Genomic DNA, 62550 nt, shown 5'->3' with positions numbered 1-62550 from the left:
CACCAGATTAGTTCGTTGTTTTCCAGCCTCCTTTTAACTGGCTGAACAACTAGAATACCCGTTTTAACTGTATGATCCCTGGATGAAATATATTTCAGTTGTGAGTTGTGAATATTAAATGACCACATTGATTTATGATTATTCATAGGCTACGTTAGTGTAAATCGTGTGTGTATTTGTTCAGAGCTATTTGTGTTGTGAACTTTCATTTTGTCAGGGATCAGGAACAAGTATTTGTCATTTAATTTCATGCACTTGCGTACATGAAATTAAACAAAATATCGTTCCCCCCAACCCACAGCAGTGCAACACAGAAAAAAAAACACATATCCAAACTACAAAAAAAAATTACAAAAACTACAAAACTACAAAAACACATATATCCAACATATATACGTATATAAAAAATTCACTGTCCAAGAGAACAAACGCCAGCCAGGATGACTGTCGGAACTGCCGGTCTGCATAGGCTAGCAGTTAGCTTAGCCTGCCCTGCTTCCACATCCTGTCAGACCGCCCTCAGTGTTTCCTCTTCGGGCACAGCGACAGTCGGGGCCGTCCTTGGGCCCACCGGACGCAACAGACCAAGCTCCTAAACCGATTCAGTGCCAGCTCTCCCAGCCAGACACCCTCAACACACCTCCCCACACTCCACACAACGACACCAAAAACACAGTCAACACCAGGCGAGGCCACCGCCAAACCGCCCTCAGTGTTATCGGAACTGCTGGTCTGCATAGGCTAGCAGTTAGCTTAGCCTGCCCCGCTTCCGCATCCTGTCAGACTGCCCTCGGTGCATCCTCTACGTGTGCAACTCCAGGCAGGGCCGGGGTCCCTTGGCCCACAGAACACAGCAGACCAAGCTCTCCCAGCCGATCCAGCACCAGCTCTTCCAGCCATCAAACGAAGACACAAACTTAGACGCAGATGTGGACAAAGACACTGCACGGACGGTACTAGGTGAGGCCGCCGCAAACATAAGTTCACAGATGTCAGTTCGCACCACCATCTTCACACACCGGAAGCGAGAAAAAACAAAGACAGTAAAATTATCTAATTTTGTCAGCGATTGTGTCATGTTTATGCTACTTGGTCCTTTTTGGGTGATGTTTGCTCTGCTATCCCTCCTTTGTGAGCACGGTCAAGGAATTTAAACAAGTTTGCATCTGACCATTATTTTTCAACGCTTTATCAATTAACTTGCCGAAGCTGTACGTTATTTAAAAAAAACACATTAAAATAAGGTTTAAAATGTGCATTGCAACCACGGTAATATACACGTGTCGAGTAACCAACCTAAATATAGCTTACTGCATTTTTACTTTGGTTGACTTAGAAATGCTTGTTCTATTGATACAACAGTCTTTCACTTCCGCATTATGTAATAGAAGGAGTCCAGAATCACTGATGCATCAAGGCAAAACATCATATCAAAATGTCAAATCCCAAAGGCTTTTGAGCCCAAATTCACCATACACATCATTATTAATTCACACTTTTTCCATTTTAAAGTTGTTCACTTTGACAAACTTTTTTCTCCTTCCATTTTTGAAAACAGTAGGTTTTATTCACACCCATCCCTGTCTCACATCCCTCTGCTTGGGACAGGAAGGGTATGTAAATGTGATGTGTACATAAGTGCTGGCATCTATCGTGCAGTGATCCGTCTTAACAACGAGCGACTCAGTTGGCTCCTGTGTATTTAAATAATGCAGAAATCTGGGGAGTGGGTTCAGGATGTTCACTTTGTTTCAGTGAATACTGTTCAGTCATATTATGCTTCAACAAAGACGAAGTGTTACACGTAGCCCCTTTAACTGTGCCCCCTCTATTGCTTTAACCCCCGTCTCTCTCCCTCACTCTCTCTCTGCAGCTCTCCCAAATGTGGCCACCAAAAGCTAAGGGCGCAATGCCCCTACTGGACAGCAGGTGCGCTCTTTAGCACTGCAGCACACAGCCCCACTGCAGTGTGTGTGTGTGTGTGTGTGTGTGTGTGTGTGTGTGTGTGTGTGTGTGTGTGTGTCGGTGCGTCAGCTGCCAGGACAGCTGCTGCCTTGGCCACTGCTCCTCCTGCCACTCCGCTAAAGGAGTGGGGAGGAGAAGCGAGACAGAGAAGGGGGACAGAGAGAAGGGGGGGAGAGAGAGAGAGCGGCAGAGAAGCGGAGGGAGAAAGAGAGGGAGGGAGCGAACGAAAGGTAGTCCAGGCCCAAATAAAGCCATGGGGGCCAGGACTGGGCTGCCCCCCCTTTTGCTATAAATACGCTGGCTGCCTGGAGGTTCGGGTTTGGTGGTCTGGGCTTGGGACCGGCAACCACCACTGCAGCAGCTTTCCTCAGGGGAGTCTCTTCTACCAAGTCACCATCATCATCATCCCTTTGGCCATCACCATTCTGGAAAGCCAAAATGCCTCGGGTGGATGCAGACCTCAAGCTGGACTTCAAAGATGTCCTCTTCAGACCCAAGAGGAGCAGCCTGAAGAGCCGCTCAGAGGTAGGTGTGGTATAGTCTGTGAACTGTAAACCTTAAATCCTGTTCACTATTCAAGAAACGCTTCTCAAAACACATCCGGACTGCTTTTTTGGAGGATTACAGTTATGCCTACAGTACGTCTCTATGGTGGGTGATGCAACAGATGTATGTTGACTATTTAGGTGGCTGTTGACAGTAGGGGGGGGGCTTCAAGGGGTTATGGGCCGCTGTTGAAGGACCCTGCATGATTGTCACACATGCCATTGTGCTATTAGTGTTTGTAGGACAGTGAGATTCACTGAACCCCATCCCAGGGTTACCTGAAACTAGGAAATACATTCCCAGACTGTTGGTCTAGTTGTTCCTACCTGGACTGTCACATCTGGAGCATCTCTGTCCCCTTGCTTGCCTGTGCAGGCCTGTGTGTGTCTATGTGTGTGGGACTCGGCAAGCATTAACAAGGGAGACTGAATTAGAGCAAAGGAGAGGCGGCAACCTGCTTAACGTTTAGAGAAAACAAGGTCAGCAATGTTGCAGCAGAGCGACGGTATCAGGGCCTACAAACAAAGCTGGTCTCTGGACAGGAATGGAACGGCAGAGACACTCCAGAGGTTTTGATAGATCTGGTTGACCTTTTTTTCATTCTACATAGTAGGTGAAATGTGCCACCTTGTGTCCTTACTACCCGCTGTTGGTAACTCCCTCAAGCGACACCTCTTTCTCCTGGCTAAGTTCTTCCATCGAGACTTGCCCCAAACCTTAATAATGATGATAAGGACACCAGTTAGGTGGTGCTAGATGTGAAGTGGAAGTGTAATGGGGGATGTGGGTGCAACGTGAGATGCAGGAGACTTCTCGGTAAACCAATTTAAAAATAGGACTGTGTGTATCACGCAGAGCACATTCCATACACCAATGGGGATATCATGTCAGGGCTGCAGGGTACAGATAAGAGACAGATACACATGGGGGACACACGATACCTGGATATGCAAAGAAATGCATGCAGCAAATCAGCAAACACAATTCTATAAAGAGTTGAGGGTAGCATGGCACTTGTTTAATTATAGTATTATTTCATGAAAGCACTTCTTCATTCATAGTATAGTACAATGCACCGGATTTATTTTTTCCAGTGTGTGTGTGGACGCGTGCATGTGCCCTGAGTAGGGAGCCTCTGAAAACTAGAATATTACAAGTTTGCAACATTTCTACATTTTTATCTAACATGTTATTAATCAAAGCGGTATATTATTACAACAAGTGCCCCCCCTCCCCCACAACAGATCTTCTCAGTCAAGAACCGTCAGATCCAATTGAATTTTTCAGGGAAATTCACGTCACTCCCAGCAGATACTTCCCGGCAGCCCAAAGAAATCAATCAAAGCGTCTGAGAGGATTTCATGCATCTGTAATCTGCGCAGCACAACTTGAGTGCTGCGAGCCAGTTTGCCGGAGCACTGTGTGATGGTGCATGCAGTGCAAAAAGCGTTTGTGTGTTGTGTGTTGACCCTTATGTTCATGCAGTTGAACAGAACAACCACCTGTCTAAGCTAAACTAATTTTTCCCAGCCAAGTGCAAGGTCATTCAGAGAAGGAAGAGAGGAAAAATAAATGCTGGGAGGTGGACATGGGTGGACAGTGTTTTAAATAATCCAGAACGTTCACATTGTCCTCTGGGATGTTTATTTGCATTTTGGGTCAAACAATAAAATCACCAGCTAAGTTTCGACTGGATAATGAGAACAGAATTGAACCAAACCTCAGGTGGAAAATGCCTTGTCCATCATTCAGTCATCTTACCGGGTGTATTGTACATTTACAGCCACATTGCTGAAGATTTCTTGCTCACTTTTAGTGAGAGCTGTCTGGTAGCTAGGACTTTTCTAAATGAGATTGTTAGGTGCATTATAGGGTTTACATGTTCACTGCTGCAGCCAAATACAGGCCAGTTGTGACTAGTTGAATTCGGAGTGAAGTTGTTTTGCCTATCAAGCACATATGGTGGAACAGATCCATAAAATACTTTTTACCAAGTGATGCTACAATACCAAGAGCTAAGACTCAGATTCAGCCATGTTTTTTAGTTTGGCGGCAGGGAAGGTGCTGACACAACATGGCGGTGATATCACAGCTCCCAGTATCCACCATCAGTACATAAAGCAAAAACAGTTATGTTCAGGGTTGTAGCTTAAAATCAAAATACTGTGTTGAGGACCATATTATTGTTGCAATAAATAATGTCTTTATCGTTGTTGTTCGTTGACATTGGATAACACTACGTCCCCGTATCTGACTTCATGATGTCAGCATCCTTTCCTCCCTCAAGGCCATTTTCAGCATCTTTGAGGCGCCATTTGGTGCATTGGCCCGATTATTTAAATGTATTGTGTCTATAGAACATCGTTGATAACTATGAGCAGGAATACATGCCCTCTTAAAATGTCATCAAGTACCTCAATAAGAGTTTCTCATTTCCAGTCTGTGCTACTGTCCATGACAAAAATATGGGAATGGGATTGTAATGATAACATTCTATGTAATACCCTGGTTTAAAAACATTTATTTGTGTTTGCACTATGCAGCAATAATATGCAGTTTGTTTTGTTTTCCAAAGGGGGCTACTTTGTTGTTGTTTAAAGAATCTTGGAGACGGGTTTTCAAGTTACCTGTAATACTTGGTTGTTAAGGTTTCAGCCAGTAGGAGGCGGTACGGAAGACAGAGAAGGGGGGGCGAGGAAGGAGAAGGAAAAACTAAATCCACGAGGTCCGGGAATGTCTTAACAGAATCCAGAAGTGATGCGTTGACCTCCTGTCTTGTTCCGCCGATCGAGATGAACTAAAACCCATTTGCTAGTTAGCTACTAGCAAAAGTCCGCCTAGTTACTGTGTACTTTTAGCTGCAGCTAGCGGCATTAACCTCCGAATTAGCCGTTAACAGTTAGCACTCTGGCGCAGCACTTATTAAACCCGGTTTACAGCCATTTCCTAGTTGCTAAACGGAAGCTCTCGTTTTCGGCGATCGCCACCCTCTCTCCGTGCGTTTTTTTCTACTTCTTCTTCCCCTTCTCTTCCCCCGCTTCTCTCTCTCTCTGTCTTCCGTACTGCCCCCCACTGGCTGAAACCTTAACAACCAAGTATTAGGGGTAACTTGAAAACCCGTCTCAAAACGTCTTTAAACGACAACAAAGTAGCCCCCTTTGGAAAACAAAACAAACTGCATATTATTGTTGCACAGTGCAAACACAAATAAATGGTTTTAAACCAGGGTATTACAGCTATACGGCTGCATGTCTGTACCACTGTATCTTAAGAGCTTTGAGAATAGGACTGCAAATAGTCTTGTCTCGCATCCAGTTACATCGAGATGATTTTGCTTGTGCAATTACTCGAGCACCCTTCTCTCATGACTATGACGACATCCACGCCAAGCTTGTCATTTATCAAAAAATATTTTTCTCCAGTTTCATGGGATGTATTAAAAGCTAATGAATTAATTTGCAACGTCATACATGACACGATGAATATATTTCTCATGTTCTTTGAGATAATCACAGGATAGATAACATGAAGTCAAAGATTATTTTCATGGATGGAGAGACAGGATCTTCACCGATGACATAACTTTAAGTCAGCAGCACCATGAGGAGGAAATCCTGCTGAGTCAGTCTGCTGTGCAGAGCAGAGGCCCTCACTTATTTACTGCAGCGCTCTCTCTCCCCTCCCCCCATCCCTCTCCCTCTTTCTTTTTGCTCTCTGTGTATCTCTTTCACTTTCGCTAACATGAAAGGAAATGACCAATAGTGTCAAAGCTTTTCAGTATACTAAAGAAAAAGAACAAAAGATCTTATTGCATCCCTCTCTCTCTCACTCACTTACTGTACCCCTATCTCTTCATTCTTTATATCTCTCTCCATCTTTGTCACATTGTATCTCTGTCTCTCATTTTAACTGTATCTCTTCTTTGTCTCTCACTCGCTCTCACTCTTCTGTCACTGTATCTCTCTTCTGTCACTGTATCTCTCTCTCTCTCACTGTATTTCTTTCACTTCTCACTCTCTTGTTCTAACCGTATCTCTCTCTTTTCTCTCATTGTATTTTTATCTCTCATCTGTACTTCTTTGTCACTTACTTGCTCACTTTCTCAGTTTCATCTGTCATTGTATCTCCCTCTCACTATCTTGCTTTCACTCAGTATCCTCTCCTGCTCACTCATTATCTCTCTCTTCTTTCATTGTACCCCCCCCACACTGCATCTTTCTTTCACTCTCATTTTAACGGTATCTCTGTAACTCACTCACTATCTCCTCTTATTGTATCTCGCGCTGTCTCTCTCATTCACTGAATCTTTCTATCTTTTGTTTCTCACCTTTCACACTCATGTAGTGATTTCATTGATGAAAATAAACAAATCTTTGATTCCTCTCCTTCCGTCACCTCTCTGCCTGTCACTCGCTTGCTTTCTATTACTCTCACTATATCTCTCATTCCCCCTCTCTCTTTCACCCCACTATCTCTGCACCCATGATGACACAGATGGAAGTGAGGACTTATTTCTCTGAACGAAATCAGACCAATTTCGGTAAAATTCAACATACACTTTGAATGGCGAGTACTAGACGGTTGGTCTAAAAATGACGATGGGCATCTCTGAGCTTTCAAGTATCAGACAAGATCTCCAACATATTGATGCTTGGCTCAATGAACTCCTTCAGCAACAAATCCAGTTGTAGTCCCACTTGGCCAAACTGGATCCAGAAAATTCAGCTGCCCCAGACTCTGCTAGCTATGGCTCAACTACCTGGGCCTCAGTGGTCAAAATGAGTAAAAACAATATTGCTCCCGCTAGTGACCCTGTGGTGGATGACAATGTCCTCCTGCTGTCAAACCCTTTTGGACCACTAGCCGACCTAAAGGACGATCTAGAAGACATCTTGGCTCTGTCTTTTGCACTCCGAATCAGGAAGCATGTCTCCAACTCCTCCTGCCACTCTCATGACCTCTCCCCCGTATTCAAGCGCCCGCGGATGTCTGACCCCTCTACTGTGCCTGGCCCTGCTGCTCCTTGGCCCATGCCTTCACAGTCAACGTGGAGGTACCATGATGCTTACTCATCCAGACAACTGGTGGCATGCATGCTAGCATTGCTAACGGGGTGTTAGCAGATTACCAGGCAGCTCAACACAACTCACTGTCTACTGTCACAGTGCTGACTCTCCAGATGGTCAACATGAAGTCTTGCTACTAGGTGATTCAATGGTCAGATTTGTTGAACTTCCTCAAGGCATTACTTGCTGTTTCTCCAGTTTTAAGGTTGCTGATATGATTGAAAAAGCCCCTGCTATTATTGATGGACATCCCGCTACCCACATTGTGATTGTGCTCCTGGACACTAATGACGTCATGAGGAGGCTATGAGTTCAAGTCATTAGCAACAACTATTAAGAGCCTTGGAAAGACCTGTATTCTGTCTGGTCCAATTCCTACCTTGAGGAAGAACTCTGAACATTTTATCCACACTTTTGGTCTGCATTACTGGCTATAGACTTTCTGTACATTTTATTGACCAATTTGATTCATTTTGGAAGGAAGGACATTTACTTGGATGGGATGGCGTTCATCTATCCAGATATGGGATGCAGCAATTTGTGTTGAATGTGAGGAAATATTTGCACAACTTACCCGACTGATATATTTCTTTGCAGGCCCCTATCCCAGATAGTTTCTCTGCTATTCCTGTGCTTATTAACAACCAATCCAGACTGCCCATGGCCAAGCTAAATTTTAGGAATAAAAATCACTCAAATTTCAATAGCAACCTCATTTCAATTAAGTGTACATCAATTCTGGATGCTGTTCAGCCCACTGTCTTCACTACTAAGTTTGGTCTAATTAATGTCAGATCTCTCTCTAACAAATCTTTTTTTTTTTGTCATGATTTTACTGTCAGTAATGACCTTGAGTTGGGGTTTTTTTTCTGATCACTGAATCCTGGCTGACCCAGCATAATATAATTTGTCCCCCTGGCTACCTGAACCAGCTCAGATTAACTGGCCGAGGGGTTGATGTAGTGGTTTGCTATAATAATGGTCTTAAATGTTGCAATATTACCTTTGGGTTTTTCTCTACATTACATTACAGTCATTTAGCTGACGCTTTTATCCAAAGCGACTTACAATAAATGCATTTAACACAGAAAATCAGGAGAACTACAAGTCATCAGAGGTCACAAGTGCATCTAAACAAGCATCTAAGAACAAAACCAGTGCTAAAGTAAAAGTGCAAGAAAGAGTTTTTTTTTTTAATGAGTGAATACAATAAGTGCTAAGACCAAGTAACAGGGTAGTAGTTCTTAAAAGAGGTGAGTTTTCAACCTGCGCCGAAAGATGGGCCGCGACTCCGCTGTCTTGACATCAGTGGGGAGTTCATTCCACCACTGTGGGGCCAGTATAGAAAAGAGCCGTGACCGGGTTGATCGGCAGCAAGGGCCTCTGAGCAACGGGGCAACCAGGCGTCCCGAGGCAGCAGAGCGAAGTGGTCGGGCGGGGGTGTAGGGCTTGACCATGGCCTGGAGATAGGAAGGAGCTGTTTCTTTCACTGCCCTGTAGGCTAGCACCAGAGTCTTAAACTGGATGCGAGCAGCTACTGGGAGCCAGTGTAGGGACGTGAGAAGGGGAGTTGTGTGGGAGAACTTAGGGCAGTTGAACACAAGACGAGCTGCAGCTTTCTGAACAAGTTCCAGAGGTCTGATGGCCGACGCCGGGGCGCCAGCAAGGAGGGAGTTGCCGTAGTCCAGCCAAGAGATGACCAGAGCCTGGATTACCTTTGAAACCATCTGTTTTATTATTTTAGGCAATCCACGGACCCTCTGCATTCTGATTTATAGACCACCTAAATCCACAACCGGTTTTACCACAGAATTCTCAGAACTGTTATCAGTTGTTTCCCTAAATTTGACAATATTTTGATTCTTTGCAATTTTAATGTGCATTTATGCTGCCCTGAGAATTTTTTAGTTAATGAGTTTTTAAATGTCGTAGAATCTTTTAATCTGCATCTTAGTCCTATTGGTCTTCCTCATATAAAGGCCACACCCTAGATCTTGTTTTATTTACTGGAATTATACTGGATCGAATTCCAAATCGTTCGATACGGTCTTCACGGTTTGACACGCTCCCCATTTCGCGAGATCGTGTGTTATTAATTGGGCGAACGTACTTCATGCTTTGGTGACGTTACGTAGCCTATTTTGTAGTGGCCATGGCGAAAATGCAAAAATAAAACACAAATAGTAATCTTAAGTATTCCCGAATCATTGTAACATCACAGGGATATACAATAAATATAGCTAGCCTATTAGACAGGCCACTTCAACAAATTTGTTTGTGGGTGTGGAACCTTCTGACTTTTGGCACAATTGATGGATGCGCGTTTAAGTGTTACATTGGTACAAGCAAAATAGATGTTCCGCATGAAGCAAAAAATGGCAAATGAAGGTGAAAACATTAAGCTAAAACTTGAGGACACACCACCGTCTTACAGGTCAGCTATTTGGGGGTATTATGGATTTAGTTTTACACAGGATAAAAACGGGGAAAAATAATGGATAGAAAGGAGACAGTGTGCAGGCACTGCTCGACACGCGTGTCTTACACAGGCGGGAGCACGACTAACATGTTTGCCCATTTATGCCAGCATCATCCTTAGGTGTCATTAACATCAAGCTTAGGCAGCAAAAAACAATTCAGCTAGGTATTCCTGTTGCTTTGAAACAGCCGTTGCCCAGTGAGTCAGACAAAGTAAAATCAATCACAAAAGCATTAGGACAGTTCATAGCCAAGGACATGCAGTCACTTGCAATAATGGAAGATTCTGGATTTAAACCCATAGTTGAAAATATTGGAGCCCCACTACACTTTACCGTCAAGGGGCCACATCGCATGCAAAATCATTCCCGACCTGTATGACGAAACACGGCATAGAATTCTGAACGAGTTAAGTGAAGCGCACCACTTGGCTTTGACCACCGACTCGTGGACCTCGAGAGCCAGGGAGAGTTATTTGACTGACGGCCCATTATATTACTTCGGTTATGTTATGTTCACTTCCAAATTAGCTATCCAATTGTTTTAATGGTTTTATTAAAGCAGTTGTGTTACAAAACAAAATGGCACAATTTTTTTTAGAACTTTTGCACTTGCATTGCATATATACGTATATATACGTGCCTTGATAATGTCAAAATGTCGGGCCAAATTCTTAAAATAAATGAAAAATAGAGAACTGCAATGGTGTTTTGTCTTTTGCTTACCAAGGCATACACTGTATCGTATGAAATCGCAATCGTGAACCCTGAATCTTGAGACATATTGAACTGTGAGATTTGTGAATCGTCCCACCCCTACATTTTAAATAACACACTCTGCATTGATATTGGGGTTACTGATCATAATTGCATTTTATTTAACACTACCCTTCCTATTATCTCAAACCGACTTAAAGGTCAGACATGCTCTCACATTTTTTTAATTCCACTTCTACTATGTTCTGCCAAGAACTTGCCTCCACTGATTTCCAGGTACTGTTTTTTTAACAGTACCTGTTGAGCCATTCTAGACAGAGTTGCACCTTTTCAAACAAGAATGCCTGAAAATACTTCTCAGCCCTGGATAAATGAGGAAATTCATTGATCGAAGAGAATCTGTTGTAAAGCAGAGCGGAAATGGAAGGTCACACAATTAGTTGTCCACCTTGATGATCTGAAAAAATTTATGAAAAAAAAACTCAATTCAGCAATTAAAAATGCTTGAGCAAACTATTTCGCTGAGATCACTGAGAAAAACAAGCATAGCACCAGGGTGCTCTGATATTATTAGCCACACTACAGATGCCCCCTAATGTGATTGAGCCCTCCACAGAGATCCCCTAACATGATTGAGCCCTCCACAGAGATATGCGAGGAGTTTCAATCTTTCTTTTCCAACAAAGTTATCACAATAAGAAATAAAATTACCCCACTGTCTCTTGTAACATCCGAACCTCTTAGTCATTTGCCCTGTGCTCTAAATTTATTTCACCCTGTTTCAATTCATCATGTAGCCAAGACCATTACCAATATGAAGCCTGCATCCTGTTCTCTTTATATCCTTCCCACCCGCTCCCTTAAAGAAGTCCTGCAGCTAGTCTGTCCTTTCTTTCAATCATAATCAATTCCTCTCTCACATCTGGCTTTGTCCTCAATCATTTTAAGCCTGCAATAGTCCAATTGCTTCTCAAAATACCCCCACTTGTCCCCACTACCCTGAACAACCTTCTTCCCATCCCAAAACTTCCATTCCTGGCCAAGGTTCTAGAAAAAAATAGTTGCAGAACAGGTAATCTCATTTATGACTGGAAATGGCTTCTTTGAAGATTTTCATTTGGGCTTTAGAGTAGGCCATAGCACAGAAATTGTTTGCTATCCAAAGGAGTTGAATCAAGCGCAACTGGACTTGGTATATATCCGTGAAGACGTTTCACCTCTCATCCAAGAGGCTTCCTCAGTTTGTGCCTTTCTGACTAGACCAAGCTGTTTGCTCTGCATTCCATAGTCTAGACCAGCGTTTCCCAAACCTCTCCTGGAGGACCACTTGTTCTGCATGTTTTAGATCTCTCCCTGCTCCAACACAGCTCATTTAAATGATCAGTTTGTTATTAAGCAACTTCAGGAGTTCACAACAAGTTGATCATTTGAATCAGCTGTGTTGGAGCAGGGAGAAATCTAAAACATGCAGGACAAGTGGTCCTCCAGGAGAGGTTTGAGAAATGCTGGTCTACACAATGTATTCTTTACATACACAATATGTGCAATGTTTAATATACTGTTATCATATAACCATAAATACTTAAATGTCCAGTCTTCTTTTATTTTTTTCACTTTTTTATTCATCTATATACAGTTAGCTGTTTCCTGCCTATTCAGACTCAGAGTCCATATCTCCCCCCACCACCACCACCACATCAGTGTCACTTGGCCAACCAGTGTAGTCAGGTCTGTGCCTGCTTTTGCTTGCAGAGAACCAGCGCTTCACACTGGGCTCTGGATCAAACTGCTCAAGTGAGGGGCCCTTAGTACTGATCCTCATGAAGTCTACCAGTTTTGTAACACTTAGGGAACTGCACACTTTTAACTTGATTCTATTCTGTGTGAAGAATCCTCTTTCGCACAGAGCTGCAGATATGGGAAGCACCAGCATAATTTCCACTAAGTGAAGAATGTTCTTAAATCTGTGTAGAATGACTCTTTATTTAGCATCACTTTCCATAACTCAGTGTATGTCTTATCCATGAACTGACCTTTCATTGTTTTTGGCATTCTCCATTCCCTTTGGACAGCTGTAACATCACATCCACTGTTTGTCAAGAGCTCTCTGTACCAATTCACTAATGTGTCAATCTGCTCCTCGCCATAGATAACAACATCTTCTGGCCATGCATCATGACAGAACACTGAAAAGGACCTGATGACCTCTGATCCCTTTGAATGTCCTTTCTCTGTAACACTCATCAGCATGTTTCCAAATTTGTCTCCAGTTCTTTAACAGTAATATCAACGGTTTTATAAATGACTTCATTCAGGTCATTTGTGAATGTGGCATGACTTTGGGGGCCCTTAAGTTCAACATTTTGGAAAGTTATGACAGTGGGGTTACTTGCAGCTCTCTGCCTCTTGCTTACTGGCAGAACTTCCTGCTTCTCTGTACCTTCAGAATCTTTCTCTATGTGGTCTAAGAATTCCTGGCACTTCCCTTCTCTCAGTGGCTTTACCTTCAACTTTTTAACCGTCTCCAGACAACTCTCAACAGCTGCAACTGCTTGTGGGAGGATCAGAGAATTTCTCTGAAGTGTGAGGCTGAGTTTTAAGACCTCTGGCAAAAAGTGACAAAAGGCAACAAAAGATAGGCTTTCCATTTGCATCACAATGTGCTTGGCCCTGTTTTGGGATGTGGCTGCAAGGTGCTCCATGTGATGATGCACAGTAGTGCATTGCCCCTGTCCTGTTGCATAATTTGACAGAAGGAAAACCAAGAGTGCCCGATAAATGTGTGGCCACCAGCGCTGAGTTTTAACTGTGGAAGGGTTTCGTACTGACTTTCTTAATCATTGGCACTGACCTTTGAGTGCTTAGCATTGCCAGTTCTAGATGATGAAGTAGACAGTGGAAGGACAGGACATGTTCACCCATATCATCTCTTAAACGTGCCCCTATTACCCCTGTTGCACCAATGTTAACGCTTGCACCATCCGCACCAAATGCACTCATTTTGTGTACCCACCAGTTTGGATTGGGTGGATCTGCATTTTCAAGCAGCGACTTGATAGTATTTAGGGTTCCTTCTGCATGACTGTGATCAAGTTCGGCCAACCCTACTAGAAGGGTCACAGCTGTACCATCAGAAAAGTGCCTACAGTATACAAAAGCATTGTCTTTTCCTGAGATATTGTCCTACAATCAGTTATAACAGAAATGTAATCTGCCTTTAAAGCCTCCTCCAGCACACTGCTTTTCGATTCATCTGTAATGCAGCCTACAAACTCTGCACATGCTGTATCATCATCATGTCTTTGACACATCTATATATTTTCTTCATCAATAGAATCTGAGAGCTAAACTTCGTGAATGGTATTTCTTCCACTGCAATCATGTAGTCGGCGTTGAATTTTATTTTCATTCCCTCATCTCTTTTTCTGCAACTTTATCACTAGCACGTTGCGCCGCTTTCACTATTGGGGTGGCATGAGGGGCAGACTGAGAAATGACACAATCCCTGGCGTTCTTATGTTTTTACTGTCACCATGCTTCTTCACGATTTCCCTTTAAAATGACTCAAACTGGTCATGAACTCTGTGTTACCAGCAATCTCTTGCCCTGCTTAAGTAGGACTATCTTGCTATCATTTCCCCCATGTCATAACGTAACCAGGAAAACTCTTGTAGCCAAGCTGATTTAAACTTTCTTGTAGGGATGGGAGCTGCAGGGACGGGAGAGGAAGACTCCACTTGCTGTGCTTGGCTATCATCATCTGTCAAGGACTACACACTGATTGAATCGGGCTGGGATGACTCAAATGTCACTTGAGAACTTTAACTGGTCCAGTTGGTCTCGACATCGTTGGCATCTGGTGTAGAGGAGGCTGGGTTTGGACAGGCAGGGAATGAGGAAAAAGTCATATTTTTCACTTGCACATTTTGTTTTCTTGCTAGCTGGCTAACGTTAGCTAACTGTGCAGTTGGCTACATCTAACTTCTAAATTCAAACGCCATCGAACTAAATTAAACACCGTTCATAAAGTTAACACTTCACATTTTCAACCCCATAAACGTGACGTTAAACTATCTTCAACCACTGTTTCCGTTCACATGTACAGCTGACGCTTCAACCACCGTAGGGCAGGATTGCAGACAAGTTTATGTATTGGAAACCGTAAAGGAGTTCACGCGATAGGCCGGGTAGACGCAGGCGCGAGAGGAGATGAGAGTTCAGTACACAAACAAAACGTATGGCCATTTCTTTTTTTCTGCTTGTGGGAAATGGTGGCCACTGGCGACTGACAGAAAAAAATATGGTCGCAAAATTAAAAAGTTAGTCGCATTGGCGACCATTTTAGTCACCATTTGGAGCCCTGCGTAATCACATTTCATCACACCTTGGTTCATTCTCCACAAGTATCACCTCTTGCTGCAGAAATCTTGGTGTCACTTAACAATAATCTTAATTTTAGTCAGCATGCTAAAATAATTGTCCAGTCTTGTTTTACCCAGCTACACAGACTCTCTAAGATCTGGTCATTTCTGTCTGCCAAGAACCCGGAAGTTGTCATTCATGCATTTATCTCATCCCGTTTAGACTAGTATAACTCACTTTACTCATGCTTAAGCAAACACAACCTTTCCAGACTTCAGTTAATTCAAAATGCTGCTGTCAGACTCCTCACCAATTCTTACAAAAGAGTACATATAAACCCAATTTTAGCTTCATTACACTGGCTACCCTTGCATTTTAGAATCGATTTTAAGATTTTAATTATCACTGGATGGGACTGGCCCCTCCTGAGTATATCATCCATCGATCATCCGAACTGCTTATCCTGCTCTCATGGTTGCGTGCTGGAGCCTTTCCCAGCAGTCATTGGGTGGCAGGTGGGGAGACACCCTGGACAGGCCGCCTGGCCAACACACAGGGCCGACACACACACACACACACACACACACACACACACACACACACACACACACACACACACACACACACACACACACACACCTAGGGACAATTTTAGTATGGCTGATTCCTGACCTACATGTCTTTGGATTGTGGGAAGATTGTGGCCCCCAGAGGAAACCCAAGCAGACATGGGGAGAACATACAAACTCCACAAAGAGGACGACCCCCAGGGTTGGACTACCACGGGGCTCAAACCCAGGACCTTCTTGCTGTGAGGCGACTGTGCTAACCACTGCGCCACCATGCCACCTGAGTATATCAATGAATGTTTAATCCCATATGAGTCTGAGTGTAGCCTGAGATTCTGTGGTGAATCCCTTTTAGAAATTCCAAGATCTAGATTGAAAACCAGGGGTGACAGGGCCTTTGCTATCAGGATCCCATCGCTCTGGAATGACTAACAGCAGGAGATCAGGCAAACCACATATTTGTCCTCTTTTAAAAACACACTTTTAAAAATGCACTTTTACTTAATTAATTCATTGCTGTGTTGTCAAATAATCTATTCTATTGTTTTATTATTTTGTTTTTACTTACCTTAATTTATTCTTACTTTTATGTTCTTTTTTAATGCTTCTATTTAAAATCATTTTATTGGATTCTGCCTTTTCCTTTGCTATTGTGAAGTACTTTGTAACGATGTTTTGAAAGGTGCTATACAAATATTATTATTATTGTCATCTTCATTATTATTATTATCATTATCTCTCTTGCTCCCTGCATTGTGAGTTATGACCTCATTTTCATTGCATCACCTGAAACTATTTGTTGTGGTCTGTTGCAAAAAACACAAAGTAGTTTCACATAACACACCAGCTGGCTTGATCCAACCGAAGCGTTCAGGATTCTGAACATGTTGAATATAATCCCTGCACAGGAAAAAGTTTCTCACCCATGAAATGAGTTTCAAGACTGCTCTTTCATTCATAACACCTCCTTAATCCTGAGGACAGTCTTCCTCATTGCATTGTCTTTACCTTTAAAAACAATACTTTTACATTTGATTATATTACATTTAGTTGGGCATGGGGGACATGGGTGCATGGTGATGGAGAAAGACTTTCACTATGCCATCCTATACTGCATGTTGTTTTTCTGTTGTCAGAGAAAAAAAAATCATGTAAGTGAACAACAAAGTATCAAATTATCTCATCGTTTCTTAGTTTAGTTTAGCCTAGCTGTCTTATCAGTAGTGAATTTTCACGTGCAGGTGTATTTATACAGGAGGGTCAAGTGGAAGTGGGTTGCTATGTTGGATTGTCGGTGCAGCTCAATGCTTATTTGAAAAAGGGGCCAGTTAATCTTTTAAAGGGCTCTATCAGATTACGGACCACAGTGCTATCCTGGCTATCCTGTCGTGTCTAAATGATTCAGTACATCTCCACCATTGATCTCAAAGACACTGCAGAACATGGGCCGAACCGGGTCATCTGACACATATATAGGAACATACATACATATAACATCACACACACACACACACACACACACACACACACATACACACACACACACACACACACACACACACACACACACACACACACACACACACACACACACACACACACACACACACACACACACACACACATATATATAACATAACTCTGGTAAAAGAAACACTCAACGGTAGGGAAAGTGCTCAACAAACAAGGAGCAAAATAATCCAGTGAGTCAAGTAAATTCTTTATGAGACAGTACAAGCCTGTTTCATGCCTCACTGGATTATATACACTCACCGGCCACTTTATTAGGCACACCTGTCCAACTGCTTGTTAACGCAAATTTCTAATCAGCCAATCACATGGCAGCAACTCAATGCATTTAGGCATGTAGACATGGTCAAGACGATCTGCTGCAGTTCAACCCAAGCATCAGAATGGGGAAGAAAGGCGATTTAAGTGACTTTGAACGTGGCATGGTTGTTGGTGCTAGACGGGCTGGTCTGAGTATTTCAGAAACTGCTGATCTACTGGGATTTTCACGCACAACCATCTCTAGGGTTTACAGAGAATGGTCCGAAAAAGAGAAAATATCCAGTGAGCGGCAGTTCTGTGGGCGAAAATGCCTTGTTGATGCCAGAGGTCAGAGGAGAATGGCCAGACTGGTTCGAGCTGATAGAAAGGCAACAGTAACTCAAATAACCACTCATTACAACCGAGGTATGCAGAAGAGCATCTCTGAACGCACAACACGTCGAACCTTGAGGCAGATGGGCTACAGCAGCAGAAGACCACACCGGGTGCCACTCCTGTCAGCTAAGAACAGGAAACTGAGGCTACAATTCGCACAGGCTCACCAAAATTGGACAATAGAAGATTGGAAAAACGTTGCCTGGTCTGATGAGTATCGATTTCTGCTGCGACATTCGGATGGTAGGGTCAGAATTTGCCGTCAACAACATGAAAGCATGGATCCATCCTGCCTTGTATCAACGGTTCAGGCTGGTGGTGGTGGTGTAATGGTGTGGGGGATATTTTCTTGGCACACTTTGGGCCCCTTAGTACCAATTGAGCATCGTGTCAACGCCACAGCCTACCTGAGTATTGTTGCTGACCATGTCCATCCCTTTATGACCACAGTGTTCCCATCTTCTGATGGCTACTTCCAGCAGGATAATGCGCCATGTCATAAAGCTCGAATCATCTCAGACTGGTTTCTTGAACATGACAATGAGTTCACTGTACTCAAATGGCCTCCACAGTCACCAGATCTCAATCCAATAGAGCACCTTTGGGATGTGGTGGACCGGGAGATTCGCATCATGGATGTGCAGCCAACAAATCTGCAGCAACTGTGTGATGCTATCATGTCAATATGGACCAAACTCTCTGAGGAATGTTTCCAGTACCTTGTTGAATCTATGCCACGAAGGATTAAGGCAGTTCTGAAGGCAAAAGGGGGTCCAACCCGGTACTAGCAAGGTGTACCTAATAAAGTGGCCAGTGAGTGTACATATATATATATATATATATATATATATATATATATATGTGTGTGTGTGTGTGTGTGTGTGTGTGTGTGTATATATATACACGATATCGTATATATATATATACGATATCGTGTATATATATATATATATATATATATATATATACGATATGATATACATATAAGAACACATATATCCAAACTAAACACATCCAAACTAAGCAAAAAAAAAACTAAAACAAAACTCACTGTTCAGGAGAACGGGCGCCAGCCAGGATGACTGTCGGAACTGCCGGTTTGCATGGGCTAGCAGTTAGCTTAGCCTGCCCTGTCTCCGTGTCTTGTCAGACCGCCCTCGGTCTTTCCTCTTCGGCCGCAGCTCCGGGCAGGGGCCGTGGTTCTTGGTGCCGATCGGACGCAACAAACCAGTCTCCTCCAGCCGATCTAACGCCAGCTCTACCAGCCAGACGCCCTCGACGCACCTCCCCGCACTCCACACGACAACACCAAAAACACCGTTAACGCTGGGCGAGGCCGCCGCCAGACCGTCCTCGGTGTTACCGGAACTGCCGGTCTGCATGGACTAGCAGTTAGCTTAGCTAACTTAGCTAACTAAGTGCTAGCTTAGTTAGCTTAGCTAACTTAGTTAGCTAGTTAGTTAATAACTTAGTGTAAACTACTAATAAGACACCTTAGCCCCTAGCTAACGGGTCTGACCCTTTAGCCGGGCGGTTAGTGATGTCGCCTTGTGGTGCAGTACACCTCGTATCGAATCCCGCACCGGGCAAGAAAATAACCGGTTACATTGGCTTAGTCAGTGCCAGCTCTCCCAGCCATCAAACGCAGACACAAACTTAGACGCAGACGTAGACAAAGACACTGCATGGACGGCACCGGGTGAGATCGCCGCAAACGTAAGTCCGAGCCGCCATCTTCCCAGACCGGAACCGGGGGGAGGCCGCTGCAAACGTGAATCCACAAATATGGCAGCGCGTAAAAGGAAAGGAAAAGGAAATCAATAACTAATGGACGTGTCTTTAAATGTATTGTGGTAAAATGGCTAGACAGAGAGCTTACTACCAAAATTCTGAGGACAACATAGACAAACACAAAAACAAAAGACCAATGAACGCTGTAATGAGGGTCAACGCATCCTCACCAAAAATAAGTATAGCATTACAGTATACCTGTATAACGCTAACTTGGGAGAACTAAAAAGGCAAGTGTAACATGTTCAACCAATCTCAAAGTACAAGTTAAGTTTTAGAATACTACTCTTCAGGTTTACATTTTGCAAGTACAACAAAAGCCCCCGACCCCAGTTGGGATAAGCGGCTTGGATATTGGATGGAAATACAATAAAAGTAAAATAAAGGAGCACTCTTGCTTATTTTTTTTGTTTAAAAGAGGTATACTACAAGTGGAGTAAACCTCTTCTTTCTAAGGGTAGTTTCAGCTGGACTGCCTGGCATACTGAAAAAAGTAGGCCAGGAATCCAAACTTGAATACAAACAGCTTTCATGCATCATGTAAATTTAGGGGCACCTCAGCTGAAATCACATCAACATTTCAAACCTACGATATGCACATGTTACTGAATATTGCTAAAACTGTCATGTTCTTATATGTACTTTTTTTCTTTTTCTTTTACCATTTTCCATCCTCAGGTGGACCTGCAGAGGACCTTCACATTCCGCAACTCCAAACAGACGTACACCGGCATCCCCATCATTGCCGCCAACATGGACACTACAGGAACCTTTGAGATGGCCAAGGTGCTCAGTAAAGTGAGTTGCTGGAATAGAGCATGTCCATCGTGACCCCCCCCCCCCCCCCACACACACACACACACACACACGGGGAAATCTTTATAAGCATCTGAGACAAAGACATGAAATCTCAGTGGAGGCAAATATAAATCATGAACCTGGTCCAATAAAACAGAGCCACTCAAGTGTGGATGTTCAAAGCAGAGCCAGAGAGGTTATATAACACCAACAGGAAATGGTAAACATGGAAAGACAGTGGGGGGAAAAGAATTGACAAAATGAGAAAACAGTTTTGTATTCAGACATTTTGATTGACCAGGAATATCAGAAGTCTCTCTCTCTCTCTCTCTCTCTCTCTCTCTCTCTCTCTCTCTCTCTCTCTCTCTCTCTCTCTCTCTCTCTCTCTCTCTCTCTCTCTCTCTCTCTCTCTCTCTCTCTCTCTCTCTCTCTCTCCCTCTCTCCAGCACACCCTCTTCACAGCCATTCACAAGCACTACTCTTTGGAAGACTGGAAAAACTTTGCTGCTAACAACCCAGAATGCATAGAGGTGAGTCCTCCATCATGCGCTGACCTTGGCCTAAAATTCAGCAACATGTCCCGTTTGTGGATTCATATCAAGAGAGGAGCTCCCCATCATAACGTGGGCCATGCGTCAGATAAATTGATAAGATCCTAATACACAAAAAAGGAACTTAAGCAGTGAATTGTCCTTAGTACAAATAAAGGGGAGATCCTTTTAGCTCAGGATGGCTATTTCTATCTCTCTCAAGGCCGGTTCAGGAACAACTAGTAAACAGTTATTTATAGCCCCCTTCCCACATGCGCCTAAACCCATAAATTGTTCTGGCAATTTTTCCTGCCAGTGTCATGTGGGAAAAAGAGCCAGAGTTGATTTTCCGTGTAAAATGCTCTGGCAATTTTCCAGCTAAGAGCCCATTGAAATTTACTGGAAATATTCCACCATGGCTGTAGACGAAACAAAAGCACCTGGTGAAGTTGCCATGGCAATTATTTAATTCCACTCTGACATTAAATGAGGAGCAAGACAAAAATCATTTAAAGTATTCATTCATTCATCCACTATCCAAACCGCTTATCCTTACTCAGGGTCACAGGGATGCTGGAGCCTATCCCAGCAGTCATTAGGCGGCAGGCGGGAGAGACCCTGGACAAACCGCCAGGTCATCACAGGGCCAACACACACACACACACACACACACATACACATTCACACTTAGGGACAATTTAGTACGGCTGATTCATCTGACATGCATGTCCAAAGACATAAGAAAAGTTGAACATGGTATAGGTCATACATGGTGAAAGATTAAAAGTAAGCAAACATCATATATGAACTGCACTCACAAAGTTTAAACAGGGTTATGATGTGCTTACCTACACACCTATGTTAAGCGAGCAAGCTAATCACAAGAGAGAGATGATGTTTGTTCCCACGGTGTGCGTTGTGCAGCAATACATTTGATTATTGTTGTAGATGAAGAAAGCATTTCAAGCAAAAATGTCTGGAAACTGGACATTTTCAGGGACAGGAGATCCTCGTCCATGTCTGCAATGTTGATGCATAAGTGACGTCATCTGCTACGTACATTACACATCATTTCCTGAATTGCCTGATCTGTCCTGACTGATCATGTCTTGTGCGACCATAGTTGAATCTTTATATGTGAAGGACAAAAACCACTACCTTACCTGGATTAATATGAGGGAAAGACACACATATGTCTCACAGAATAAGCTACGCTTTATTGTCATCTGGTTATCATCCATGAAAATATAAATAAAACGTTCATCATTAGACATTAACATACAAGAGCACAAGAGATATTAACAACAAAGAATGTGAGTGGTAAAGATGGAATTTTTTTTTTTTTGGATTCCCCCACCTCCTTTTTTTCTCCCCAATTGTATCCGACCAATTACCCCACCTTTCCAGGCTGACCCGGTCACTGCTCCACCCCCTCTGCCAATCCGGGGAGGGCTGCAGACTACCACATGCCTCCTCCGATACATGTGGAGTCGCCAGCCACTTCTTTTCACCCGACAGTGAGGAGTTTCACCAGGGGGACATAGCGCGTGGGAGGATCACGCTATTCCCCCCAGTCCCCCCTCTTGCGCTAGTGCGCTAGTGCAACGACCAGGATACATACCCACATCCGGCTTCCCACCCGCAGACACGGCCAGTTTTGTCTGTAAGGATGCCCGACCAAGCCGGTGGTAACACGGGGATTCAAACCGGCGATCCCCGTGTTGGTAGGCAATGGTATAGACCGCTACGCTACCCGGACGCCCTAGAAGAAAATTTTTATAATGGCTGAAATCAGGATCATTTTCTAGTAACAACAATAGAGTCAAAAAAGCAAGAGGACAAAGGCACTCTTTCCCTTAGATTAAAAATGCTGTCACTAAGGGGCATCCGGGTAGCGTAGCATCTACTCCGGTGCCTACCAACACACGGATTGCCGGTTTGAATCCCTGTGTTGGTAAGCACTTCTTCAGGGAGTGTGGGTAATAAACTAATGGCACACAACAACAACAGATAGTCAGTTTGCCCGACTGAACACTACAGCATGCTTAACAGTTCATTTGGATGAAAATAAAAACTTGAACGAGTTCCAGATTGCACAGCAATATTACAACACAGATTAGAAGCTCCATCCTTTTGGATTGCAGCCTAGGAAGAGTGTCATTCATTGCGATGTTGACTGACCGGACTGTCTTCAACTACAAGAAGAGCATTTATTGTTCATCTGAGAGCTGTTTCCTTTTAAATGTGTGGTCTTGTGACTTTCTTCCACTTGCAGCATATCGCTGCCAGCTCAGGCAGCGGCAAGGCAGATCTGGAGAAGCTGTGCGCCATTGTGGAAGCCATCCCTTCCCTCAAGTACATCTGTCTGGACGTGGCCAACGGGTACTCTGAGTACTTTGTGGAGTTTGTCAAGACAGTGAGAGAAAAGTTCCCCAAGCACACCATCATGGTGAGAGACACAGGTCAGCGTCTCGGTTAGGCACATGCAGATTTAGCTGATGTGATATCAGTCTGATGTAATTTGGGGATGTCTTCTGCCCGGCAGGCCGGCAATGTGGTGACGGGGGAGATGGTGGAGGAGCTCATTCTGTCAGGCGCTGACATCATAAAAGTCGGCATTGGTCCAGGTGGGTGTGTGCCGCCATCTGAGCGGGTGTGTGTGTGAGGAATCTGCCAATATCCGGTCCCCTTCGCCCAACACAAACCCAGCAGGCACGTAGAGCCTCATGTACAAGCTCAAGGACAACTTAAATATAGCAGACAGAGAGGCAGGCAAGCACCAACACAAGCTCTACATGCAGAAACGGACAGTCAACTCATCTGGCTTGGTTCTTAAGTAATTATGATAATAATTAAGACTTTAAAAACATAATACGAATATAATATGATCGTTTAATTTGCTTCTTTGACCACAGTGATTGATTTCAAATGCTTTTAGGATACCGCTATGACTTTTTCACGTGCAAGTGTGTGTGTGTGTGTGTGTGTGTGTGTGTGTGTGTGTGTGTGTGTGTGTGTGTGTGTGTGTGTGTGTGTGTGTCTTTTCAGGATCCGTGTGCACAACCCGCATCAAGACAGGCGTGGGCTACCCTCAGCTCAGTGCTGTGATAGAGTGTGCAGACTCTGCCCACGGACTCAAAGGACACATTATCTCTGTACGTCCCGCGCACACACAATGTACATACATACATTGGAGATGACTGTTGTCCAAAGGACAACCAATGATGTCAGTTGTGACGGTGGCCGGTTTGCTGCTTGATTTAATGTTTGCACGTAGACCCCTGTGTTATCTGCAGGATTTGGAATGAAGGCTACAGTACCTGCTCAGTGTCAGTATGTAACAAGAGCGACCATTTGATGATTATGCATTTATCTTCTTCTTACACAGCTGATGTCATTTGTTTTGTCAGCGTTTCTCAGTGTGAGTAAAGATAAAAGTATTTTTACCCAACAGAAGACAGGCACTCAATAATGGCTATATCTCCAGCATATTGTAATGTGCCTGCTATACAGTATTTATTATATATCAGACTCACATATTTCAACATAAATTCTGAGTAAAATGAGATATTGTGTTGCGTTTTTCAATCCTGTTTTGAGCTGGGCAATATTGAATTTGACCTTTTATGTGTTATTTTCTCATTGCAACTTATTCAGTCCTCAGGAAAACTAGCACATATAAATTCTTAATAATTATCTTAACGATTCATTCAATTATGAATTTTATCTTGAGGAGAACAACTTCTTCGGTCATGCCACATTTATATTGGTGGTTGGGGATGTTTTTTAATGAATTTCTCAGTCAACCTGTGATCTATTACCTCTACCTGTATACAGGGCAGGATACTAAATGAAGAAAACTGCTGAAGGACTCATAATTATTCTACAAGATACTCCAAATTCCTCACAAAAATTAATATTACCATCACCATTATTATAATTATGGCATTTATTCATAGTCCAATGTACAAATTGGCCTATAAGCTTTGCTTTAGGTAGGCTTTAAGTCAAGTAAGTCCTGCAAAATTTAGTGAAACTCCACATTTACCATAAGCATGATTTAGTGCATATTGTTATAAAAGATATTGTCTTAAATTATTTCTTATTACTCAAGTTCTGACTTTATGGAAATGACCAAACAGGACTCATTCAGTCAGCTGAAAGTTGACAGAAGGAAACCAGGTTTGAAGTTGTGTAGAAGTTATAACATAACTGTAATGTGTTTTTTAGCCTGAAGAGGGCAACCTCTGCCTCCCTGTTCATTCATACCCGTTTGACCTTCACTTTGTTTGTATGAATGCTTGTGGTCTCTGGTTCAGGATGGAGGCTGCAGCTGCCCAGGCGATGTGGCCAAGGCCTTTGGTAAGTGATCAGACCCATTTTTTCTTTCTTTCTCCCCCCAGTTGTATCCGGCCAATAACCCTAACTCTTCCAAGCCATCCTGGTTGCTGCTCTACCCCCTCTGCCGATTCGGGGAGGGTTGCAGACTACCACATGCCTCCTCCAATACATGTGGAGTCACCAGCCACTTCTTTTCACCTGACAGTGAGGAGTTTCACCAGGGGGACATAGCATGTGGGAGGATCAGATCCCCCTCCCCCTCACACTCCGACTGACCAGAGGAAGCGCTAGTGCAGCGACCAGGACACATACCCACATCCGGCTTCCCACCCACAGACACGGCCAATTGTGTCTCACCAAGCCGGAGGTAACATGGGGATTCGAACTGTCGAGAGCCCCGTGTTGGTAGGCAACAAAATAGACCACTATGCTAGCCGGATGCCCCAGACCCTCCAATTTTGTCCTTCTCCCGTGTACTTCGGCCAGATTTTCATCGTTTGGCTGCACGTTATTTATATCAAGACAGGTGTCGTTTGCATAAAAGTATATGCACCTCTAAGAATGGCCACCTCTGAGTATTTTAATTGATTTCAGGATACCTTTGAGGGTGCACATGAGTCTGGTGGCCAAGTGTATATCCGACCTTATAACCAGTGTGTGAATCACACCAAATTTCTATTAGAGGAATTACCCCCCACCCACTCACCCCCCATAGGATATATTTTTGAGCCACAGGAAACTATGGCAGAGCTAACGTCTGGGCTGGCCATCAGAAAACGTCATCCCTAGGGTCGTCCGGGTGATGCGGCGGTCTATTCCATTGCCTACCAAGACGGGGTCGCCAGTTCGAATCCACGTGTTACCTCCAGCTTGGTTGGGCATCCCTACAGACACAATTGGGCGTGTCTACGAGTGGGAAGCCGGATGTTGGTATGTGTCCTGGTCGCTGAACTAGCACCTCCTCTGGTCGGGGCACCTGTTCGAGGGGAGGGGGGAACTGGGGGGAATAGCGTGATCCTTCCATGTGTTACGTCCCCCTGGTGAAACTCTTCACTGTCAGGTGAAAAGAAGCAGCTGGCGACTCCACATGTATCGGAGGAGTAGTCTGCAGCCCTCCCCGGAGCGGCAGAGGGGGTGGAGCAGCGGCCGGGAAGGCCTGGAAGAGTGAGGTAACTGGTCAGATACAATTGGGGAGGAAAAGGGAAAAAAAATATATATATATATATAAAAAAAGTCATCCCTGAACCAATGTTTGATAAGCCACTCTGTTAACTCTATGTAATGGCTATATAGATAACTTAGAATTACAATGTTGACTTTGGAGTTCCTTGGCAGTAATCAAGTAATCAATGTGAGGTTATAGAAATGTATTTAGGGTTTGTCTCCGTCTCCTCAGGCGCGGGGGCAGACTTTGTGATGATGGGCGGCATGCTGGCAGGTCACGACCAGTGTTCTGGAGAGGTCATCGAGAAGGATGGGAAGAAGTTCAAACTCTTCTATGGCATGAGCTCTGACACGGCCATGAAGAAATATGTGGGAGGGGTCGCCGAATACAGGTGAGGAACCCAAGTTTTGAGAGACATTGCATCATAATTGGTGGAGGAGTCTGGCACGAAAAATATTCACTTATCACACCATGGGGCCGGTCTAAAAAATGTATTAAAGGAGTAGTTTGGATTTTTTGAAGCGTATTCCTATTTCATATTCACCGCTCATGTAGTACATTGGTAGGTTTTATCATCATCCTTTCACCCTGTCATCCATCCTTTTCGTCATACGAGACATTCAAATTCAGCTTGCAATCTACAATTCTATGTAATTAATAGAGGACAAATCCATAATCCTCGTTCAGTGCAGCAAAAAAAAAAAAAACGGTTCAGCCAAAGGTAGCATGATGATGATGCTACGTCAGTCAATCATAGCTAATTCAAGTGGTCTTTTTTTGGGGGGGGGGGGATTCCCCCCCTTTTTTCTCCCTAATAGTATCCAGTCAATTAGCCCACTCTTTCGGGCCTTCCCCATCTCTGCTCCACCCCCTCCGCTGATCGGGGGTGGGCTGCAGACTACCACATGCCTCCTTCGATACATGTGGAGTCACCAGCCGCTTCTTTTCACCCGACAGTGAGGAGTTTCGCCAGGGGGGACGTAGCACGTGGGAGGATCATGGTATTCCCCCCAGTTCGACCATAGGAGGCCCTAGTGCAGCGACCAGGACCCATACCCACATCCGGCTTCCCACCCGCAGACACGTCCAATTATGTCTGTAGGAATGCCCGACAAAGCCGGAAGTAACACGGGGATTCGAACCAGCAATCCCCGTGTTGGTGGCAACGGAATAAACCGCCACGCCGCCCGGATGCCCTCGAGCAGTCATTTTAAAGAGTTACATTGGTCTTTACGGTCATTTCTTCCCGAGTTACATTCAACAACACAACTTACAAGACATTACAAGCAGGAATCACTCCTCTGCTGCACAGCAAAGCAAGCACGAAGCAATAAAAACTTGTAAAATCTTAAAATGACTATTTCAGTTCACTTTGATGGCCTTCTATAGCATCCTGTTATCTTTGGTTGAATCGTGGGCTGTTATTTTACTCTGAATGAAGACTGGATTTGCCCTCCATTAACTCCATTGAACTGTAGACGAGAAGTTTGGGGATGTATGTCCAGTATGAAGAAAAAGCTGGACGACTGAAAATTAAAATCTGAATTATTCCTTTAAACATGGAGTTGTTTTTTGTTTTTTTTATTCTCCCCAATTGTACCCGGCCAATTACCCCACTCTTCCAAGCTGTCCTGGTCTCTGCTCCACCCCCTCTGCCGATCCGGGGAGGGCTGCAGACTACCACATGCCTCCTCCGATACATGTGGAGTCGCCCAGCCGCTTCTTTTCACCTGACAGTGAGGAATTTTGCCACAGGGCCGTAGTGTGTGGGAGGATCATACTATTCCCCCCAGTTCCCCCCGAACAGGAGCCCCGACCGACCAGAGGAGGCGCTAGTGCAGCAACCAGGACACATAGCTATATCCGGCTTCCCACCCGCAGACACAGCCATTGTGTCTGTAGGAACACCCGACCAAGCCAGAGGTAACATGGGGATTCGAACCAGCGAGCCCCGTGTTTGTAGGCAACGGAATAGACCGCCACGCCACCCGGACGCCCCCTAAACAATGAATTTTAATGATGAAAGGGATTTGGCTTCTTAATTGTAAATGTCCACCAAGCAACACAATGAAAAAAAAAACTCTTTTTTAAAAAAAAATATTTTCTTTTTTCCATTCTCAGGGCATCAGAGGGCAGGACAGTGCAGGTCCCCTACAGGGGGGACGTGGAGGACACCATCCGGGATGTGTTGGGAGGTCTGCGCTCCACCTGCACCTACGTCGGCGCCGCAAAACTCAAAGAACTCAGCCGAAGAACCACCTTTATCCGCGTGACACAGCAGTCCAGCCACATGTTCTCTTAGTGCAACGTACATAACACACAACACACAATACATAGCATACAGAAGCAAGATGTGTGCGCATGAACACACACACACACACACACACACACACACACACACACACACACACACATACACACATTGAGGAGTATGTTCATTGTGTTGGGTGCATATTAACAGGAGTTTAAAGACATAATATTTTAGCAATGGTGTAAAATACACACACACACACACACACACACACACACACACACACACACACACACACACACACACACACACACACACACACACCCTGCTAAACGATCAACCACCCAGTTTCTCTCAGGATATCTGCTTGTTTGTCAGTTTGTGAGGTACACCTGAAGCATTGACAGGAACCATTCTCCCAGAACCACTGGAGGACCTCAGTTGGCTTAGCCCCCCTCGTAGCATTTCAGAATGACTATACTACATGGCTTGCATACCCATATGGCATTCTTATGCAAAATAATCAAAGACAAAATCATTTTCTAATTAGTTCTCGCCAATGTTAAATTGGTTGCAGCAGCTGTGGTAAAACTCTTATCCAAATGACAGGAGAACTCTGACGGAGGTGGTTGAGATGGTTGAGATGGTTGAGGTGGTTGAGATGGTTGGGAGCTTCTGAGCCAGTTTCTGTTCAGAGTACTGATATGAGTATTCAGGGATATTAAAGATTCATGTGTCAAAGATTCATTCGTTAAAGATACAGTGGCATCTGGGTAGCGTAGCGATCTATTCCGTTGCCTACCAACACGGGGATCGCCGGTTCGAATCCCTGCGTTACCTCCGGCTTGGTTGGGCATCCCTACAGACACAATTGGCCGTGTTTGCGGGTGGGAAGTCGGATGTGGGTATGTGTCCTGGTCGCTGCACTAGCGCCTCCTCTGGCCGGTCATGGGGTGACTGTTCAGGGAGGAGGGGGAACAGTGTGATCCTCCCACGCGCTACGTCCCCCTGGTGAAACCCCTCACTGTCAGGTGAAAAGAAGCGGCTGGCGACTCCACATGTATCGGAGGAGACGTGGTAGTCTGCAGCCCTCCCCAGATCAGCAGAGGGGGTGGAGCAGCGAGCGGGACAGCTCCAATTGGGAGAAAAAGTGTGTGTGTGTTGGGGGGGGGGGGATTCTTAGCTCACCCAGAATAACTTTGCAAGGATACTGCATGTGTGGGAATATAGTATGAGGACACTTGAGCTCAATCAGTGCTGAAATAACTTTTGGGAACAAGCTTCTGTTGTGTGGAATGATGAATGACACGATGTGTAGTCAGTATTCAATATCCAGTGATGTTGTCATTGGCGGTTCACTGGAGAAAACCTTGTTGCAACAAACTGCATGCGGGACCGTCTGGTGATTTCTTTACCTGTGGTAACACTGTTGTCACCCTGCGAAGGCCTTAAGTGGACCGGGTCACGTGCCTTTGTGTTTAAGAGACTTCAGAAGGGACAAGAGATAAATGTGGCTTCTTCATTTTCCTTTACTGGCTTGTCGGGGAACTTTGCATTGTCTTCTTGTTGCGTGAAAACATGTTGCCCTCCACATTTCAAGCCAAGAACATGTTGCAGCTTTACTGAAAAGGTGTGCAAATTGTGTACTTAATCGGAAAAAAGAAAAAAAAAAAACCAAAAACAAGGTAGAGGTTCACAAAAAGGCAAGAATAAGTCATGTTGTATTGCAAGCCAGAGTGCAGCTACTTAAGTGTGTGTGTGAGTGTGTGCGCATACATTTTGGTTGTTTTAGGAAGTCACTCTAGCTGGAGCAAAGTTGGGACTTCTGGCTCAATGTATTCCAGACACTTGGCATACTTGAGATATACTTGATTTACCATGCTTTGCATCTGAGGTATTCATTTTGGGGTCTGCCCCGTTGAGTCCACCGTACCTGACCAGTTAAATCAAGCGCTCCTCAAGGATATTGGCTTTCCTCTGCACCAAGGAGTCACTTACTGTACTTTAAACAAGGGTCTTCAGGGAAAACTATAACACTGTAAGACAATGGAACAAGTCAACAGTGTAAAGTATGATGTAAAGGAATAAGCATACTGGAACGCAGCATTGTAAAAAGATTAAAAAAGCCATTGTTACCACGGCGATGACACCAGACAACGTAATAAAACCAAACCATGGTCAGAAAATGATGTGTGTGTGTGTTTTATCTTTCGACACGAGACACATTGATTTTTTGGTGCTGCAGGTTGTGAGAAGGTTGTGCTATCCAGCCAATAAGTAATTACTGATATTGATGCTCTTTTATAATAGATGCTCAACACAGACAAACAACACCATGTATTCGGGTGTGCAGAACAAAAAATAACGAAAGTGCTGCAAAATACAGTTATTAACTTTAAAGGAAAGCTTTCATTGTGTGTTTTTTTTCATATTGCATTGCACTAGCCTGTATAAAGTGATCATATGTCAAATAACTAATCAATGCTGATCCTGCACGCCAATAGATAAAGGAGCGACGATAATGCAGTCCATGCTCTGAATTCCTTAGTTAAAGCAATGCAGTGTATCAACTGCTGGATGGCATCCAGCAGTTGATAGAACGCTCATTACAACCATAAGACACTTGAGACATGACTTGGACTTGTGACCAAAGACTTGAGACTTGACTTGGACTTGCCCCTCAGAGACTTGAGACTTGACATGGACTCTAGCTCAAAGACTTGAGACTTGACTTGGACTTGCAAAAAACGACTTGTGAGCATCTCTGGTGTGAGGCACCTTGTAACGTTGTTTAAAAAGGTGCGATATACATAAAGTTTATTATTATTGTTGATGTTGTTGTATTTGAAGGCTACATGTTTTTAATTAGCCTAGATACTCATTCATTTCTGTTGTCAGTGTTGACACATTGTGTAAATCTATGGCCAAATACTTAGAAATTGCATAACACTAGGGCGTCTGGGTGGTGTGGCGGTCTATCCTGTTGCCTAACAACACGGAGCTCGTCACTTCGAATCCCCGTGTTACCACCGGCTTGGTCGGATGTCCCTACAGACACAATTGGCCGTGTCTACGGGTGGGAAGCTGGATGTGGGTATGTGTCCTGGTCGCTGCACCAGGACCTCCTCTGGTCGGTCGGGGCACCTGTTCAGGGGGGAGGGGGGAATAGCATGATCCTCCCACGTGCTACGTCCCCCCTGGCGAAACTCCTCACTGTCAGGTGAAAAGAAGCAGCTGGCGACTTCACATCAGAGGAGGCATGTGGTAGTCTGCAGCCCTCCCCGGATCGGCAGAGGGGGTGGAGCAGCAACCAGGACAGCTCGGAAGAGCGAGGTAATTGACCAATACAATTAGGGAGAAAAGGGGGGGGGGATAAAAAAAAACTTTGCATAACATTAATCACAGAAGTGAATACAGAAAAAGACAATAAAACGCAAAAAATAAAAAATTAGTATATCCTTGACAAACAAAAACCTTAATACTCTAAACTGTGGCTACAAACTAAAGGGAAGTAGACTACCTTTCATTTCTAAAAGACACTAATATTCAAATCTTTACTAGATAATACATTAAATGATTAATTTTAATGAAAATCAATACGATAATGGTCATTTGGCTATGTCAATAATTCAGACACTTGTCCCACCAAAAACAATCACTACATAGCAGCGTAGTCCAAAATAGTACATGATATTATAGCAAAGTCTGAAAAGGAGCTCAAAAAAGCACTCTAAATTGTGCGCACATTGTTTTAACTATCCCAGTAAACCATTAAGTCATACACATTGTGTGTAATCTTCTCTCTTATCTAGTCAAATGTGCCTCGAGATAGCAACTTGAGCTGCTGGCCTTCATAAAAGCTAAAAGAGCGATGGTTGGCAGAGTTAGAAAGACTCTTGGCAGCACTAAACCTGCCCTACAGTGAGAGAAACTCAAAGCCACAATGACAGGACATGGTCTTAAGGTTGCGTTCATCTTTATGCTGTCTTTGACTTCAGAATTAGCTGATCCAGGTAGGATCAAAATATTTTCCAAAACATAATGATAAAATAATGTTGTTTAAAATCGTTGAAAATAGATACAATGTTGTAGGATGCACATAAAGTATGGTAGCATTCATACTCAGCGCAGTATATCTGAAAAGCTATGAAATTAGCAAGTCACGCAGAGCAAGGTGAGAGTTTTTATGACGAGTATGTATCCATAGAGCATACCTACATTATCATCATTAAACTAGAGTAGAGCTAAATTATCAGCATTTTATACTAGCTGTCTAATTGCTAAAAAATTAGGCAATACAGTATCTGACTTTATTTGCAATTTTTTCTCATTATAGAATGGATTGCTGTGAGTGTGGCATTCACATCCAATACAGGAAATAGGTGAGACATCAAGTGATTCTTTAGACTAGCTTGTTTTTGTTTGATTAACATGTTATATCAAATTATACACAAAATGTAACCGTTACCCGTTCTGTAATTGAAACATCATATCACAAATAATCCTCAATAACCTGTGTTGATGTGAGTTTTTGATCAACATACTCATTGTTAACTTTATTCTTGTACTACAGGCCACACATTGAAATTATTCCACAAGAGTATTCCCACTTCACAGTCAACCCTAACTCTGGAGATGCTGAATTGTCTGCAACTGATTCTTACAAAATCATCAAGTCCACACATATTTGTGAAATGAATTTAAGCGCAGACTTGTGGTTTGAACAAATACCAATGATGTACAAATTACAGAAGAGGCTATGTGATAAAGATTCTAAGTGCAGTCATTCAGAACATTTGCATTTACAGTCTCACTGCATAGGTGCTCATTATGTAAAAGACACTACCGGTTGCTCAGAACATGTTTCAGCGATCACAAATTTCTGTGCCAGTCTTTTCAAGATAGCCACATCTATTTGGTTGAATGATTCAGAAAGCAATGGACTCAAATATCAACACAAAACATCTGCAAAGGGGAACAAGTCCTACAACCATAATATGATCATGTTGGGGTGTGAAACTAAACATAACTACCAAAGTATGGTGATCATGGAAGAGGACCCTTCTGTTACTGAATCAGCCACATACCTTTTTGAAAGATATGCAAATGTGTCAACTCTACTAATGTACCACAAGGGGGCACTCCGTGTTCTCAAGGGAGTCACTTGCCCTAAAACTAAAATTAGCCACATCATACTAGTTGGTCATGGCAGCAAGGGTAACAGTGAGGTAGCCAAACTTGGGGGTTCTGGCCCAGAGGAACTAGCTAGGGTTGTGTCAACCATTGCAGTGGAAAAGGGTCCTCTTCACACCATTAGCCTCATCAGCTGCAACCTCGGGAATGACCTTAGTTTTGTGATGTTGCTGTTACAAGCATTAAAATCTTTGAATGTGGAAAGTAAACTGCAGCTTTATAACTCAATCGTCTCTGTGACTCCTGATGGGATGATATTGACTAAACACGATGGAATCTGGAGATACAATGAAGGTAGCAGCACAGTCATGGCTGTACTCGACAAAAGTGGTAAACTGTTAACAACAGCTGGACATAGCTATAGAGGACGGGTGATCCCAGATTATGTAGGAAAAGCTTTATACTTCCACTCTCTGGAATGGCCAAACCACCCTCAGATGTTTGTTCCAGAAGAATTACGCAAAAAGTATACATCCATTGATTGCCTCGAGGGGCTCACTTGGAGCTTGTTCTTTGAAGAAAATGAAAAAAGACGTGCTCCTGATTATGTCGCAGAAGACACTGATAAATATCTAAAGGCAATTTGGCTCAAAGAACCAGAGACTAAAGCAGATGATATTAAAATGAAACATATTACGAGTATTCTAGATCTACTCATAGAGATCCGGTACAATGCAAGAGAAGAAGCTACCTCAGATCTTTACTATGTTCTGAATGACTGTATTTACATGGTGGAGAAGACAACCTTCAGGGTCAGTTTGGTGGGCAAGTTCATAAAACCAAACGATCAAAATGAAGCTCAAAATTTTCTTGATGCTTTCAATGACCAGAACGATCAGTTCTCCCTTCAAGAGCTGAGAATAGGTTTAAAGGCCTCAAAGTTTATTGACTTTTGCCGCCAGACATTCCAAGTGCAGCAGTGCACCTACAATTGTGAACACTGGGGTCACTACTTTATGGTGGCAGTGTTTTCTGCATCTGTTCACAACTTTCGAACCTTCTCACTATTTCTCATGAGCGTCATTGCTTGTGAGGTAAGCCACTTAGAGGGCACCGAGAGTTCTCTTTGCACAGCCTTCGTTGAAGATGACCACCCAATGGCGACTGATTACCCCTGGCCTGAACTTAAAAGACGAGGATTCTATGGCTGCACCACTGAAAATTTCGAAATAGAAAGACAAGACAGACTGGCTTGGTTGGACAAAGTTGTTGCAAAGGAAAATGCCCTCTATGCCAAATCCCAGGAGATGATGAGTATTATTGACCACAACCAGGAGACAGAGCTTGATGTTTTCGGAAGGGTCAAGGTGATGAATAAGTATGCATTCTCATCTTATCTTGAGTTCTTTCGAGGGACACCTGAAGGAAAAAAGCTCAAAAGAGGATGTACCCCCTCATAGAATTTAAATTGATAATGTTATGTGATTACATTTGCTTTGTTTTGTTTTTTTGGATTTCCCCTTTTTTCTCCCCTATTGTATGCGTCCAATTACCCCACTCTTCTGAGCCGTCCCAGTCACTGCTCCACCCTCTCTGCAGATCCGAGGAGGGCTGCAGACTACCACATGCCTCCACCGATACATGTGGAGTTGCCAACCGTTTCTTTTCACCTGACAGTGAAGAGTTTTGCCAGGGGGATGTAGCGCGTGGGAGGATCACGCTATTCCGCCCAGTTCCCCCTCCCCCCTGAACAGGCACCCTGACCAATCGCAGGAGGCGCTAGTGCAGCAACTAGGACACATACCCACATCCGGCTTCCCACCCGCAGACACAGCCAATTGTGTCTGTGGGGATGCCCGACCAAGCCAGAGGAAACACGGGGATTCGAACCAGAGATCTCCGTGTTGGTAGGCAATGGAATGGACCACCACACCACCCGGGCACCCATGTGATTACATTTGTGCATCAACTTATATTATTTACTTTTGTGTATTAGTAATGTATCCTTGTTGGTTTGTGAACATTGTTTAATTAAAAAAATCCAGCAAATATGTTGGGATGAGAAAACTATTTTTATTCAGCACGTCCTTCTTAGTCACTTCTCCTGTGTCCAAATCGTAATGACTACACTTGTTGGCACAGATGCAAATGACTCAAACGTTTGAAATGTTAAGCACAAACAGACAAATGCAAATGTTCTTACAGTGATGAGTCTTTATTAGATGAGCATAAACCAAAAAAACATCTGCACGACTTTAGCTGCAGATCAACTTTTCAATGGTGATTTCTTTTCTGTTTGATTTTCTAACCATTGATTATTTGAAATCAAACATTCTTTGGTAAATAAAAGTGTAGATTTCTGAAAAAGCTGCCACCAAAAGTATGCAATCATAAGTGAGTAATCGTGCTTTCTTTAGATGCTTATTGTACAGTTATTTTTTTTCTTTTGGTGCCTCATTGGCCAGAGCAAAAATAATTTATATGTATAAATACACATTTACTGCAACACCACAGGAATAAATCTGTCAACAGAGCAACAGAAACTGGAGATTGTTACTCTGAAAATGTTCCCATAATGGCATTTGTTATGCTGTGTTTCGTGGTTTAGGCTTGCCAGTATTAAATGTCAGCTAATAGGATTCAGAAAGTATCAACACTGGTCTTCTGTCATTTTCTGATACACACCGACTGCATGAATGTCTTGTAAAACATCTAAAGACTTAAGGCAGGTTATACTACAGGGTACATCATTATGGAAATTCATACTGCTAACACAGAGGAAATACAATAAAACTGATTAGACTTTAGTATATAAAATGGGTCATCTGCTGTAATTCAAACTAAAATGTAAGAAAGAAAAATGTAAGTCATGATTCCTAAAAACTCTGTATGATGGTACCAACTCTGGGATGAGCTCAAAGATGATCTCTGATCTTGTACAACACTAGGCACAGAACATGAAGAAAGCAGTGATGAATAAGGGCAATGGGTATTGTTAACATGCTGGACTCGATAATTGCATGGGTGTAAGGTGGGGGGCACTGGTTTGTTGTACATGCTTGGGTGTGGATCACATGCTGGTGCCCCTCTATGTTGTTGTTGGGGTATAGTGCTGCTTGGGCTTCACAGGAGAAGGCAGCTCCAACTGGACGCCCTCTCTGCTCTACGGTCATTATGCTGTGTGGTGGCTAGCATCCGGATCAACTTCCAGAAATGCTCGAAGGAGATGCCCTCGCCCCGAGACACACCCATGTTTTGGAGAAGCTCACGAAATCCCTGCTCGGAGCTAGCACGCTGTCAAAAACACACAATGCGACAATGGGATCCTCTGAGTAGAGCAAAAAATACTTATCATTGGCTTTTATACTTTTATTAGTGTTATCATGAGCCAAGTGAATAGTTTTTGCTTTTTTTTCTTCTTCTTTGCATGCTCAATAACCACTGTTGAGTTCAGGCCCTTCTCAACGAAGTATAACTTCAATCACAGAAAGTTGAATCAGTTCATCTGGACACAACATAACGTTGTTTCCAGATGAACTGATTCAACTTTTTGTGATTTCTTTACCTGGATTATTGAGCATGCATAAAGACATAACTTCAATCAAACTGCAGTTAATACTGTGAACATCTTATCCAGTAAAATGTAGCCAAAGCCATGGCTAGGTTTCCATTACATCCTGTTCCATGTGTCACAAATTTTATACCATTTGGTGAAAGCAGTGAAGATGCAGAGGACAGGAAGAAATGGAAACAGATGACCCACTGTGGTGACCCCTGACGGGAGCAGCCAAAAGTAGTAGTAGTAGTAGTAGTAGTAGTAGTAGTTGATGAAAGAAGTCAATCTTTACAATGTCATGAATTCAGACATATGAATCAATGGTTGACCCCAACAATTTGAATAAATGTTTTCTGTCTCAAATTTTGCATTCCCAACTAACACAATATTCAGATAGTTCATGGAAAAAGTAATAACCTAATAATAACCCTAACACCCTACTTTTGATTTTAATGATTGCAATGTTCTCTAGTGATGTGGTATTGGTAATATTACGTGTGCTATCTCTCTAACTTAATTTCACTCCGTAAAATAACCTTGACAATAAAAAATGTATTTCTGGTTATTGAGAGAGTTTATTTACTGAAAGCACTTCTCCTCACGGTGCGAGACACAAATGAAAATACCGCTGCAGTTCCCAGGAAGCTGAATCAGTTCATCTGGATGGAAAATTTATTGAGAGAGAAAAGTTTCATCACTCATCTAAGTGACCTCTTCAGTCTCAACTGACTGCAGGTATCCCACCCTTATAAACAATACAGTGGCTGTATATGGTATTGTTACTGTATTTTGAGGGGTAACTTTTACTTATTTATTTATTTATTTGTTTGTTTGTTTGTTTGTGCGTCTTTTCTTCTAGTTATTGATTTTAATTGATTGATTAATTAATTATTATTATTATTATTATTAAGTGGCATAACGACTGAAACCAACAATCGGTTTCATATGCGAATTGTTGTGACCATTACCTAGAGTTTCAATTGGGGAATTGGGGTACATGTGTTGCCATTTCACAGTGCTGGGATTGCAACTGTTCCTGCAGTCAGTTGAGACTGAAGAGGTCACTTAGATGAGTGATGACACGTATCTGTCTGTCAATAAACGTTGAGTCCAGATGAACCGATTCACCTTCCTGTGATTCCCTTACCTGGGTTGTTGAGCACGCATCAAGACTGCTGCAGTTCCCTTTTCTCATTATGTGAAAAATGTTAAATCATGTAAATAATTTAATTTCAACGAGCATTTTTCAGAGAAAGAAGGTAGCCAGGGCATATCTTGAAATCACGTTTACAGCCTCACACAACTAAATGGTTAGGGTCAACCTGAAGGACATTTTCAGGGTTGTTAAAAAAAAAAAAAAAAAAAAACCTTATTAAACTCAGCACCCTGGGGGAAAAAGTGCGGAAACTTTTTTTCTTTAATTCACAGAAATCCACACTGTTTGTCCCACTGGGGAGCTTCACATAATAGCTCTGTTGGAAACAAACACCTCAGCACAGCAGTTTTGTTCTTTTTTGTGCGTGTGTGTGAACAAATGTTTCTTAAGTTTGTGTGTTTATGTTTGAGGGGATGTTTAAAGAGATATGTGGACATAGAGGTTTGTGTCTTTGGGGGTGGTTGAGTGTTTAAGCACTTGTCCCCCCCCCTTTTTCTCCCCAATTGTACTTGGCCAATTACCCCACTCTTGCGAGCCATCCTGGTCGCTGTTCCACCCCCCTCTGCCAATCCAGGGAGGGCTGCAGACTACCACGTGCCTCCTCCGGTACATGTGGAGTCGCCAGCCGCTTCTTTTCACCTGACAGTTAGGCGTTTCACCAGGGGAACATAGCGCATGGGTTGATCCCGCTATTCCCCCCAGTTCCCCCTCCCCCCCGAACAGGCGCCCCAACCGACCACAGGAGGCGCTAGTGCAGCGACCAGGACACATACCCACATCCAGCTTCCCACCCGCAGACACGGCCAATTGTGTCTGTAGGGACGCCCGACCAAGCCGGAGGTAACACGGGGATTCGAACCGGTGATCCCCGTGCGGAATAGACCGCCATGCCATGAGGACGCCTGTATATGCACTTGTGCTGGTGACCCCCAATTCACACCATAAGAGTCTAACGAAAGTGTACGTGGAAAGCTGTCAAAACGGTCTTATATTCAGACAAGATGCTCCAAGGTGAACAGATTGGTATGGTTGTGGTATTGGTGCCACAACTTACATCCGTAATAATAGTGGTAAGATACATCTAACATTGTAACCATCACAGATTAGGCCATAGAATAAAGGTAAGATATTCTTTAGGTTTACAAAAATGTCTCTGATGCTTAGAAGAAAACTATAGGCCATATAAATAACCAGCCAAACTATTCAAATGCCTTTACAGTTTTGAATTTTTGACAACCTTCTGTACAAAATGGCATTACTGTAGGCACTAAAGCTGTTTTTAATATGAAAGCTGCTGCCAGTTGGCAAAGAGAAGCTAACATTTTTGCTTCACATTTGCAGCACAGTATGAAATGCTGCCCTGGTTACCACAGGCGTGTCTCAAAAGGGAGGCAAAGCAGCACAGAAACTGAGCAAAAGAAAACAAAAAAATCATACTTGGTCTGCAATGGGGCTGAGTCTGTGCTTGTTTTTGCATGTGTATGTCTCGTATCTCGTCAGGTGTGTTTACTGTGTGAATCAGGGAGCCGCACCCTTATTAGAAACAACAGCGGGTACGGCCAGCAAGAAGAGGGGAGGGGATGAGCAGAGACGAGCAGTAATCCCTTCTACCTGTGTGAGGTTGGGGAACTGAGACGACAGAAGACCTCTGAATTCCTCTTTGTTCAGCACTGGGCCATTGTTAGCTGCTGCAGCATGGAACTGTATGACCAGCGTATTGATGGCGCGTTCAAGATCTGAGTACTGGGCACAGAGTGAAGATGAGTAAATCTTGTGGTTAAGACAGAGAAATAAAAGGCAGGCACATATACTTCTTGGTATTTTGTGAGCGTAAAAAAGTATAAGGGGACACAGCACAGAGGGCCAAAAGTAACATTTCTTTACATATAGACCCATTTCTGCTTGAATTAGTGGGGTGCCATGACCATACCAACTTCAGAAGCATCTAAAATACACCCATCCATGATCCAAGCCGCTTATCCTAATTAGGGTTGCAGGATGCTGGAGCCTATCCCAGCAGCCAGTGAGCGGCAGGCGGGGAGACACCCTGGACAGGCCACCAGGCCATCACAGGGCCGACACACGCACATTCACACCTAGGGACAATTTATTGTGGCTGATTCACCTGACCTACATGTCTTTGGACTGGGGGAGGAAACCGGAGCACCTGGAGGAAACCCACGCAGACACGGGGAGAACATGCAAACTTCACACAGAGGACAACTCGGGACGGTCCTCAAGGTTGGACTACCCCGGGGTTCAAACCCAGGACCTTTTTACTGTGAGGCGACCACGCTAACCACTGCTGCCATATCTAAAATACAGCTCCACCATAATACTGGCTGAAAGTGTAAGGAAAGGGACAGGACACATTGTTTTCCACTGGATGAACCATTTTCTCCTCTGTTTGCTCAGTCAACCTAAAAACCGGGAGCCTTATAGCAGAAGCTAACTCTAAAGCCATTTCACAAAACCTCAGGGCTTGCACATTACATAGAAATCAAATGAGTAACAGAGCACCATAAACAATCCCAAAATACTCAGAATTATTGCGAAAGCTAGACTACTTGAAATACCGGATGGCCCTGTTAAAGAAAATCATCGGGGTTTTTTTCCGGGTTGTTCAAACAGAAACGCCCACTCAGCCGTTAGCTAAAACCAGTACCGTGAGTCCAGAGCGTTGATGCCAACCCCCCCCCCCCTCCCCTGGGAAAAGGTTTTTAGAAGGGCCTAGGAAAACAGCATTTTGATGCTAGAACATACGTATTTCGACCAAAATTTGAATTTTCAGATTTGAATACATATGGAACACTACTGGTAAGCCACAGAATGACATAAAAACCCTAAAAGCACATAAAATAACAGACCCTTAATATTGTTAACCTACAACGTACAGGGACTACAGTGATTTGGGGAAAAAAAACACTGCGCAGTGGAGGAAAACACGGGATAGCATTCAACTCTCCTGTTTATCATATACACACAAAAAAACATACATTAACAAACTGAATGCAAAGCGATGGGTCGGATCACAGCTCAAATATATTTTCCCATCAGTCATCAATAGGCTACACTACAACCAGAATGCTATTAGCCCAGGTCCTGCAGGTCTATGGCTATAACTAATACATTCCGTTTTTTGTTTTACTACGTCAGATGTACTATAGGCCACTGCATGCCTTTCTCTCTTAAACAACAGGACTGTGTTTAATTATTTAAACACAGAAATCCTCATAAAGCCTTCAGCTTAGTAGAATGTCGGGAAGTTGATTCATCTTCACATTTTTCTAATTTTTTATGACAACTTGAGACCTTTGACAGACAGCATACAAACTCTAGTTTGTCTAAGAAGGACAAATGCAGAATGCCAGTCGATAGATTTAAACTTCCAAGCCTTTCAATGCCTCGCCATACAGTCCTATAACTAAAAGGCACAAGGACAGCCTCTTCCTTGCAATTTAGTATATCAGCTGGATTAAAATTCTTGTGCAGTGCCCCTTGATCAAATAGTTTGAGCGACTTGGTGGGAAAATGTAATTTAAAATTGTCCATCTTGTGCCAGTAAGCCAACATCAATCATGATTTAAGTGGGTGATTAGAGTTAATAAAAGATAAAGATAATTGTATATCTATGACTTCATAAAATGTATCGTCGTCTTTGTGCAAAATCTCACAGTAAAGTTCAACAGGTGGCATTTCTATCTCAAAGAAAAACTGGCAATCAAATGTAAAGGGTTTCATTAAAAGAAATGCTTACCTGTGCCATTTCGGAGCTCTGGTATCTAAAATCTGGTTATTTCATCTCCCTGGTGCTTGGTGATAGTTACTTTTCTTTCTCCGTGCTTCTATCACAAGTTGGCAAGATTCCTAAAGCCTCCCTCCCAAGATTCCTAAAGCCTCCCTCCCAGGAAAAAAAAAACAATCACCGGATTCCATCTTCTGTGTCCGTCAGGAAGAGAAATGAATAAAACTGCAGGCTGCGGTTTTCCTACAGAATTCAGACTATAAAGTTCACAATGCACATAGTGTGTCCTACCATCCCATGTTCAATCCATATGCCACATATAAATTATCTTTACACAGTTAGAAAAGACATTCATTTGGATATTGTAAAAGCAATTGCGACACAAAACCAGTTCATTCACATCTGGAAATCTTTAGTCGTGTTGCAACTTGTTTGGGTTGCGCAAGAACGGTCTACAAGTTTAAACTGCTTTCGTTTCTCATACTTTGTTAATGTTTGTTATTAACGTTTCTTGTACCAAACATTATTTCACCACCCAAAACGTTTTCAATATATTGTAAATTTAACATGAGTGCAATTGTATCCTAGGTTTGTATGCTTGCACTTTGTAAAATGATATTGGGGAGAGAACAGGTATTACCATATCCTTGCATTCAGAATCTGACTTCATCATCAGAGAGCGAATGTAGGTTGGTAATCAATCAATCAATCAATCAATCAAGTTGCATTTTATATAGCGCTTTTCTAGCTGCAACAGCCACTCAAAGCGCTTTACATTTCTGGTCAAATCTGAATTTCAGACACCTGTTATAATAGAACACAAGCCGTTTTCTGTACAATCGCTATCTATTTCGTATGCATAAGGCCACCGAAATGTGATTTACAACGATTAACTTATTCACACGTGTATTACAAAAAGCTTTGACCTGGGCCATTTGAGACTATTGACATTAAGCAGACCAGTGACAGACCTTAGTCGGTATGCAGATAATGGATTGTCGACAGCAGTGGAGTGGTCACCAGAAACTACAGTTATTTTCCTGCACCTAACATTACCATTTCCATGGAGAGGAGGATCTGGTGGTTCACTGTGTCGAACACAGCTGACGGAGGGGTTAAGTGATGGTTTCTTGAGAAGGGGGGTGACTCTAGCAGTCTTGAAGGCAGATGCAAAGCATCTTGCCTGGAGGGAGGTGTTGATGAGGTGGGTTAGAAAGGGAAGGAGTTCAGGTGCTGTAGACTGTAGAAGAGAGGAGGGGACCGGGTCAAGGGAGCATGTGGTGGGGCGACTGGATGTGATGAGTTTAAGGACCTCGTCGGGGGAGAGGGGAGCAAGGTAGGATAGGGTGGGATGTGGAGAGGTGAAGGAGGGTGCAGAGGGTGGGATAGTGCAAGCAGCACTAGCCGGGTGGTGAGAAAAGGAGGATCTGACGTTGTTTACCTTCTTGTCAAAGAAGTTAGCGAAGTCATCAGGGAGAAAGGAGAAAGTAGGAGGAGGAGGTGGGGGTTGAAGAAGCGTAGAGAAGGTTTCAAAGAGTTTCTTAGGATTAGAGGCAGAAGATAGGATTTTAGAGCGATAGAAGGCAGCCTTAGCAGCAGAAAGGGAGGAGGAGAAAGAGGAAAGAAGAGATTGGAAGTGGAGAAGGTCCTCTGGGAGTTTACCTTTTCTCCACTTGCGCTCTGCCACTCTCAGGCTCCGTCTGTCAATACGTACTGAGTCGGACAGCCAAGGGGCAGGTGGAGTTGGGCGTGCAGGCCTGGAGGTGAGGGGACAGAGATTGTCCAGAGAAGAGGAGAGGGTAGAGAGAAGAAGATCAGTAGCAGTGTCAGGGGGTAGGAGAGAGAAAGATTGAGGTGTAGGCAGGATACAGGTAACAGAGGAAGAAAGATCAGTGGCAGAGAGAGAACGGAGGTGTCTACGTGTGGGTAGGGGGAGGGATGAGGGGCGTGAAGAGAGGGAGAGAGAGGAGGACATGAAATAGTGGTCAGAGAGCTGGAGGGGAGTAACAGAGAGACTGGAAATAGGACAGTGTCTAGTAAAGATAAGGTCCAGCTGGTTGCTGGCCTTGTGGGTAGGAGGAGAGGATGAGAGGTGAAGGTCAAAGAAGGAGAGGAAAGAGAGAAGAGGATCTAGCTTGTCAGTGTGGATCTAGCTTGTCAGTGTCCTATAGTGTGCACGAATGTGTAGGCACATACATTTTGGTTGTGTTAGGAAGTCACTCAAGCTGGAGCAATGTTGGGACTGCTGGCTCAATGTATTCCAGACACTTGACATACTTGAAATATACTTGCTTTACCATGCTGTGCATCTGAAGTATTTATTTGGGGGTCTGCACTATTGCAGACCCCCAAATAAAGGGCACTGTGCCTGACCAGTTAAATCAAAATCAAGCACATCTCAAGAATTTTTTGCTTTCCTCTGCACCAAGGAGTCACTCACTGTACCTTAAACAAGGGCCCTCAGGGGGTAAAACATATAATATTGTAAGACAATGGAACAATGTAATAAAACCAAACCATGGTCAGATGTGTTTTATCTTTCTACACTGGAAACATTATTTTGCTTGGTTTTTGAATTTGATTGGTTTTGTTGTTGTTTGCTCTTATTCATACTTTGATACTTTCTAAACTACTCCGAACGGTTTGAAGAATCTTGTGAAGATGTTCAAAGGATCGTTCGAGTCTTCCCTCTGCCAAATTTTAAAGCCCTCTGCGTCTTCTCTTTCACCTGTCAGATTGAAATCTTCCGATGCAACAGCTGAAAGTTCACACACTTTATTTAAATTTATTTCATTAAGACCGTACTTTTATTGTATTCTTAATCGCGCCAACAATACCAAGTAAAATTCCTAGCGTATGTAATGCACATGGCAATGTGAATGAATGAATGATTTATATCGGTCATACGTTTGTGTTCAGACGGAAAAAAGAAACATCGTACATATTTACATCAGTCCATTTCACCCAACAAAACTCAATCAATCAATGACCGAAAAAAGGATAGGCTGAAGCCCAAGGTTTATCGTTGCTTATCCTATACAATGTCTTTATGATTCTGAAATGCTGTTGGCATATTCTATGTTCCTCCATTTCCCCCCACAAGAGACAATAACCACTTAAACATATTTTTGAGCTGTAATAAACTGAACGATATGACTATACGGTAATGAAACACATCAATGCTGGTGTTAACGTTGACATTTCTACTAAATTTATAAAAATCGGCATTTCATGAGCTGAAAACGGATCAACAAGCCATGTACTTTTTTAAATCAGCCCTGAACCTTGCAAAGCAAATGCTGACCCCCCCCCCCCCCCCCGCCTTTTACTCCCCATTTGTATCCGGCCAATTACCCCACTCTTCCAAGCCATCCCGGTCTCTGCTCCACCCCCTCTGACCACACTTTGTTTACATCAGGCATGCTAATGGCAATTATTATGGAAGTATTTTCGTTTTGCAGTTGCACCCGCAATTAGGCTACAATATTACTGTTTGCATTAGATAAAGAAAGAGCAGGCCTACTAAAGCTATCCAATTAATTGATTCTGCGAGTTTCTTAAAACATCGTAAACATAGCTTCCTATCAATGTGGAGCTGCCGTAGCCTATGATCCTATAATCATAAAGAAATACAGACAAGAAATGTTCAAATAAATCAGGGTAATAAAGCTGGGTCAAAAGCTATGTTGTTATTTGCAAAGCCCATTCTCCTTTACCAACTAAACTGGCTACGTCAATAATAAACAAAATATTATTCTCAGTAATAATATGTGTAATTTAACACGTTATAATAAGCAAATTAAAGATGTCTATTTTCAGGATTATGGCTCACTCTTGGCTGCTTAAAACTCTCAAGACAACGCAGATACTGTCTACAATCAGTGGCGTTGCACGATGGGGGGGAGATGGGGGGGGAAGCCGCAGTTTCGCCACTCGATTCATTTTTCCAGGACAGGAGAGAGATTCACGCAGATTCCACGCAAATAAAAAACACAAAGAAACAAAAATTCAAACTTTCCTCATCATTTCATTTCATTTTTTACTGGCCCCTTCTTTGGGGGAAGCTTGGCTTCTATGAATAATCGTCGATTCAATTAGATTCAAAAAACTTTATTCTCGCTGAGGGTAAACTACCACTAACAACAAATATGGCCACGACCAACAGCCATGATACAACTGGTTTACCATAGTCACCTGGCCTCTTTGAGCACAATGTTGTGTACCTTATGTTTATAGCATAGTATAAGCAAGCACCGGAATACATGAATTGTCAACATTTGGCACTGACACATTTTAGAACTTGCGAAAGAGTCAACAAACGTTCAATCTTATACAGAATACATGTTTTGGACGAGTTGCAGCTTGCGCCTCTGGACGCTAGGGGGCAGTGACACCACTTGCCCTAGCCAAACTATGCCCATGATTCCAACATAGACCCAGGTTATGATATCTAGAGCGAAATTCCTAGGTGGGATTACAGACATTAAAGCTTCTAAGAGTATTACATCTTAGGGTTATATCACAAGTTCTGATGCAAGTATTTGTGCAATATAACTCGATGCATTATAGTTATACACCACTGTAGTTTTTTCTTGCCACATTTATTCAAATCGGTGAAGAATTGTACCTTGCAGAGCGCTCACAAGCTCCATTAAATAGACCAAAACCACAACATTTGACCCAAACAACAGTCACATATTGAAATACTTTCAATTTTTTTCATCTGGCGCCGTGCACTGAACCATATCTATGCTATCACCATTTCAGAAGAGTCGTCGTGCTCTTGATATGTGACACTTAACGGCACCAGTTCATTTCTGTGAATGTTCTCATTCATCCAGGTCATGGTTATCCGAAGGAGTTGAATCAAGTGCAACCAAGTCCAGTTGCACTTGATTCGACTCCTTTGGGCACCAGTTCACTTACATCTTCAGACAGGCTTAGCTAATAACACCCACAACCAGCATACAGAAATAAAAATAAATCAAAGAAAACCAAACCAACTAACTGGGCTACTTCTTACGCACAGTGGTCCAAATCAGCAACACATGGGCTAGTAGTAGCCTACACACTGCTAGCCAGGCACGGCGGCCATCAGAACAACACAGCAGTATAATAATAAACCACTTTTTCATCTTACCTGTTCAAAGCAATTCCAGTAAAGCAGTGAAACGTCGCCCACCGAATAACTTGACATGGCACGGTTCAATAATCCGATCTTTGCAAATGAACATGGCTGAGTAACAGGTCACAAATCATCTCCGCCAACTGAACTCGATCAAGGCAACAGTTAAACACGTTAGACTATTACTGTCGTCACGACGAGGTCGTTCTGTTTCCATACCGAAGCATTAGGGATTTTAAGAAGCTCTCCCTTTGAGAGTTTCCGTTTAATTTCGAAGTCAACCATTGCGTATGCTAGTTGTTAGCTAGCTACACAGTACACGCGCTCTTCTTCCTCTCTGTTTCTGGCGCCCGCGTCAGTTAGCAACGCACGTGACACACGCGCGGGGGGGGGGGGGGGGGAGAGAGAGAGAGAGAGAGAGAGAGAGAGAGAGAGAGAGAGAGAGAGAGAGAGAGAGAGAGAGAGAGAGAGAGAGAGAGAGAGAGAGAGAGAGAGAGAGAGAGAGAGAGAGAGAGAGAGAGAGAGAGAGAGAGAGAGAGAGAGAGAGAGAGAGAGAGAGAGAACCAGGAAATGGACGACGCAGGTAAGCTGCTGTGGTCCTGGAGGGGGCCAGCGGCGAGCATTGCAGCAAGATTTATATTATCTTGCCACAACCTGAGAGACAGTTGTTTAATATCATAATCATTGTTGTTCTTGCTATTATTATTGTAAACTACTAATAACACACGTTAGCCCTAGTTAATGAGTCCGACCCTTTAGCCGAGCAGTTAGTGATGTCGCCTTGTGGTGCAGTACACGCCGTATCGAATCCGCACCGGGCAACGAAATAACCAGTTATTATAATCATTGTTGTTGTTTTACATGCTTTGGCAATATGTACACAAACGTATGTCATGCCAATAAAGTACATATTGAATTGAATTGAGAGAGGGGGGGCAGCTACTGGGGGGGGGGCAGCTACTTTCACTATTGAGTCAGTGACTACCGGAAGACAGGAGTTGAGCCGAGTGAGGTGCCGATTCACTCGATTTTATTCGACTTCGTGCAATGAATGATTTTGCTACTGTAATCGGATCATTTAAAACACCGAGAAATGTGCAATTGAAATATATTGTAGCGTGCATGGATAAGGAGACACGTTGGTCCTTGACTAACGGGTCGGACCCATGCACATTACAATATTATTTCACACTGACCAGCAGCCTTGCCATACCAATTGACGCCCCTGTGAGGGCCACCACCGCATTTCTATAAAGAGACACAACGAGCTGGTAAAGAAAAACAGGCATTAATTTTTAAATGTCAACTTTATTAAATGTTTTGGGGTACATGAGCTGGCTCTGCGGGGGTCCGACGAATCTCCTACTTCACTCCAGCGGAGCGTGTTTCTGGACCTCGTTGACCTCTTTTTTGGATAGCCAGTTAGCCGCTCACCTGTCAAACACACAGGTTGCCAAGTACACGTCTAAGACGAACTAAAATTAGTTGCTTGATTGTATGTTAGCTGTTTAAGGACAGAAATTGGCAGATGAAATATCGCAGGCACCATTTGTGGCTGTGCAAGCTGATGAGACAACCGATGCGGCATGTGTAAGCCAGTGCGTGATTGTGCTCAGGGAACAATCTGAGAACAATCTTCAGAGCACTTTTTTCTGAAACATTGAAATGAACACAAATAGCCATCACAGCCGCCATGACATCTGCAGTCAGAGAGGTGTTCAGTACACTTAAGAGGATCAGATCATTCCTCTGAAGTACTATGGGACAGGATAGGCTGAACGCCCTGGCCATGCAGTGTATTGAGCGGGATTTCATCCAAAAATCACCGGACTTCAATGACATGGTGAGTAACCTGTTTGCATCCATGGTGAGTAACCTGTTTGCATCCCAGAAAGGTCGTCGATGTGAGCTTCTCTTCAGATAAGGTAGGCCCACGTTTAGCTTTCTTGTCTACATATTGCTTGTCTCTCTTCTATAAAGACCGTTATTTTTGCTGTGCTTATCAAATTGTATTATTCGGGACATGTTTGACAGTGTGTTGCAAAACAGTTGTGATAAAAACAGTTGTAGTATTTACTGGTTTCAGTTGGGACACGTTTTGTTGTGCATCTTTAGGTGAGCCCTTTTCTGACATTGTATGATTCTGCATTCTGTTCTATCATGTAGCATATCATTCCATCACTCTTGCATATGTTGTTCTGGTTAAACATGGCATGTGCTAATGTGTACAGAGAAAAATAGTCAAATTGTGTGTGTGTGTGTGTGTGTGTGTGTGTGTGTGTGTGTGTGTGTGTGTGTGTGTGTGTGTGTGAGTGTGAGTGTGAGAAAGAACGTTTTTTGGCATCAGGCCATTCTTATACTTCTCTATAGAGCTCCGGTAGTTGACGTCACGCAATAGTGGAACTCAAAACACCGCCATTTTGGCAGGAAATCGGGCCTGTTGCTGGGCAAATGAATGCTAGCTAGCAGCAAGTCTCTTCGCCTGCTGTATTTATACAGTGAATATGGTGGATAGCTGCTGTGCGCCAGGATGCCATAACAGTCGCGGACAAGTAAAAGGGAGAGCATTTTATCGGATTCCTAAAGATCCCAAAAGACGACATAAATGGATTACTGCCATAAAACGTGCTAGAAGCGAACAGAAGAAAACTGAGCGATGGGACCCCACAAGCAACGGATTCCGCTTGTGCAGTGACCACTTCATATCAGGTACAGAATACGACACTTCCTAACGTTAATATATTATGTATTTAACGGGCTTTTATTACGGTTTCTGACAATTGTATTATACTAAAAGGCAAGTTCGACCTATGCATCATGGCATGGATTTTGCGGGGCTAACAAAGGCTAAGATAAAAGAACTAGGCCTGTTGCTCACTAAAACGTGACTGGACATTTTCTATTTACTTATGTTTTAGGGAAAAAGATTGATAACCCTCTGTCACCCGACTACGTCCCATCCATCTTCAAACATGTACCAAAAGAAGAAAGTGGTTAGATATATTCAACAGAAGACAGAAGAGCAAACTCCAAAGAAGTCATCAGCTGCAGCAGTAATCCTTCCAACAGACTGTCCTCAAGACAGCAGCAAGGATCCTACTGCAGACCAGATTCTCACAGGAGAATCTTCCGTGAGGGAATCTACCCACAAACAACTTGAGGTACAAGTTATGACACCGAATACATTACACTGCCCACTGCTTATGCCAACGTTAACTAACATGAATTGACACTTACCCTTCCAGTGACGAGAAAGCAATTTTAGTCGGTAGACTCCAAAGCTGAATATTTGTCACGAATCCAGATTTCGTCCATTTGTACCACTCCAGGCTGTTATAGGCTTTCAAAGACTCCAGAGTAGGACGAGGGAAAGTTGATCAGGTAACTGTAGATGTCTGGATACTGCAGGTCTGAAACGTTGCCATTCCTACGTTTCAATACTCGTAAAAAGCACCCCGGGGGCATTATAAGGGTCAGTGATGTTTAATCTGTCAAGTTTCGCAATATAGCGTTCCGTGTCTTTGGAATTAAAATGCGCAGTGAACTCTGACGGCTTGAAATCTGGCGCTATTCATTTTTGCTCAGTGCACATTTTTCTTCCTGCCAAAATGGCCGTGTAAACAAAACTAGTCACGTGACGTCGGGAGCTCTATAGTGTTGTTGTAGAGCACTTGCTATAACAAGGTATAGAGTGTAATTGCTCTAACTTGGTATCTCAGATGTTATGTTGCTGTTGCTGCAGTGTGAACTATAGATGGGTATACTGTTTGTTAGCCCACCCACCCACTATCCCCACCAGCCGTCACTGTTTCTATAGCTATTATATTGTTATGAAGTCACCTGGTTGCTTGGACAACTATGGGTGTCACCAACATGCATCATCTCTCGGAGAAGGTGAAAAAGCATAAAAAACTGAACGTGCATATGGACTTCGTCTTGATGCATGGATAATCCAGGTTGGTCTGTTGGTCCGCTCAATAGTCCGTTTGTTTTGGCCGTTATACTTCTGTCGCCATTTTACAATTCTGTGGTTGCAACAATCCCTAATCCTCTGTGAACAGTACACATGATCAATGATCACACCTATATTTGCGTATGAAACTGGTCGTTGGTTTCGGTCGTGAGGCACTGTATTGTCCTGTATTTATAAGGGGTGTGGATATCTGCAGTCAGTTTAGACTGAAGATGTCACTTAGTTGAGAGATGAAATGTTTCTGTCAATAAACGTTGTATCCAGATGAACCGATTCACCCTTCTTTGATGCATATGGACAGTTGCCTGAAGCTTTCAGCTTTCGGGAGGGTCAACATTGCCACACAGTTGGATGTGAGTTACAGGATATTTGTGTGTTGTCACCACGATGAGGTGAGAAAGAACCGCCACATTCTAGCCTGTCTTATTGACTGTGTGAAGTTTTGTGGAGTATTTGAAGGCTATCTGATGAAAGCAAGGCTATCTGATGAAGATTGAATCAGATTACTGTGAAAGTGAAGCCCTTACTCAATTTTATTTGATTAATGGTAAAGCAGCCTCTCTCTCGCTCTCTTCATATTCAAAAGTATTTGTGAGGGCAAACTGATAGTTGACAGTTTATCTGTTGATGACCACAGTGGATTGTTCAGTCATTGTAAAGCGTAAATCATTTCATTCAAGATATTTACAATGAACTTGTGGATGTAGCTGTCCACAAATACTGTACATTGTACAGTATCGTAGCCTAAGGAACAAGCCTTGTCTTATTTTGCCATCTACTGGTTACTGGTGGTATTGCTACATGAGGTGACTAGGAAAAAAAATAAATTGTACAATGCAATGTGACAATGTCAAGTTAGCTAGCTGACTTGACTGGTTAATTTACCCTTTGAACGGGCCACGTTAGCCAAAATTGCAACAATCCCCCCCCGAGAGATTTGTCAGGAGCCGCCACTGCTGTAGAAGCACCACCGGTCAAATGGGTCAGTTGAGCTGGGCTCGTGCCGCAGCTGGGGGAGCTGTTACCTGCTTCTCTCTACCACTGGAAAGCCACGGCCCATCTCGCAGGGCCCACTTCCATCTGTGGCACATCTGCGTGGTGGTGGTCAGGGGGTCTTTGCAGGTGTGTATGTGTGTGTATGTGTGTATATATATATATATATATATATATATATATATATATATATATATATATATATATATATACAATCTCCCTCTCCCCCTTTTTCAGGTGGTGTGTGTCTTGCTCAAGCTAGGGTCCTCTTCCAGAGGCCTGGGAGTTTGCGGGTTCTGTGCAGTATCTTAGCTGTTCCTAAGACTGCATTCTTCTGGATAGAGACCTCAGATGTTGTTCCTGGAATCTGCTGGAGCCACTCTCCCAGTTTGGAGGTCACAGCCCCTAGTGCTACAATTGCCACTAGGACTACTATGGATCTCACCTTCCACATCCGATCTAGTTCTTCCCTCAGCCCTTGGTATTTCTCTAACTTCTCATGCTCGTTCTTCCTGATGTTTTCCTCACTTGGGATTGATACATCGAACACTACTGCTGTCTTCTGGTCCTTGTCGACTACCACAATGTCTGGTTGGTTAGGCAGTACCTGCTTGTCAGTCTGGAACTTGAAGTCCCACAGGATCTTAGCTCTGCAATTTTCAACCACCTTTGACAGTATCTCCCATCTGGACTTGGGGACTTCCGAGTCTGTATTCAGTACAGATGTTCCTATACACTTTCTCAGCCACTTGGTCATGTCTTTCAGTGTACACTTCCCCAGCCAAAATTTTGCACCCTGCTACTAAGTGCTGGACTGTCTCACAGGTGTCTTTGCATCTTGAGTCTTGTCTGGTATGGTAGACCCCTGCCTCAACCGATGTGATGCTGAGTGCCTGTTCTCATGCTGCTATAATCAGTGCCTCTGTACTGCCCTTCAGTCCAGCCTTTTCTAGCCCCTGGTAGGATTTCTTGATATCAGCCATGTCTTCTATCTGTCGATGTTACATCCCATGGAGGGGCTTCGTCTTCCATGACAGCTCCTATATATAGTATATACACATACAGACAGGTGACAAATGAAAGGGAAAAACCTGAATGCTTGATCCCTACAGTGAGGGGGTCCGAGGACTCTGTTATGCTGTGGGGGGCATTTTCCTTTCATAGTTTGGGTCCACTTGTCCCCTTAGAGGGAAGGGTCACTGCAAATCAATACAAAGTTATTCTGAGTGATCACCTTTATCCTATGATGAAACAGTGGTCTCATCCAGGATGACAGTGCCCCATCCACAGGGCACGAGGGCTCACTGAATGGTTTGATGAGTATGAAAATGATCTAAATCATATGTTATATAGCCTTTACAGTCACCAGATCTTGACCCAATTGAACACCCATGGGAGGTTTTGGACCGACATGTTAGACAGTGCTCTCCACCACCATCATCAAAACACCAAATGAGAAGATATCTTTTGGATTAATGGGGTTCCATCCCGCCAGTAGAGTTCAGAGACTTGTATGCATGGCAAGGAGCATTGAAGCTGTTCTGGTGGCTCGTGGTTGCCCTACACCTTACTAAGGCACTTAATGTTGGTTTTTCCTTTGTCACCCATCTGAACATACATATACTATAGTATTTCCAGTTTCCTTTTCTTATTCCCTCAAAAGCTGCTATGTCATTTGTGTTTGACCATTGCCATTTTTGTTATGAACAGGGCCCTGTCATGCACTCTCTTTTCCCTTTGTTTGGCTATATGTAACATACATGAGCGAAGACCCAGCAGAGCAAACATATCACCAGTTAGAAAATCATAGAATATATCAATATTATTATCAATATAATAATTAGGCAAAAATATGGATCACTGATATCACCTTTTAAACAGAACGTTCAGTCCTACATAAGGTATTGGAGCTTCAACATATTTTTGCATTAACCGACCTCTATATCGTTCATAGTGTTAGGGGTGTCATTTAACTTCCTCTACACCAGAGGGAGCGCTTGTTTGCTCATGTTAATATTTGACCAAAAACAGTAAAGTGGAGTAAATTAAAGCGACTGTGTTGCACATATAGTGTTGTGACTTGCGGTGACCTTGCAAAGAGCATTCATATGTGACATCCTGAAATAAAAACACAGTGTCCTCATTCCTTGCAGATATGTCAAGGTTTCATTTTCTTTTTTAAAGAGGTGCGTTTTTTTTCGTTTGTTTTTTTTTTTACAGATGTCAAATACATACACCGACAGGGTTTCTTCTCCATTGCTATAGAGGGAGGGGGTGGTGAGACACAGGGACTTGGTGAGTACAATATAGTACAAACAAGTTGGCTGGGAACGGCTCCAGCCCCCTGCAAGCAAGTCGCACCTTGCTATGACCGTCCTAGTGTCCAGTTCTCTGCTGCTGTTTCCACAGGGCCAAAGGTCATGAAGTCCAGTACTTGGTGTCACAGGTTAGCAGAGAGAGAGTTGTCCACAGACAGACAGACAAGTCGCCAGCCTCGGGGCTGAATGTCCAGAGCAGGGGGCGGAGTCAGCTGAGCCACAGGTGACAGATAAGCTCCACCCCCCTCCATGGCAGTGGGCGGGGCAGAGAGGTCACGAAGTGCCTGTCCCTCACTGACCAAGTGTTTGTTGCCTTGTAGAGAAACGGCAGACATAAGAGTTCAGTATACTGAAGAATAAATCCTAGCCATCTCCAGCGTAATACATATAATGTCATAATAATAATAATCCATAGTTCATTATCAATAATAGTAGTTGTTAATCCAATTATATGTAATAAATTTACATGTCTAATACTCCATATCAAGAAGCAGCCCACTAATGTAAATTGATTGGGGTGAAACTTAACCATTAAGCGGGCCTCTAGAAGAATTTTATTTTCTTTCTGCCTGAGTTGGTTATCCAGCGCTATGGACATTGACAAGACGTCAAACAACAGTCAAGTTTGAACAAAGAAAAACAAAACATAAGGAAAAAGAAAAACAAAAAAGAGGAATCCTGATCGAACTCTGTTCAGTTTCAAAACATAACATAGTGCCCCCCCCAAAAAAGTGCACATCTTTTTTCTTTTCTTTTTTGTGAAATGAAAAGTACAAACGTCATGAAACAAATGGCACGCGTGCCTTTTTTTCTTTTCTGATCAAAGAGTCAAAGCTCGCACACCAACATTCATTTTATTTGTCATCTTGTGCAAGAAGCCAATTAACAAAAAAAAAGATAAAAAAATAAAAGACAACAATAGCGGTGTTCCTCCAGTGAGAAAGCTTGTCATAAAAACTCAAAAATGACACATTCTCTACATATAGTTTTAAGTCCCCTGACTTTATATTGAGTGCTACAAGGAGACCAAAAACAGAAAAAGCTCCTGCACCAAAAAAAAGAAAAAGAAAAAAAAAAAGCACACAAAGCAGAAGTTTGCATGCCCCGTTTTCACACGTCACAACCAACCCCATGCTGCGCTGACCCTGCCTGTCCAATCCACCATAGTTCTAGATCTTTAAAAAAAAAAAAGCAAGCAAATGTCCAAAAAATTTGGTGCGGCAGCACAGCTTTTTTCTTCTTTTTGGGGGGGGGGGGGGTATCAGTGTGGCGTCGAAAAGGGTTCATGACAAACCTGAATACACGGAAGAAAAAAAAAGGGATGCGTTCCACGAGAGAAAGGTCTTCCGAGTAGAAATGAACCAAGGAACCACCCGGCACCTCGGCCCGCTGGACCCAGGAACGCGCCAGGCGCCAAGTGAGATGGAGTACAGACAGATCAAATGCAAGGTTACGGCAAGGCCATGTGCAAAAACAACAAAACAACTTAAAACCCAGCCATCTCGCTCTTCTCTCTCTCTTTCTCTCTCTCTCTCTCTCTCTCTCTCTCACTCTCTCTCTTTCATCCATACTCTCTCCCTCTTCTGTCATTCTCTGTCTGTACTGAATGAATATTACCCCTAGGTAAGGTACTGGTCTGAGAAAGAGGGGTGAGACCGAGGCCCATCCTAGGATTAGAAAGTGCTGAAACATTATCAAGTCTTTTTTCTTTTTTTTTTTACATCTACTTACATGTGCATCTCAGTTGGTTGTATTTATTTATTTGTTTATTTATGGGGTTTTTTTTGTTGGGTTTTTTTTTTCCTGTTTTTTTTTTAATTTTTGATTTGATTTGATTTTTTTTAAATTTTTTTTACAAAAAGTGGTCCCCACTCAGAACGAGGTTTCTTTTCTTTTCTGTGGGTCTCACCGAGATCCGCTGAGGGTCAGGGTTGATGATCTCACAGACAACAGAGGAGAAAATACTTGGTTAGACACACGTCTCTACACACACACACGCACACACACACACACACGCACACGCACTTGGACACTTATAGACCAGTTGCACAAATGCAAACATACGCACAAAGATGCCACGTTACGCTCGACGTGCAAGGCAGACAAACAGACAAAAGGATAAACACACACACACCGAGGCACACTCACTCACTCACTCACTCACTCACTCACTCGCTCGCGCGCACACACACACATTCAGAAAGGCCGCAAAGACGAAAGGGGAGGAAAAGGCGAGGGCAATCTCTCCATCGGTTTCGTTTGTGTTCACAAACATGCTAACTCTGTCTTACAGATGTCAACACACAGTAAGATACATACACGAGTCATTGATATTGATGAGACTTGGCACATCACGGGGAAGGGAAAGAAAAATATATACTAGGTATTGCACACTTTTCTTTTCTTTTTTACATTTCAAGGGGTCAAAGGTCAAACTTGGACTAACTGGGGTTAGCTTGGAAAAGTCAAAATACCTTTAAAGGAAACGGTTTTGTTAAAACAAAACAAAATGACCGGGAACTCATCGGGACTTTTACACGATACGACATTTTGCGCCAGTCTTTCGATTCGATATGCACACTTGATCGACGGTTAAAATCAATGCAAATTATCTGTGTCTTTGGTGTGTGTGCAGTTCCGATATTTTTTTTTAATGGTAATCATTTCAGCTGTAGTATAAATACTGTGATTAATCCATCATTTCCATGTATGTGGGAGGAAAAAGGGAACCAAATATGAAAAGATAATCTTAAATTGGGGGAAAACAACAGTCCAGGCGAACCATGGCATATCAAGGCCAGGCTATATTGAAAGGTAGCGAACGGTTGCTGAGGGTAAATCGATTGCTTTGCCCCCCCTGGGTGGCGGGGGCCTGTGAGGCTGGCTGGCTAAGGTTGGGTACCTGAAACGAAGTTCACGAGGTCACTACAGGAGACTTGGGGGGAGGGGGGGAGAGAACGGGGGCTCACCCGGGTGGAGTCAAAACATCCGCCATTATTTCAGGTGCGTTTCATTTTGTTACATCCGAAACATTATTTTGTGCACATTCCTGCCGCGTCTTTACAAATTTGTTTCACGGGAACAGGAAATCAAGTGCACCCGTAGCACAACGGCAAAGTTTATGACTCTACACAGCGAGAACAGGGGGGGAGGTTTTGGGGCGGGGGGGGGGTGGGGGTTATGGACTGTTACTGCATATACGAGATACTTCCCTGAAAAAACTGCCTACTGGCATTGCAACTGCGACAACTCGTGATTCTGATGCAACTGGTTAAAAAAGGGGGGATTGAGAAGGCCAGCGTGTCTGAACTGGAATGTGTTCAGCGGACTTGTGTTGGCTCCTAAATCCTACGACTCTAGATCTGCCGTAGGACTACACTGGTTACGAGGGCTGAAGAATTATGCTGCGGCCTGTAAACAGGTCCGAGCTGTTCTGCCTTTTTGTTTTTTGGTTCTAATGCCAGAGATTATTACATGTTATTGCAGAGAACGCAAGTGGAATGATTGTGTGTGTGTGTGTGTGTGTGTGTGTGTGTACTACCCAAACATATACTATTGCTTTTTGAAGAAGCTAAAGCAGCTACAGCGCTGCTCGCTTTTGGCTCCGTATGAGGATTTTTGTGTTCTTTGTCGTCATCTTTTTTTTTCTTTTTTTTAACGCGACTCCAAACGTTTGACAGTCAAGGTGACTGACATGTTTATTTAGATGTTGTTGAGGTTTTGATTGGAGGGGTGGAACAGATAAAAAGACACATATATGTGTATATACACACACACATGGGCACGCATGCACACACACACACACACACACACACACACACAGAGGTAAGCACACAAAAGTACACACTCACACTAAAGCACACACAGTAGTACTCCCAAGCGTGACTATTTCTACTGCTAGTGATGGTAATGTAACAATAAGAAAAGGAAGAAATGAAAATGCACTACTGCAATGTTGATCTGAGAAACCCTGTTTTATTTTAAAAAAATAAAGAATTTTGAAATCTTATATGGGGTGTACTCATTCACCCAAACACCAACATACATCCGTCCACTTGTCCGTCCGCCGCTACATCATCCCTCATCCATCCTGCCGTCACACCCTGTTAACCTCCCACCACGCAAAACAGTGTCGCCCCGCTTTGAATGATCAAATTCAACAGTTAAACCATACTGTTAAGCTTTTGTCAGGGGGATGTAACCCAAACTGATCCCACATCAGTTTTTAGAGGCAATTATCAGCCATCTTTATGGAAAAAAAAACCTGCTTCGTTGACAAACAACTAAATACTGTGGCCGATTTAAAAAAAAACAAAAAAAAAACCTCAACAGATATGCATGCTGGAAAGCCACGCCCCTTTGCCTCTGACATGCCACTCTGCCCGGAAGCCACCGATGCCTGAGGTACTGCATGTACTACCCCTACTGACCACTAGGGCTCACTGTCGCGTGCAGCATGTGGAAAATATCAGCATTCTTTGTGATCGTTTCAACCAAGTACAATTGAAACATACTGAGTGCTGATCCTGACCCACCACACATTGTTTTTCCCTCTTCTTTTTGACCTGTAAAATGTTCTTTCCCTCGTTCAAAGTAGCATTTAGGGGCGATTCTTTTCATTCAACGCAGTCGAACTCAGAAGACAGTATCATATCATTTGTGTATTGATGCTGATGAAACCATCTCCAGTCCAGTGTGATTATGATTGAGTGGGCATGTTGCATTTTTCCAGCATTGAATCCTACTTCCCTTAAGAAAATTTTTTTTAGAAAAGGGGTGGAACTTGGGCTTGCCACAGGGGTAACAGCCCATGAGGATGTCCAACCAGACAGCCATTGGCCTAATTGCTTGTTACAACCATTTTGGCTAACCAGGCAAGCAAACCTATTGAGGTAACTGCTACATTTCAGTAAAATGGGGTTCAGCTGGCTGAAAACACAGGCCATGTTCAGGAATGAGCCCTAGAAATTATACCCTGTGTGTGTGTGGGGGGGGGTAGTCTAGATTTTACCTTCATGTAAGGGTAAAATACTTCAGGATTATGGAATGAAGGTAAATTGTGGCGATGGCAGTTTATACTCTAAGCTGCTGTTTTTGTTTGAGGATCTGAGATGAAAAGTTTCTGCAATTCTCCTCCAGCAGTCTACGTTAGTACTAGCATCCCCTGATCAGAATCAATTAGTAACAACAGGTGAACAGCCTAGCTTGTAGCAAGGGACACCAGCTAGTTCCAAAATGCAAATGCTATATCACCAGCATTTTTTGTTTATTTGACTGTGGTGTCAAAGCAGGAATTTGGGGGGGGGGATTTACAACTATCCAATCCCTGCCCTCCACTGGTGTATGGTATGTCTGGTCTAGGTGCTCACTTCCTGACAGGACTTTTTTTTTTAATTCTTGTCTCCGCCTGACCCCCCTCCTCCTGATGTGCAAATTGCAAGGTTCTCTTAAGTAGAAACGACAAGTAGAGACACAGGACATTAACATTTTCTATATATCGTGAGGACAACATTTTCCTGTACACGTTATACATACATTCAGACACAAATATGCATATGCACACACACGCACACACACACACACACACACACACACACACACACACACACACACACACACACACACACACACACACACACACACACACACACACACACACACACACACACACACCAGAGCACTTTCTGTATTACTTGTATTATTATGAATGTGCACTTACCAAGTGCAGTTCGACTAGTTCCTTTTGCGGTAAGGACAATATGCACCGAAAAGTAAGCACTTGCATACAGTACATACGAATGCTTATCAACAAATACAGTACATATTATGTCATTTGATATAAGGGTTAGCCTGTTTGCATGTGTGGCTGTGGGAGCTCAAGCTTTATGTTCCTTTAAAGCGTGTATGCACATGTATATATATATGTGTGTGTGTGTGTGTGTGTGTGTGTGTGTGTGTGTGTGTGCATGTGTATGGACATAGACCGGCATTCGTGCACACTCTAGCAAATACACACTTAGATTACAAACATATCATTTATATGACACCCTTCAATATTCTGTGGCCTGAGCTTCAAATCACTGCTCTCAGTCTGGTAACAAAAATCACAGGGATATTCCATCACCCTTGTCTATTTCCTCCTTATACCAATCCACAAACTTAAAGATCTGCACATTCCAACGCTTTCCCTATCTTTTGGATCCATTTAATCACTTCTCAAGTGAAAAAAAGCAGTAGCTGACACAGTTGGTTGATCGTATGACCACGCGTTTGGATTATCTCTGTGAATAATCTTTTCAATTTCCGGTTCCTTTTTATACTCCCTCTCAAAAAGTTTCTCTTTCCATCTACTCAACACAATACCTGTCACATTTCATCCCTTTCCTTGAGTGTCAACCATTGGCACGACTATCCCATTATTGAAAGACCCTTCACCCTTCCAAAGTGCTGTTGCTACTTTCTCCCCTTGTCTAGTAAAAAAAAAAAAAAAAGAAAAAAAAAGATAAACAATAAAGAAAACATACAGTACGGTATTAAGTGTAGAGACAACAAAAATTTGGATAAATAACCTTGGTGTCGGTATATAATGGTGCATGGTGACGGTGACAGATGTGTTAAGTGCCTTGAAGCAACATCCTGACCCCCTCAGAACTGACATGCAAACCCTCTCAGTTTTACTTGAACATAACCTTCCTTGGTTAAAGAACGTGATAAAGTAGTTGACGGTCGCATCAAAAATGACGAGGATCATCTCCTGTCCTCCTCCAACCGATTCTCAAGGTGAAGCAGTCAACCCAGTGTGTTTGCAAATGTATGTGTTAGTTTTCGGGTTTATCACGTTTTTGTTGACATTGGCTCACGTTGGTTCTATCTAAAACAAAATGACCCCTGATTGAAGTTTTAGATAATACTTAACAAAGTGTCAACCCATCTGCTGAGATAGGAGAGAGGGGGGAAACTGACAGAAAAAACTAAAAAAAAAAAAATCCAATAAAAATGCGCAAAATTAAAGTATAGACTCCACTGTCAACAAACACGTTTTCTCCTGATGGTGTGGCACACTGGCACTGCTTGATGACATATTGATCACACATTTATGCTTCAAACAGGGAGAGAGACATCATCCTAACAAATTTCTCCCACTGAAGTATTTTGCTACACTCATCAATGAGAATTAAAGATTTTTTCACTTTACCAACAAATTCTTCGTAGCTCATATCATCCCTGCAGCTGACTGAAACACCGCTGGCACAACCAGATCCTATGGGAGAAAAATTCACTCCAGACATTCTGCTGAGGAGCCTCACCATGTAGTGCAAGACACTGTCAAGTAACTAACCATGTGCTATTTCACTTTGAAAATTTCACAATGTATAACTACAGCCAGCCAACCAGAGGCATCGAGCAATGCTTCTGTGTGCCACACAACCACCATTAAACACCTAGCACAGCTCACAAATCCTTCCAATGAAAATCATATAACATCGGCATAAATTGCTTGGGTAATAATACCAAATCCATCCATTATAACGTGTTATAAACTACCTGAACTTAATGTAAGGTGGTAACATGTAGGGTAAATTTGCCTCTACAGTACAGTATTCAAGATAGGAAATAAAAACAGAAACTGAAATTTCAAAAACAAAAGAAATCAAACATTAATGCGGGCATTCATGATTATTATTTTTTTTTTGTAGAATCCTTTTTTGATTTTCCAAATCCCCTGGGTTATTGAACAGTCCAGTTTGCCTTCACTTGCCAATATTTGACCTGCCCTCGATGCTGACTTTCACCTCGTGTGGGATAA

General features: G+C 43.1%; 2 protein-coding genes across 3 annotated transcripts in view; one reads left to right on the top strand and one right to left on the bottom strand.

Annotated features, from left to right (window-relative positions):
* The first annotated feature begins 2403 nt into the window (after window positions 1-2403).
* On the top strand, window positions 2404-28795 carry gmpr (guanosine monophosphate reductase). Of its 2 annotated transcripts, XM_056298763.1 has the most exons (9): window positions 2404-2490; window positions 20338-20457; window positions 20904-20987; window positions 23263-23436; window positions 23533-23614; window positions 24036-24142; window positions 25307-25349; window positions 26725-26884; window positions 28615-28795. In XM_056298763.1, exons 1-9 carry the CDS (start codon window positions 2404-2406, stop codon window positions 28793-28795), a joined length of 1038 nt encoding a protein of 345 aa, XP_056154738.1. The 2 variants fall into 2 exon arrangements, with proteins under 2 accessions (XP_056154738.1, XP_056154739.1); XM_056298764.1 differs by lacking the exon at window positions 20904-20987.
* A 29693-nt stretch (window positions 28796-58488) lies between these two features.
* Window positions 58489-62550, bottom strand: part of atxn1a (ataxin 1a) — a 133155-nt gene continuing 129093 nt past the window's right edge. Inside the window, exon 5 of the mRNA XM_056298292.1 lies at window positions 58489-62550. This exon is cut by the window's right edge and continues 529 nt beyond it. Coding sequence (XP_056154267.1) covers window positions 62495-62550 — 56 coding nt within the window. The 3' untranslated portion in view covers window positions 58489-62494.

The sequence above is a fragment of the Lampris incognitus genome, chromosome 18 (genome assembly GCF_029633865.1).
Source record: "Lampris incognitus isolate fLamInc1 chromosome 18, fLamInc1.hap2, whole genome shotgun sequence".
NCBI classification, from domain to species: Eukaryota; Metazoa; Chordata; class Actinopteri; order Lampriformes; family Lampridae; genus Lampris; species Lampris incognitus.
Note: the sequence above shows the minus strand (reverse complement) of the source record. Positions and strands in the feature narration are given on the sequence as shown.

Bases quoted from the DNA above. Each gene is read 5' to 3' on its own strand.
- gmpr (XM_056298763.1), top strand. From the start codon at position 2,404: ATGCCTCGGGTGGATGCAGACCTCAAGCTGGACTTCAAAGATGTCCTC. The intron at 23,615-24,035 runs GTGGGTGTGTGC...GTGTCTTTTCAG, and splicing joins AAAAGTCGGCATTGGTCCAG to GATCCGTGTGCACAACCCGC. The intron at 24,143-25,306 runs GTACGTCCCGCG...TCTCTGGTTCAG, and splicing joins TCAAAGGACACATTATCTCT to GATGGAGGCTGCAGCTGCCC.